Raw genomic sequence first — 72,089 nt, forward strand, 5'->3', positions numbered from 1 at the left:
TCCATATTCTATTTAAAAGGATTGTGTAAATTAAGGGGCTCTTTACTCATGTGGTTCCTGTAAAACAAACTGGAGGTCCCACACTTCCATGATGGAAGACCCTGTGTAAGGAGCAAGCCACAGAGGCAAGTGATCCAGTTTCTGCTCACTTTTAGCAGGCAGAAAGCAGACCAGGTGGGCTGAAGGAGGACAGTGGTGGTGGCAGACTCAGGGTGAAGAGCACCCCAAATCCACTGCCCTCTTGCCCCCCTGCAATCTGCTGCTGAAACAGCCTGTATCACCTTGACTAACAGATGAGCTGTCACTGGAGAATTGGGATAGGCTTTATTCCACTTCTGAGTCCTCTTTTTAAGTTCTTTTAGGGCACAATCCTAAGCACGAGCTAACCTAGGAGTAACCTAGGAGGATCGCAAATGTGCTGTAAAGCATGTTTGTACCTCCGTGGGAGCAAGCCACACCAGCGCACGGAGATGTGCTGGCCCATGGAGGCTGCATCTGTGGCGGCTTGCTGAGGGAGCCTTGCATCACCCAAACTTGGCCAACGCCAGGCTCTGGGGTGGGTGGGGAGGAGGCAGGGATGAGGTAGGAGGGAGGCGTTTGGGGGCGGGGGAAGGCAGGGAAGGGAGGTCCTGGGGTCCTCCTGAGGTGGCACAAGTCCAAGGAGACCCGTAGGGGCTGCAGTGGCTTACCCAGGGGTAAGGGGAAGAGTTTCCTCTTACCGCTGGCTGAGCCACTTTGGCGCCCTGTCTCACGCTGGATACAGCACAAGCCTCCTGACTTGCCTGTTCTAGCACAAGAACATAAGAACATAAGAACAGCCCCACTGGATCAGGCCATAGGCCCATCTAGTCCAGCTTCCTGTATCTCACAGCGGCCCACCAAATGCCCCAGGGAGCACACCAGATAACAAGAGACCTCATCCTGGTGCCCTCCCTTGCATCTGGCATTCTATCATAACCCATTTCTAAAATCAGGAGGTTGCGCATACACATCATGGCTTGTACCCCGTAATGGATTTTTCCTCCAGAAACTTGTCCAATCCCCTTTTAAAGGCGTCTAGGCTAGACACCAGCACCACATCCTGTGGCAAGGAGTTCCACAGACCGACCACACGCTGAGTAAAGAAATATTTTCTTTTGTCTGTCCTAACCCGCCCAACACTCAGTTTTAGTGGATGTCCCCTGGTTCTGGTGTTATGTGAGAGTGTAAAGAGCATCTCCCTATCCACTCTGTCCATCCCCTGCATAATTTTGTATGTCTCAATCATGTCCCCCCTCAGGTGTCTCTTTTCTAGGCTGAAGAGGCCCAAACGCCGTAGCCTTTAGGATCACACTGTGAATCTCTGTTCCTTCTCAGCAAACTGCTTTCTCATTCTTTTTTCCATGTCTCTCTTCAACTGTCTGTTCCTTCTGTTGAAAATCTTTTCATTCTCTTGGCTTCTATCTCTTCCCTCCTCTCTTTTCTTCTTCCATCTTCTCTTCCTCCACCTGATTCCACTGTCATTTCTCTGCTCTCCTCACCCCTCTTCTTATTCTTCTTGTCCCTCCATTTCTACCCCACATACTGGATCTTTTGAGAAAGAGGCACTGTAATCAGGGCTACCTTTTAGGCAATTGGGGATGTTTTTCACAATTAGGCCCTGTGCATGGTAGGGGCCTTGCATTGCCTTTCTGCCCACTGCTGCTTCCAATTTGCCTGAAATTGGGTCACTTGGGAAGCTGCTCTCACCCACTGCGGCTTCCAATTGGCCCAAAATTGGTCACGCTGGAGGCAGCTCCTGCCCATCGCTGCTTCCAGTTGGCCCAAAATTGGTGCTATACAAGTGGCAGCATGCACGTCTTGTTCTTTCCCTGCCCTCACAGCTCCTGGTGCCATCGTTTACTCCATCTCGCTCCAGAGCAGACTGTTGTAGACAGGGCAGCAACGGGCAAGAGTTGGGGAGCACTGTGGGCTGAACATGAGCTCCCTCCACCCTCCAGGTACCTCCTAGGTGCCTGTTCTGCACAACCACTAAAGATACAGGAGTCCTAGCCACTTGCACAGAAGTAACATATTTTTTTTTCTTGGCCTGGCTCCATTCAACTGAAGAGCTAAAAAAAATTAGTGGAGGGGTCCCCACAAAGGTGTTTCAGATTGGGCCCCGCAGCTCCTAAGAGTGGCCCTGATTGCAATTACCCATACAAGAAAATCTGGAAACACAATGATAGGAAAAGCAGCAGGGAAGAACTTTCTTGGTCTCTAAATATGATTGATTCTCATGGCATTCATGCTCTAAATTAACACATTCCAGAAGGGAACTGCATGCATGCAATTTATTATCACTTCTTCTACAGAACTAGTAAATAACGTTTAGTATACTCCAAATTATCCAGAACTCATTTGTCTTGAAGCTAGAAGCTAGTCCATTGGCATGCCTCCTAGAACCATTGTTTACCAAAGAGGGACCAACACTACTAATGGATAAAGGCTGAAAATTTTATTTCCCCCATCTCTGCAGTAACATGCAGGAAGATAATATCACTGAAAACCAAAAAGTCGCAGGAGATCACTGGCAATATGAGATTCTAAAAATGGGCTTATAGTCTTCCAAGCAGCTTGCAAACAGCACTCAGTTAAATTTCCCACTGAGAGGGTTTTATTTTCATCATCAGAACTAACCACATTTGTTTGGATTCTTCCCTTTTAATGATTTCAAATATAAAAAGAACGTTGATGAAATCCAGATTTTGGATTTCCTCTTTGTAAAAAAGCAGCAGAAGATACTTCTTACTCAATTTTAATAAACAATCACAAAATGCCAGTTGTGCAACACTCCTTGATAAACAGCTGAGTAACATTGCCCCCCCCCTAGATCTTATCTTTTAAATCATTTGCATCCCACTACAATTTCCTTTGGGAAAGTTCATTTGGGCTCATGCTTAGAGACTGACCAACTGTCATCATAAACAGGGAGGAGAAGGATATTTTCTCCAGGTCAGACCAGGGAGGAACTCTGAGGATATTTTGCTTTTCCCTGCAGCATGAGACTTGACTTGCTTCACTGCCTAGGGCTTCAAAAGATGTCACATTCCTAAATTCCAGCATGAGTTTATAGGAGCCAACATCTAATTTTTAGTTATCAGCCTTCAGAGACATAAATGAATTGTTCACATTCCTAGATGCTGGTATCAAACAAAGCACCTCAATTTTTTGCAGTCTGGCCCTTGAATCACATGGGCATTTCTGCATGTACTATATGCTTGATGCTTCTGCAATGCTATGGATGGGATTGCGTAGACAGGAGGGTAGATACTAAAATCCGAGAAAAAGGGAGAGAGAGAGAGAGAGAGAGAGAGAGAGAGAACTCAAATTCGATATGGAACCTTTCAACTTTTGATTAGAGAACAGAAGAGCCGCGCTGGATGAGGCCAAAAGCTCATCTAGTCCAGCTTCCGGTATCTCACAGTTGCCCACCAGATGCCTCAGGGAGCACACAATACAACAAGAGACCTCCCTTGCATCTGGCATTCTGAGGCAGCCTACTTCTAAAATCAGGACAGAAGTAATATACCGCAGTGTTTCTCAAACTGTGGGTCAGGACCCACTAGATGGGTCACAAGCAAATTTCAGGTGAGTCCCCATTCATTTCAATATTTTATTCTTAATCTATTAGACTTGCTGCTACTATGATATGTGACTGCACTGAGGAAATGTGACAGATCTGTACTTTTAACAGACTACTCTGTATATACTTTTAACAATAACAGTAAATGGGACTTAAATGGTAAGTGTGGATAGGATTGCAGCCTGGGATTGTCAAAACTTTTTCTGCTTGATGATGTCACTTCTGGTCATGACATCACTTCCAGTGGGTCCTGACAGATTCTCATTCTAAAAAGTGGGTCCCAGTGCTAAAAGTTTGAGAACCACTGCTGTATGGTATTCTGGAAACTTTGCTGGGCCTGATAATACATTTTGAGTGCAGTGGGTAACTCTTCATCAGAGGCAATAGTAATTTCATATCACTGGCAGGAATGTTTTCATAAGCATCTTTTGAGGATCATCACCTCTCTTTTTGTAAGATTTGGGTAGATGAATCAGCAGAAGCTTAGGGCAGATAGCTTTTGTGAATCTGCCAGGATCAACTCCATCTGGTGAGATGGCGCCAACACTTTTTATCATATGTGTGCCTGGTTACCATTACTTTGTTCCCTTGAGGCTAGGCGAGTGTAATCTATTTGTGTATTTCAAAAGTCCCCACCACTCTGCTGAGAGAATTGTAGCCAAAATGGGACCTCCCACAGAGAAGATCAAGGATTTGGGGCACTTACTGAACTTCAGAGCTGAACAAAATTTCAGAACAAAATTTCAAAAACAAAAACCCCAAAAGGGGCAAAAAAGTCCAAGAACGCTTTGCTTTCTGGAAGTTGAAGAGCTAACAAGCTACAGTTAAGATTCCTCGAGAGGCTTCACAAAGCATTGGAATGCTCCCTCACTTCTTACCTAGAAACAAGGTGGGCTGGGGCAGGAGAAAGTCTTTTTTTTTTTCAATGTAATTCAAGATCTTTTACAGCTCGGAAAAGATGACACACCATTTTGCTCCTCTGGGCAGCTGCCACAAACAGCATGTGATGATGGCTGCTCACTAGTGGCTTCACAATGACCCGTTGTTGGTAATTCAGCACAGAAGGCAGAAGGGAAGTAGGGGGTGGGCCCAACGGGACACTGAGGGGGGCAAATGGGGCAGACACCTAGGAAAGGAGGATCAGTCAAGGTCAGGTAGGGAACAGGATTGACTGCAGCAGTGCAGCCAATACCCTATCCCTTTTCCTGGCTTTGATCCAATTTTCTAGTCCACTTGGACTTGTGACAATGAAATCATTGGTGCAGGTTCAAGTAGATGGAGCAGGGCAGCGAGGGCTTACCTTCGGGCATGAGAACAAATGTTCCCTTACCTAGAGGAGATGTCTGGGACTGCCACCCATAGGATGCAGTGCATGCTGCAGTAACAACAGGCACTGACAATGAGCCAGTTCTGATGATGCTTTCTTGCTTGAACCAGATGCATGTACTCATGCTGTGCATATATCTTCCCCCCGCTTCCTGATTGCTTCTTTTAAATGCATGGGGGTGATAGTTCATCTGAACTGCCACTCTACCCATCAAAAAGTCTACATCCCATGCAACTGTGACAAGTAAATTGGGAAGGAAGGGGAGGAGGCAGTGTGAGCATGCACATCTTTAATCATGTGGGGCAGGGTGGATGGTTGAACTTGAAGCATTGTCCAAAGTGGTTCTTTGTGAAAGTAAAATGGGAGAGGAAATTGAAAACAGAGAAAGAAAAGAGCCAGGAAGATTGGAAATGAGCACATGCTGCAAATTAACAGTATGATCCAGAGCATATTTTCTCCAAAGAAAGCCTCACGGATTCTAGTGGTGCTTAATCTCAGGAAGATGTGGACAATAAGCTGTGAGGACTGAAAGATGTAAGACTCCAACCCAGTTCTTGCCTACAGTGTGATCCTGGATATGTTTACTTGTAAGAGGCGCTCAAGTCCTCTGGTCATTTTGCAGGCCTTCTTTTGTACCTTTTCCAGCTCTATCCTTCTTTTGGGGCTGTGACCACAACTGAACACAGTATTCCAGATGTGCAGGCACATTCCAAATGTGGCCATATATTTGTATACAGGCATGTAATATTAGCAGTCATATGCCGGGTATTATATATTGCCCCTATACAAATCTATAAACATCATTCTTAGAAAAATTTCAAGAATGGCTTCAGAAGTTATTAGAAACTCAAACATGTAAGTAGAACAAATGGAAGTTTTCTACATTAATATGTGTATGTAAAACATGGTTTGAATCTGTATAGTGTACTTATACATGTGTGTTTATGTATAATATTTTTACTTGGCACTTGCTGAGCATTATGTGAAAATAGTTACCAAAAACTTCTTAATTGAAGTAAGGTCTGTAACATATTTTATATTTTCAATCCATCCACATTTAATACTTGCTAGCCTATTTTGAAAAATGAGCCTTAGTAAAACCGTCAAGAGAATGTAGTGTTAAGTACAGGTGACTGCCAACAGAAACCTCTGAGAGGATGTCATTGGAAGAAATGAAACAATGCTGGGTTTGGCAGTGTTCATAGCACTGGACTTGTAAAAGTTTCTAACAGTATTTATGGATTTCCTACCAAATACCCTGTTAGATTGCCAACAACTGTTCTCATTGTTCTTTATCATTCTGTTCAAGCCATTGTTACCCGTTACATTGACAGACTATTTCCTTTGTTTGGCATTTTAAAAAATAGCTTGGACATCTCTAAAATATATCCACATGGTCATTAATGTTTATAGGATTGTGTGTGTCAAAAGTTTGATCCTGCATAACTGCATTACTGCTTTGAATTCCTCTCTATGAAGTGTGCCTCTCATAAATATAATGAATGTTTTTTAAAACTCCCAAATGGTACTGTTTCCCAATCATACCCTTTACTGAGCCAAAACTGTCCAAACTGCAAGCCTAAAAGATACTACATATTAAAGAGGACATGCATGTGAGTATGAGAGAGTGCTGATTTATTTGTTTGTGTTTAGTGAGTGCTGATTTATTGCCTGTGCAGAACATTTGCATATAATGTTGCTGTTTTCACAAGTGATGCATAAATAGGCCCCCCCTTTATGCATTCCACTTCTATAAAATGAATGAAAACCATTCACTGTTATGAACATTTAGTTTAAACATAGCTTTCTTCCACTGTCTATCCTAACTACATTTATAAGTGACATATTCCAGATTAAAAGGCATTCTTAGGGCCTTTCCAGATGACTGTTGTAACACTAAATGCACAGATATAAGTCAATTGTAGAAAAGGATTCAAAGTCTGTCTGCAAAGTAGCGCAGCTGTTACTCAGTCACAATGAGAATCCAGATGTCTTCTCTGGAATGAGAAGTGTAATAGCTCAGAGGCAAAACCCACTCTTTTCAGCATCCAAACAACAACAGTTTGTAGCTAAAACAATGCAACCACTCCTCCCCAATAGCATTTATACTGTGATTGTGAGTGCTTTGTGGACTATTGTAAGGCAAATGCCATAATCACCTGTTACGCAGTGCCCACAATATCACTAGTGATAAGCACAACTTTTAACTGTGCCTGTACCATTTCCAATACTTTATTAATTATGCACTTATTTTATTACCTTTTGAAACACTGACAGCCCAATCCTAACCTGCACTGGCGCACCTGGACTGCATGGAACAGGCTGAAGGTCTCCTCTGGGTAAGGGGATATTTTTCCCCTTACCCTGAATAATGCCCCAACTGCCCAATGGGGCTACTCAGATCTGTGCCAAGTCAGTGTAGGGTGTTCATGGCTGGAAGGGAGGATACAGCAGAGGACTACTCTGCTGATATTGCGCCTGGGACCTGATTTACCCCATTCCACCTTCTTCCTGACTAGAAATGCCCCTTCCCCCCCCCACTCTGTTTCACCTTCCTGTCACCCCTCTGCCACTTGGTGCTTCTCTTACCTCAACCAGTGGCTGATCTTTTGGATACAGTGTCAGTGGGGTGGGATATAAATATTTTAAAATAGGAATAAATATTCTACTTGGGGAAGCTCGTCCGGCTACTTTAACAAACAGAAAAGAGATAGTGATCATAAAAGCTTCCTCTTTTACCCATGACAATATGCTTTTATTCCGCCTTTTGCACAAATTGGGGTGGGAACAGTTTGAATCATGTGAACAAGCCTTTAGTACCACATGTGAAAATATGCAGAAACACAAAGCATATGTGTTTTGGAGACTGTGAGTTCACTGATCAGGCAGCTGCTGTACTATCAGGTGCTTGATCTGTGTGGATCTGTCTGGATATTGTGGGGGGGGGGGAATGCAGCACTACAATATTACAACATATAAGATTTCTATGCGGGGGAAGAAATGTAATTCAGGAAGTGGCTTTGTGTTTAAGAGTTTTCCCAACAACTGGTAATCCTACCCTTGAAAAACGAGGTCTATGAATAAATAATAATGTTGGGGGGAGGGTTTCACACCGTTATTCATTTATTATTTGGTGGATTTTTATGCTGTTAATGCAAAAGCTCAAGGTAGTACGGCACCACACTGGAGACCAGGGTGGTGGCCATGGTCGTGTCATTAAACATCACAGGGCTCAATCCTATCTGATTTTCCAGTGCCCGTGCAGCTGTGCCAGTGGGGCACGCACTACATCCTGTGGTGGGGAGGCAGAGGGCTCCTTAAGGTATGGGAACATTTGCTCCCTTACCTCGGAGTTGTATTGTGGCTGCAGTGGTGCTGGAAATTTGGATAGGATTGGGCCCAATGTCTCCTGTATACCACACACCACTATTATAACTATGATTGTATGACTCAAGATCCAGCTGAAAGCTTTTCATGGGATAATATGCTGGGGACAACCATTTTTATGCATTTCTACATTCCCCTGCTCCACTTAAGCTGCAGCCAGGATCATCTGGATCCTGAAGAAAGTTCACAGAATGAGACAAAATGCTTGCCCAAGTCAAGCCAGGCCAGGAGATGCCCATTACAGGCGTCACAAACTGGGTATGGCTCCAGGCTAAATTAATACAGTATTTGTAAATATTAAAGTTTTGTCAGCATTTACACATTTGCCACTCACATATTAATGCAGAATTCCAAATGCACATATTAATGAACACTTAAAACTTCAAAATGCACAGCGGGCGTGCTTTAGCTTTGTAAGCACCTCTTCATTGTTTTGATGATGAATTCAAAAACGCCACCTAGGGTGCCTTAGAAATAGGGCAGAAGGTTAGAATACAGTATCTGGATTTTAGAAAAATAAATATGAAATGGCATGTTGTCATGTGTCAGACAGCAAACAGGCTTGTATGTCAACCATTGCCTGATAACAGATACTAAATTACATGCCAAGTATCAGAGATGGTCAAACATCATGTACACTGATGAGTAGGTTATGTGTACCAAGAAGGCTCCTATACTGCAAGGACTCTCTCTCTTTCTGTGTATGTGTGAGTGAGAGTGGGTGGGTGAATGTGGGGTGTGAGCATAAATAGAATGCTAGATGCAGGGAAGTGGGAGTGAGATGCAAGTATCTGGTGGTCTTGTGTGTGCAATCTGAGGCATCTGGTGGGCCGCTGTGAGATACAGGAAGCTGGACTAGATGGGCCCTGGGCCTGATCCCTGCCATGAGGGGCTGATCCACCCACTACAGACTAGTCTTACCAAGAAACTGGCGATAATCCATTGTGGGCCAATGTTTGAGGGTTCCAGCAGGAGGCCACTCAGCACCCTCCACCACCACACGGATGCCCTCCACAGCAGGGGAAGGTGAAATTGCACTGCACTTCCAATTCCTTTCCTCAGAGAAAATGACGGGGGGGGGATGAGGAATTTTAAAGAGGAGAAGGCCTGTAGGTGGAAGAGGGGGGGGGCGACATTTGGGGATCCACTTGAGGCTGCGACGGGTCAGTGCCAGGGCTGGTTTTGCCGCAGGGACTGGCGGTGGGGGGGCTGCGAGAGGCAGCGGTGGCAGCTGCTCCCTGGCAAGGCAGACCTTCCCACAGCTGGCCCCCCGTGTGCGCGTGCGAGGAGGGCAGCTTGGCGCGTGTGTGGCCCCCTTCTTCCTTCCCCAGGACTTCTGCTGCTGCTCCTGCAGCAGGCGAAGCTGGAAGAGCCAGCCACCGTCTGCGGGCTCCTCCTCCCTCTCCTCTCCGCCTCGCCTGGCACTGGCAGGCGTCGCCAGGGAGGCAGCAGCATTTTCTCCGTCAGGGGGCGATGAAGCGGCGGCGAGGGGTGGGGAGGAGGAGGCAGGGAGGGCGGGCGCTCGCCGGGTGACAGGCGGTCACAAGTGCTGCGGCCGCCTCTAAGTCCCAGGAGCGGCGCCTGTGCGCCCCAACCAGCTGCTGCAGCTGCCGCGCTCCCTCCTTCCCTGCGCCTCGCTGCCGCCGCCGCCGCCGCCTGCCAAGGGCAGCTCAGAAGCGGCGCGCTCGAACCGGACGGCCGCGCGCCAGACCCACACGCCTTGGCGGACCCAGTAAGTCGCTGCCCCGCCTGCGCGCAGCTGCCTGCAGGTGAGCCGCCGCCGCTGCCCGCAGCCTGCTCTTCCTGCAAGGCACGGCGAGCCCTGCATCCCCGGCGGGGCTGCGTCGCTCCCGGTCCAGGTCAGAGTGGGGCGGTGGCGGCTGCCAAGCCCAGCAGCAGCGCGCGGAGTGGATGGGGCGCAGCAGAGAGGGGCTGCTGCTGCTGCCGCCGCCTGGGCTGGAACCCGGGGCTGGATCGTCCAGCCGCCCCCTCCCCTGTTCTTCCTCGGCGCATGCAAGGGCTGCGAGACCTGCACGGGAGCCGCCCAGCGCCGGAGGATGGCTCCCTCCTGCTTTGTGTGTGACGGCAGTGACCGGCTCTGGAGAAGGTCTGGTGGGAGGCGAGCAGGGGTTCTCCTAGGGGTGACCCACGAGCGGCTGGCTCTGGAAGGGGGCGGTGGCAGCAGAAGAGGCGCTGGTCCGCCTCCATCGCGGCAGCAGGACCCGCATCGCACCAGAAATTCGCAAATGTGTTTCACCGGATTGGACACAATCTGCTCGTTATTTCAGTGCTTGGACGGAGGTGGGGAGGGAGGTTTGGGGGGGGGGGGTTGGGGGGGTTGCGTAAAAAACAGGTCTGTCTCCCAAGTCAAGCTCCTTGAAGTCCACCTGGCCTCTCTAGCAATAATATGCCAGTCCCAGGCACGGCTTTGGGATGCATTGTGCTTGCAGTTTGAGAATGGGCAAAGCCGCATAGGTGGATGATCAGAAGGCAACTCTCCATCTCCTCTGACATCTCTGTGCATAATAATAGATTCTGTTTATTATATTTTTATCCCATCCGTCCTCCAATCACCTCAGGTGGTGGATATTGTTGACTTGCCCCCTTCATCCTCACAACAACCCTGTGAGGTAGGTTAGGCTGAAACTGGCCAGGTTTTTTTTTACCTGGGACCTTCTAAATGCAGAGGATGTGCTCTACAGCTCCACCCCCCCACACACACACAAGGGGTTTTGCAAGGATCTGAATCCATGTTTCTCTAATCCTCCAGCCCAGTCTGACACTCTAACCATACTGATTCTGCTTTTCCATGTGACGATTCAGGGCCCAGTCCCATCCAGTCTTCCAATGCCAGTGCAACTGTGCCAATGGGATGTGCACTGCATCTTGTGGTGGGGCAGCAGTCACAGAGGCCTCCTTAAGGTATGGGAACGTTTGTTCCTTTGCCTTGGGGCTGCATTGTGGTTGCACTGGTGGTGAAAAATTGGATAGGATTGGGCCCTTAGACAATAAAGCTACCAGGTACATCAATCAGCAGCTCCCCTTTAACCTTCCTGAAGTGAACAACCTGAGCACAAAGTCTCTGGGTTGCAATTCAGCATCCTTAGAGCACTCTGAAGGAGAAGCAGAGGCCCATGTTTGTTCCAGGCTAGTAGCATGCCTGCTGAATCAATACTTCTTATAAAAAAAAATGTGGATTTCTATTTCCAATCCCATCCTCTGTGTCAGTTTGACATCCAACAGAAGTACTGTATAAATTACAACTCTTTAATTTGGGATTCTTTTACTGAATTTTTTTTAACTCATGCTATATAGTTTTTGGCAGCATGTCCTTTTTTCTTTTCGTTTTTTAAAACTATGCACTTCTGGACAGGCCAGTTTAAAAATAAATGTCCGCTCAAACACTGAATCACTGTATGGCTCAGCAGCTGTGACCTTAACTGCCTCAAAGGAGAGGACGAAGCTGAACAGGAGCCCTAGAGTGAGTGCCAGGGCCAGATCTGGCAAGAGGAGCTGGGGGTAGCCACTACACCTTTGACAAGAACCATATTTGTTCAGTTAAAGCAGTTGACATTTATTTTTCCAGCCATGCTGCTGAGGTGGACATTAATTTGAGAGGACGTGTTAAATTGAAAGGGGCGGCTCCTTAACTGCTGTGCTCCTTTGCTCTTTCCACACAGGCTCCTTAATTAGTTCGTTGCTTCCCTTTTTGCTGTTCTTTCAGCTAGATCTCATGGGTGTTTTCACTCCTGATGCTTACCTTGATTTGCTTACGTTGTGCTGTAATGTTAGTGTAGGATGGACATTTGCTAGGATTGACATTTTATTTCTCTCCTGTGTTCTATCCTGCATTGATGGGTGGTGCAAATAGTACAAGGGGGGCTTGTAAAAACATAAGAAGTGTATATTGCAATGAGAGCAGAGGCTCAGCATTCCAGCTCCAGCTCCAGAAGCAGCCAACAGGCCAGCAAACTAGCCAGCCAAATGCCCCTGGGAAGTTTGCCAGCAGGGCATGACTGAGATAGAAATCCCCTGCTGTTTATTCCCAGCTCCTGGAACCAGATCTACTTTGCTCCTGAACAGGGGTGGGACAGTGAAGTAAGTTCCATTTAGCTAATAGTTGTTGATAAACCTGGTCCCCATGAATTTGTTGTTGTTGTTGTTTTAAGCCATCTAAGATGATGGCAACCATCACATTTTTTTCTTATTTGTTGCTTTGACCAATTTATTGTCCATCTCATCCAAGACCTCAGAATGTGTAATTATATTATTTTACTCTCTCTCCTAATTCCTGGTTACCAATTATTTAAAAAAAAACAAAAAAAACAACCACCCAATATGCCATGGCCAGAAAATATTTAACTTGAGGTGAGTCTCCAGAGGAAGACAGTTTCAAAGTTGAGGGGCAACCACTGAGTATGCCACAATGTGCATTCCTGTGGGCCTGATTTGGCACACAGAGGGTGTGTTTAGGAGAGCATACTCAGTCAATCTTAAAGACATAGTGGAACATAGATGTGGAGACTGTCTCTTAGGTATGATGGGCTGTGTCTATTTTGGATTTGTGGTGGTAAGTTCCATAAGCTACCTCTGTGTTGTGTGGAATACTTTGCCTTTTCTGAGCGAAAGTCTTTTTAGTTTCATGTTTAAATGGTATCCTTAAAGCTCTGTGATTTCCTCTCCAGCAGGTTAAGCTGCATCCTCCCCACAAGTTGATAGGCTGCTTTTACATACTGTGTGCTTTACTATGTTAATTATGGTTGGGATACAGCAATTATGTTGTCAGGGTGTCATCTTGTCAAAGTGTGTGTTAATTTCATTCATTTCATTCCCTCTGGCAATTTCCTTATATTCACTCTCTGGTCTTGACAATTTGGCAGTAAGGCTCCCATTTAAAAAGAGATGGCAAATATACTTGGTGAAGTCAGGGAGTGGCATTTATTTGGAAGCTGCCAACTAAAGGAGGGTGCTGGAAGTAAAAATACAATATATGACAGATAGGGTTTTTAAAAAGGATTTTAAAGGTGGTTTTTAGTAGGATGTGATTGGAGTCATTAGTCGTGCCTGAGCTCCCATTATTCATCATTGGTCACTGTAAGAGGAAAAGAACAAAAAAAATGTTAGGACATTATTCAAAGAGAACAGTAAAAATGTTAGAAACTCGCTTTTGGATGAATAGTTGTGTATTTCTTCGACAAGGAATGATTCCATTGTCCGTTAAGACTTGCACTTAATATTGACTGGTATTCTGAACTTATCTGGATTACATAAGGTCTCCAATTTCCAGATGTCCAATTTATGGATTTGCTTGAGTGGGGCTTTAATTTAGGTGCAGAAGTGTCTGGGCTGGCACGGATAGTGGCAAACAGGAGGAGCAGGGCAGCAGCAATGGTAGGGCAGGTTGGAAAAGGTGTGTCATGCCTGTATAGGGAGTCCCCCTCTCTTTGCTCATAGGTGTGTACACTAGAAGTGGAAGGAAGGCGCCTCCCTCTCCCACATGGTCCTAAAGACAGCACTAGAGCAGCTTGCACCAACTGCTGTACAGTACAATAAACCAGCAAATGTGTGTACATGAGGCAAAGGCTACCTTTTTATAAGTGTTGTAGGTAAAAGCAGGAGAGGGTTAGAAGCTGTAAAGATAAGAATGTATAACTATTCCATGGTAATATATTGTATGACCTCAGACTGAAAGGAATTAAAGAGAACAGCAACACTAAAAAGCACACATCTTTCTTATGCCAGTTTAACTACTGTAACTTTCCTCAAAGAATTTTGGCAGTCTGGTGTTTGGGGTGTGCATGCATGTATTGACTGTGTTCTTACAGCCCAATCCTATCCACACTTTCCTGGGAGCAAGCCCCATTGACTCTAATGGGACTTACGTCTGAGTAGACATGCATAGGATTGGGCAGCAAGTTGCCTAGAGAACTATTAGAGAACTACATGTCCCAAGGTTCCCTTCTCAGATGCAAGGGAGGGCACCAGGATGCAGGTCTCTTGTTGCCTTGTGTTCTCCCTGAGGCATCTGGTGGGCCACTGTGAGATACAGGAAGCTGGACTAGATGGGTCTTTGGCCTGATCCCGAAAGGCTCTTCTTATGGGAGAGGAACCAACCATTTTAAGATGTTTTGAATCTGTTGTACTGTTGTTGGCAACCTTCAGTCTCGAGAGACTATGGTATCGCGCTCTGAAAGGTGGTTTTGGAACATCGTCCAGTGTGGCTGAAAAGGCCGATTCGGGAGTGACAATCCCTTCCACAATGGGAGCAAGTTCAGTCTGACCCTGGTCTGTCTCCCTGGCTATGGGCCTTCCTTCTTTGCCTCAGACTGTTGGCTAAGTGTCTCTTCAAACTGGGAAAGGCCATGCTGCACAGCCTGCCTCCAAGCGGGCCGCTCAGAGGCCAGGGTTTCCCACTTGTTGAGGTCCACTCCTAAGGCCTTCAGATCCCTCTTGCAGATGTCCTTGTATCGCAGCTGTGGTCTACCTGTAGGGCGCTTTCCTTGCACGAGTTCTCCATAGAGGAGATCCTTTGGGATCCGGCCATCATCCATTCTCACGACATGACCGAGCCAACGCAGGCGTCTCTGTTTCAGCAGTGAATACATGCTAGGGATTCCAGCACGTTCCAGGACTGTGTTGTTAGGAACTTTGTCCTGCCAGGTGATGCCGAGAATGCGTTGGAGGCAGCGCATGTGGAAAGCGTTCAGTTTCCGCTCCTGTTGTGAGCGGAGAGTCCATGACTCGCTGCAGTACAGAAGTGTACTCAGGACGCAAGCTCTGTAGACCTGGATCTTGGTATGTTCCGTCAGCTTCTTGTTGGACCAGACTCTCTTTGTGAGTCTGGAAAACGTGGTAGCTGCTTTACCGATGCGTTTGTTCAGTTCGGTATCGAGAGAAAGAGTTGTACTGTATGTTCCCAAACAACATTATTAACAACCACTTTGATCAGCAGACAGCCCATTCCTAACCTACTTTATAGTGATGATGCAGTCTCAGTGCAGCCCCAAGGTAAAGGAATAAATGCTCCCTTGCCTTGAGGTGGCCTCTGTAACTGTCCCACCTCCACCACCCTGTTGGCATGGTTGCATCGGCACTGGAAAGTTGGTTAGGGTTGAGAGTCATTTTATCTTTGCTCCTTTGAGGAAGTATGTCAAGATGTGTATAGGGTGTTCTAAATGTTACACTTATATACATTCAGTTACATTAGGGCTACAGTCCTTAGCATACTTTCTTTGGAGTAAAGCTAGTTCAAATCAGTAGAACTTACTTGGAATAAGCATGCAAAGAGGCAGACCGAACATTTCTAGTCCACAGTGAGAACCCTATAGTACCTGCATATCTGTTTGGTTTGATCCAGAAGTCGAAATATGTACCATGGCAGTTGTCACCATATGCTGTACAAATGGAGTAGAACCCTTGCAGTTAGCCACTTACTCGAAATAGAAATATTGGAGGCAGCCCAGAATGAAGCTCCTTCCAATCCTCGTCCCTCTTCTGCTCCTTGTTCTGTTCAGATCAACTAGTTTAGCCAAGTCTGAGCTGAGTGCAAGCAAAGCAGGGATTTGATCCTAATCAGAGCAAGTGGAGCCTCCTATCAGATCTGATGTGCCTCTGCCTCAGTGCGGCAGACCATAGGTTCATGTTGTAGCAGTTCCTCACAGCATTGATGATGAGAAAGCCAGAAGAGGTTCTTCATTGCAGCAGACAGAGGTGGACCAATTAGCTTTAGCGATGAAAATGTTTTCCTTATTCTACTAAAGCCAGGTGCCAGGAGAAGGCCACTCCTTCTATGACTCTTCAGCATTTTTCATATGACAGAGTCTATTAAAAGAAGAGATTAAAGGGCAAAAGGTCTTTGTAATTATTTAAATATTTGGGTGGTACAGTCATGAAGGCAGAGTAATTAACAGGAGCCTAAAGCTCTAACTTAGAAATAAGCCCTTCTCATTTCAATGGAACATCCTTTCAGTTAACTAGTCTGCTTAGGTTGGCAGTCTTAGAGCACCTTATAGTTAACTTCTTATTTACTTGTTATTATTCCTACTTGGCTTTTTGTTTAACATTCCTTGTCTTAAATTAGGTGAATTTGCTGAAGTGTATGGGAGAATTCGTAGATTGTGCATTTAAAACCTCTTGCTTAGGGCAAATGCAGATGTAAAGCTAGCTTCCTCAAGGTGAAGAGACTAGGAACCAGCTATGCATCTGTGCACTCTCTCTTCTCTCTGTGTACTCTCTCTTCTCTCTGGAGTGTATTCCCTCTCATGCCTGAACCACAGCTCTAGGATCCATTGGCATCAACATCAAACATGGTTGAGGCTAATCAGTGGGATTAAATCCCACCAATCTCAGTAGTGCCAGTTTCCAAGAAAGTATGCTTAGAACTGTGGTGTTTGTTGTCCTTTGTCTGGCTCTTTGATCATAAACATGTTTACATGAATGTGAATTTCCCTAGGTTCAGTAAAACTTTCAGTGTTACCAGGTTAACAGGCTTCAGGTAAGACAGAGGGTGGCTGTCTTACCCCAGACCTGTACTTGAGATAAACACCTCATTACCACTGAACAGAATGATGCAAATGGTCAAGTTAGTTAGGCTCACTTTCCTGGGAGTAGGCCCTTTTGAACTCAGTGGGAGTTCTGAGTAGACCTGCATAGTGAGCTGTTAGAGACATGAGTCACAAAAATGAGAGATAGAATATCTAGGATGCATTTGTGCCAAAGCGCTGAGAAAGGTTTCTCTTAAGAGAATGTTGAATATCTTTTATGGTAAGGATGATTTCACAAATTATGCTATAATTCAAGGACCAATAATAATTATAATGTATAACTTGAAAGTGTGAAACTGCTGTCATTGGTTATGCTATAAATCATAGGCTATAATTAATTCATCATGGATCATTGCCAATTGACCAGTCACGCCAAGTGACAACCAGCTGGGATGTGCACTTTAGCCATTGCATATTGCCCAGTATTCATCATGACTGTCTCTAGATTGTAAACTTAGAATCAATTCCATTGTCATGGGTTTGAATCAGCAAATAGCAGGAACTGTTTAAGGATCTCTTAGAAAGACTTAAAAGCAACCTCACAAAACTTCAGTTCACAGAACTCCCTGGGGAAATGTATGACATATTCAATTGCTATAAATCCTGTTTAACCGTCCAGTCCTAACCTCCCCCCCCCCATGCAGCTGCACCAAAAAAGGCTTATGCTGCATCCTGCAGAAGGGGGGCAGACCAGGAGGCTTGGGAGAGTTGGTGAGGGAAGGACACTCTGCACATGCTCAGAGGCACTTCATTAATATGCCACATATTCTCAGGCTAGCATTGAAAATGTGTTCCTGCATGGATCCTTGGTGATCCCTACATGCAGCAAATTTCTTAAGAGGGCTTATTTTTCAAAACATATTCCAACTCAGGCAGCATTGGCACAATATGCTTTGGTCTTTTTTTTTCCCCCTTGCTGGTAGGTATGCAAGAGCACACACCTCAGCTTAGGGGGATGTACTGTGTACATTTCAGACATGATTCAGTACTAAGAGTCCAGTTTGGAATAGAGTCTGACATATATCTAATATCCATACCCGGACACATCTGGATATTTGGTTCTTGCAAGGAATTTTCAGATGTCGTTCCCCATTACCAGTCTGTAACAAAATGCGCATTTTTAACATTCATCTTGTAAATGATATTGTGTTCTTTCAGAGAAAGAGGAACTTTCTCTCTGCATGCATGTTTCACATATTGTTTGTATGGAAGTAACTAGATCTCATCTATGGCAGAGTTAATTTAACTAAAATTACTTTAAATTGCTTACCACAATTAGTTGTTAAGCATTGTTTTGCATTGGATATCACTCCATAGGTTTGCCATGAAATCAAATTAACTGCCATATATAATATTGTTTAACCTAGACTCCTAAACACCCTTTAATTCAATTTATCCTCTGGGGTGGAGAAGCTTGAGTTGAGGCATTATGGAGGACAGAGACATATATACTGTTATTTTGTCTATACTTTGCTGGATGCGCATTCCATATATTGTGTGGTCTGTTTTCAGTTAGAGGTGCCAGGATTTGAGTAACTGTAGGATGACCAGACTGCCTGCTGCCAGTGTTTCAAATGATAATTTCCCAGTGGGAAGTTCTCTTTGCTGTTAGTTTACCATCTGTGTTTCAAAGTCTGATAATAAGCTCTCTCTTAGAGAAACATGCCAGGGTGGGACTTTATCAGAATATTATGCCCCAATAAAGCTCTGTTTAATTCTGGTGATGGATTTGTAGCTAATGCTGATCAATTCCCATTTTGGCCCTTTTCACAACCATTTCTACATGATAGCTGCTGCGTGATATGGCCTCCAACTGTGTGACATTCAGATGGGGTCATGTGAAGACCAATAGCATACAGAGAACTTTGTAATTGATATTTGACATGCTCTTGTTGAAGTGGCTTTTTGATTATTCAGAGTACTGTAGTATGCTAAAAGCCAGTGATACACATAATCTCCCCAGCATGTAGGATTGCCAGGTGTAAGTTACCATACACTGTATCTGTCACCCTGACTGTGTTCGAACGTTCCATTGAATGGAATGAGCTAGTTACCGTAGACCCTTTTCTAAGAGATCCCCACTGAGCCTTCCATGGGCAGAGAAACCACTGGATCTATGGTATACTCGAAAACCTGCTCCCAAATTACACATTTGGAGATTCAATTCAGCTGTGTGGCACCTGCATAAACATATCCTTCCAGTGAAAGATCCAAATGCAATTATTCAGTTGTCATGCCTTTGAAATGACTGGCAAGCTCTTATGGATTGTATCAGTGACATTAATACAAAAAATATTTTTTTAGAACATTGAAAGAAAAATGGTTTGGTTCTGGCAGAATAAAAGTTCTCCAGCAGTATTACAATGAAGTTCCTTAAGAAGTCTTTAAAAGTTAAAGCATCTTGCTTAGTTATGTACAAACTCGTATAGTTGTTCTTTGTAAGAAAAGGAAAGTGAGTGAGCTGTCAGTCAGCACTTGTGAATAAGGGACTGAAAATTTCTAATGGCAAAATCCATATTCAAATCCTCTCTGTGCTGGTGGATTCCCACAACAGTACTTTTATCAGAGGCTGACACAACTTCCTCCTAGTAGAATAGACCCCAATTCCCCTAATCAGAAATAACGGATCCCTTCTGCAATAAGGTTGCATTATTAATCCCCTTTGTGTTGTGTTATTAATAGTCTATATATCATTTTTTTACTGTACAGAGGCTAGGAGCTGCACATTTTCCAACCTTCCAGGTTTGTACTGAAAATGGCTACTATTATAATACTTTGAACAGTAAGAAGTGATATATAGGTATTTAATAATTCAGTACAAAAAAAAGGATTAACGATACAACTTATTGGAGACGGGATCCATGTTTCCTGATTTTACGTAGTGGAAAGCAAAATCGTTTTGCTTTGTTGATGAGAACATTGCAGTTTCCAAGCTAGTCTTGGGAGTACTACAGCTGCATATGTTAAAAACGATTATGCTGACAGTGTATTAAAATAGCTGGGCTATTTTATCGGGTTAAAAAACCTAAAAGAATAAACTTTAGAGTGTCAAATATAAAATCTGTAACCATAACAGCTATTTTTTCTGTGGAAAAAAAAAACATATATAGATTTATGGTTGAAGAGCTTCCACTGTTCATTCTGTCTGAATAATTCATTGAGTTAGAGCTAATCCTATTTCAACACATTTTAGGCAGAGAAGTGCAATTTGGAGAAGAGTGTCAGCTTAAATTGGGCCTACCACAGTTTTTCTCTCTAGGGTTTCAAAGGGACTGTAGAAATATTGTATGATATGGCAGGGATAAAATCTGCTGTGGCAACAGCTGCAAATACATAGGAAGTAGGTCATTTCTGTACCAAGGGCAGCATGTCTCCCATGTATTGGGGTGTTGTAGGATGCCAGGTTTTCCAGAAAGTAGCTTTCACATGGCAAATATATACGCTACCATATTGCCAAAGGAGTTGCATCCAAAGATTTCCTTCCACCCAGAGTCTTCCTCCAGAGGAAATAAGACCTTCGGATGCCACCCAGCTGTAGCGGTACAAATACTGCTGCAGAAACAGGAACTACTGTTGTGTCAAGCTACACGATCATCTTCTAGATCAGAGGTGCTCAATACATCATTCGCGATCTACCGGTCGATCGTGAGGCAAAATGAGTCGATCGCAGGCTTCTCTCCCGTCCACGCATCCCTGGGAGTGAGCCCTGTCCTGGGAGTGAGCTCCCTGGGAGTGATGCATCCCTGGGAGTGAGCTCCTGTCCACACATCCCTGGGAGTGAGCCCCATTGACTCTGCTGGGGCTGACTCGTGAGTAGACCTGGAGAGGAGCCGCTGGCAGGCTTCTCTCCGGTCCACGCATCCCTGGGAGTGAGCCCCGTTGACTCTACTGGGGCTGACTTACCTTTCCCCTGTTTTTGCACTGGTATGTATGGAGATCTGCCCCCCCAACTTCCATCTGTTGGTTCTGTGTGCAAGGGGTTTTGCACTGGTCTTGCTGTGATGTCTATATAGAGATCTTCCCTCCCCCCACACCTTTCCCCTGTTTTTGCACTGGTCTGTATAGAGATCTGCTCCCCACCCCCACCCCCACTTGTATTGGAAGATCTGGTGAGGAGGTAGATGTGGTGTCAGCAGTGGCCCCTTTAAGGGTAAGGCCTGGGCATCCAGCAGAGTGTGCTGCACAGCTGCAGCCACTTGAAGGCAATAGGGCCCTCAGGGATATAAGAGCACCTCAGCCAGGAAGGGCTCCACTTATTTATGTGAGTCAGCCTTTTCCTACATGAAGATCATTAAGTCCAAGTACCGTTCCACCATGACTGATGAACATTTGGAAGTGTGCTTGAGGCTGGCTGTCAGCAGCTACTGTCCAGACTATGCATCCTTGGCTGATTCACTTCAGTGCAAGTCATCAAAGTAAACTCAAGTAATTACAAAAAATGTTTATAGTTAATTATGTTGTGTTGTGCAATATTGGCTCATGCGGTTATGCAAGGTACACCAACATACATTGTACACATAAATGTTATATGTTATGATGGTGCGAACATTGTAAAAAAACTCTGGTAGATCTCCGGGCCTTGCTGGGTTTCAAAGTAGCTCTCGAGCCAAAAAAGTGTGAGCACCCCTGTTCTAGATAGTAATTGTGGCCCAAATCTTAACCAACGTTCCTGCACTGACACAGCTGTGCCAGTGGGGCATGTGCTACATTCTGCAATTGGGGGACAGTCATAGAGGCGTCCTCAAGGTAAGGGAATATTTGTTCCCTTACTTTGGGACTACACTGCCCTTGCCTCGGTGCTGGAAAGTTAGTTAGGATTGTGCCCTATGCTACATATACAAGACAAAAGTATGCACTGCATGTGAGAATGTACTTTTCTGATATATGGGTTAAATTTATTTTAGTTGTTTAGAATTAGGTAAAACTACATTAACGCTGCCCTTAGCATCCTGAAGGAAGACTGAGTAATAATATGTTGAAAGATATGAGTGTGTGTGTTTTAACACATTGAACAAGAGTTCATAAGACTCTTATAAGAGCTCATGGAGTTAACAAATGTTTTCAACATATGAAACTAGCAAGCATTAGCAACTGGGATGCTCGTCTGTAATTCACCCCAGCAAGACTTGTGCAGGAGAACTTCTTGATTGTGCTCTGCAGTACTTTGTCAGTGTATACTTTCTTAGGGCTTAATTTCTTGGGATAATAGCTGATGAAACTAATGAGCCTCTAGTATTTTTTAAAGTATAGCATGGTGTTTTTTAGCTAGAGAAAGATTTGGAAATGTTGGCACTGAGATGAATAGTAGTTCCATAGGGGTCACTGGAAGAGCTTTAATTTCAAGTCACTTAACCTCAGCTAATTAAAAATACATTACAAATGTTTAAATCATATGCTTTCACTCAGTCTTTTTGCAACAAGCCTTGCATGTAGCCCACAGACAAAAAATTTGGGAGGAACCTTTTCTTAATTTACCATGGTAAATCGACTCAGCTAACCAGCATAAATCCAGTCCTAAGACATTAGCTATGGGAATTACATGCCAAATCAGTTTGGTGTTTTGTCAGTTGATAGTGTCTGAGCCTTAAAACCTGCAGTGCTTTTTACTCCCTTGTTTGGTTTGGCTTGAGACTAAAGCTTTTTTTTTTTTTTTTTTTTTTTTTTGCATTTGGGAGTCTACCAAAATTAGGCAGTTGTATCAATTTGCCCTGAAATCCCTAACCTGACACACCCAAGACTATCTGATTGGAAACACCTTGTTGCCTGCTTGAAATTAATGATGCACTTATTGCTTGAAATGGTGTATTCACCTACTTTCATTGTATTGCATGAAGATTTTAAGACAGAATCAACCAAAAGGAAAATAGTATTACAGCCCAATCCTATCTATTCTCACCCCCCAATACAGTGGCACCAAAATAGCAACTGCAGCATCCTGTGGGGCAGCAGTTGCATAGGAAACAAATGTTCCCTTACCCAGGATGTAAGCCTCTGTGGCGTGTTTGTGTGCATGTGTGTGTACTTGGACCTGTGCTAGCTAAAAAACTGGCACAGGTCTGTGTGGATCAGATCCAGGAAGGATAGGATATTGGCAGTACAGGCACCGGCAATTCAGCCCCTTCCAGTTTTGATCCGCCTGTCCCTGTCTCTGCCCTCTCCCCGCGACATTTCACTTCTCCTCACCCCCATTCTGCCCCCATCACTTTCTCCCGCCTCTCCTGCTGACTCACCTGCTCCGCAGAGTGGCAGGAGAAGTACTGGAGTAGGCAGGAATGTGCAGGCCATATAAGATGGAGCCCATAATGTGGGTTTGGCAAAGGTGGAAGACAAATCAAAGGATCCTTCTGAATCTTAGGTACCATTTCATGTTTTGGTAGAATTAGAAAATTAGGCATTAACAGTTTAGTGTGCAATAGTATTTTTTCAGGTGTGACAAATTGAAAGGTGTAAGTTACTGTAATCAGTTCTCACAGAGATATCTTTATTTTAGTTGGATAGAATCAAGGACTTCAGAGTAAGATGGTGTGAACATGCAAGGTTTGAGTTACAGTCTGTATCTGAGTACTTAGGAGAAACATCCAAGAAAGATTTAACTTGCAATACTGAGATCAGTTTTGGGTGCTACAGCTGAAGAAGGATGTTGACAAATAAGTTATATAGAGTACAAGAATATAAAGAAATGTTCTAAGAAACATGAAACCTAAAATGATCGGTCTAAAGGAGGTTATGCTGGCCATTTTAAAATACTTATTGCATGCTCCAGGCAAAGTTAAAGACTTGGAAATTCCATTCATTTTAACAGGGCTTGCTTCTAGGTAGCTGTGCTTAGGATAATCTTCAGCACATTTTAAAGTCTGTCATAAATTAGGCTTTAAAATCATTATCTTTTGCTGGATCATACCAGTCAAAATGATTGTCAGAAAGAGACTGTTTCTTCACTGGATCTACCAAATGCAAGTACCGTAATTGCTAGGTTTGTTATGTGATGATTACGATGGGGATGAGGATGATTTACTTCATAGCCCACCTGATGGTGACTGGTGTTTTCTAAATATCAAGTCATTCCTGAATACCTATGATATCTAGAGCAGGGTATTTTTGCTTACTGTACAGCCTGCAGAAGAGTTCTGGAGAATGTGGAAACTTGTTCACTACTTTTTGATATTTTAATTGGTTCTAATAAATGTACATATTACCCAGCTTTGTTTTTTGGATCCTGCAGGGATAAGATAAAAAGCAATATTTGAAGACTGGAAACAGAAAACATGAGTTGCCCACCTGACTTTCAAATGAGGTGATATATAAGTTCTGTCTCTGAGGTTGGATCTGTGATGGCCTGTTCATACATGCAAGTTATCATTTGAAAAATGCATGAAAAAGTACTGATTTTTAGCAGCAACCATTCTTTGTGGGATAGTGTAAATAGGGGAGTATCTGAACAGCAGGGTCACTGTTGGTCTGTGTTGCTTTTCAGAGGAGGGAAGAAGCACATATATCAAGGAAGCTGAAGGACTCAACTGTATTCCAATCCAGGGAAGCAGTGGATAGTGGTTAGCACACTCACTCCCTTCCTGTTCCATGTGCTATCTGTTTGGACACACAGCTGAATGGACAAAAGCCTTGGTAGAATGTATCCACTGCCACCAGCCCAGGCTATCAAACCAGGCAGAGGGGGGCCATCTGGGCAAAAAAAAACCCTCCCAAGAAAATACTGAATCTCAGGGGTTCCTGAGGTTGCTATCAAAATCACTGTCACAGTAGCACCTGCAGAGCGAGGAGACATGACAATCCATTATACTTCCCATACCCAAGGACCAGGAGTCCAAGGGTTAAAACTGAACTAGTTTCATTTAAAAAATTAAACAAAAAGGATTTAAAAAACAAAGAAAAAGAATAAGGCCAGTTGAGACAATATGGAACACAGGGGGTTAAATGGATAAGCTGATATATGGTGAAATTATCACTAATGGCCAGCAGATGGAGCTACTTGCTGCTGCCATGTTCTAGGAAGCATTTGACAGTACAAATGAAAATTAAAGTAATCCCAGATACATCTTAGATCCCACTAGATTTTGTCACTGTCTTGACTTATTTACCTGAAAGCCAGAATCTCCAGACTTTATCACTTGCTGCCATGCATGTGGGTGCTTCTCCCCAAGACCCCATGGTGTGAGCTCTGGGGCAGCTAGAAAGAAGCCAACATGGCATCCGGTGGGTTTGAGAGCTTTTATGTTTGGCTATCATGATGTCACCAGTTTACCTGGTTGGAGGAGGGGATTACTTGGGTACCTGTCCCTTTCCTCCTGCAAAAGAACTGGCAGGAACATGAGCCGGTTAGCAGGCACATTGCTATCCTTGGCGGAAATCCTGACTCAAATGGAAGGATCTTTCCCCCCTCCCTCATGGCTTATGGTGTTTGCAGAACGAAGGGGCAATCGCTGCCTGCTGTTGGTCCCAACAGCAGAATGCACAGAAGCTACTGTGAGTTGGTGAGTTAATCCTGCCCCAAACATGGGAAAACAAGACAGCACGTAGGAAAGAAGCAGGGAACTCGGGGGACTGAGGGATTCATCACAACATTGGAATTATTCTGATTTGGCACTGTCCTCTGATGACCCTTTGAATTAGGAAATGTCTGTGCTGGCTTTTGTCAGGTCTTGGAAGTGCCAATTTCCATTTTTGCAAACCCCAAGGCAACTGCAGCCATCCAAGCACTGGTACATGCTAATTCACACACCTGATAATTCAGTTAATCATTGCATTAGCATCAACTATGCAGTGCATCAAGGCAGTGGTGTCGCTAGGAGGGTGCAGGGGGGTGCAGTCTGCACCGGGTAACACCTATGGGGGGTTACCACTATTGGCCAAAAAATTTTAAATCTTGGTAGTTTCAAATAGTACTATCATGTTGGGCCCGGTGCTCATCAAATCCTCGTTGCAGGTGCTGGAGTATTGCACTGAATGGGGTTGCAGTCCCCCTGAAGGAGCAGGTCCGCAACTTGGGGGTCCACCTGAACGCGCAGCTGCTCCTGGATTCCCAGGTGGTGGCTGTGGCTAGGGGGGCTTTTGTGGGCTGGTGCGCCAGCTGAGGCTGTACTTGGATCGTGCAGACCTGGCCACGGTTATCCATGCCGCGGTGACATCGAGGCTAGATTATTGTAACACGCTCTATGTGGGGCTGCCCTTGAAGACAGTTTGGAAACTGCAACTAGTGCAGAATGCGGCAGCCCATGTAGTTACTGGAGGTAGGTGGTTTGACTCTGTCAGTCCACTTCTCCAGCGGCTGCACTGGCTGCCCATTCATTTCCGGGTCCAATTCAATTTGCTGGTTTTGACCTTTCAAGCCCTATACTGCTCTGGGCCAGGGTATCTTAGAGATCGCCTACTCCCATACAATCCGGCTCTTTTTACAAGGCCTTTTTACAAGTGCCGCCGCCTAGGGAGGTACGTGGGGCAGCAGCAAGAAATAGGGCCTTGTCAGTAGTGGCACCAACACTATGGAATTCCCTTTCCCTTGACTTAAGAACTGCTCCCTCTCTTGTAACTTTCCGGCAAGGCCTGAAGACCCTTCTGTTTAGACAAGCCTTCTGAGTTCCTGGCCTTTTTAACATCTTTCTAACATCTTTTAATATCTTTTTTAACATCTGGTTACAGGCCTGATCCATTTCTAATTTGCTGCGCTATGCTCTTTTACCTGACTACTTTTTATCTGACTACTGGTTTAATGATATGTCATTATGGTTTTATCTGTTTTTAAATTATGTTTTTTAATTTGTTTTAACCTTGTTTGTAAGCCGCCTTGAGTCCCTTCAGGGAGAAAGGTGGGGTAAAAATAAGGTTAATAATAATAATAATAATGTTATATATCATTCAATGTATAATTTCATGCAGAAAGCAGTGAATCAAACTGCACTGGAATATCTCTATTCTATCAAAAATTACAGCCAAAAAACCAATGGGTGTGTGGTGATGACACATTACCACTCCCACCGCCCGGGATATTGCCCCGCCCACTGCATGGGAGGAGGTCCATCATGGGGTGATGGACAGGCCTCCTACACCAGGTGACACAAACTCTAGGACAGAGTTGCGTTTAAAGAATCCTGAGCAGTGTGGTGCCTCCTGTTTTGTACTGATTCCTGTGCTTCTAGTTTTAGTTGAGCCTGTGAAATTTCACACAAATAAACTCTTAATGATGTGGCTCGGTTATCCTTGTCGTGGTCTGTCTGTGACAGAAGGTCCCCAGCATGAGAATCTCCTATGTGGAGAAGGGTTGCCTATCAGGAGGTAGGCATTAGTCTAAGCTTTAAGTGTGATAACTTTCCATAGGCAGGGAAAACTTTCCAGGAAAGTGTCAGACAAATGAACTCTGAGTCCTGTGAGGGCTCAGCCGGATGTCCTTCCTGAATGTTTGAATAGGCTCTCAGTAACTTGAAGTATGATTTGTGGAAACTCAGAGTTTCTGGACACACATGCTAGGAATGCCTGACCAAGAATCAGCAGGCAGTTTTTGCATTAAGGACTTTCTCAGGATGCCTCCTGGTATTTTCTAAATGGATTTCTTCCTTGTGGTATTTGAGAGTTGTTCCTGATTTTGAGAAGCCCACCGGAGACTGAGCAAAGCTTTGCACAGAAAAGCAAAATTTCTCATAACTTAAGTGCACTAACCCCAAGTAATATAAACATGTCTAAGGTAGCATGGTAAGTGAAGCTGATGTGGCTGGCCTCTTCTACAGTCATGCTTACTGTCACCCAGTAATGGACCTGCCCCTCGCCGCACCCCTGGGCAAAGGTCTGCCAAGCTGCCTCCCGCATCACGCCGCCCCCCATACTTACCCAGTGCAACGGAGCTTTGTGCAATGCTAGGAACAACTGGGAAAACCTTCTTAAATAGTACTTCCGGGAAACTGGAAGTACTGCTTAAGATTGCGTCGGAAGCCTCAGAAGGCTTCCCGCGTGGTCTGGAGTGCCACACGGATACAGCACTCGGAGCATTTACCCTCCTGCCCTCCCTCCAGGCCCACCACTGCTGTAACCAAATCATATCCACAATGATGTAATAAGGATTGCTTCATTTTCTGGTTTGGTATTTCCCTATCAGTATGTTGGAAGACAAGGCCTAGGTGGCAATGACATTTTGCAGAGACTTAACTTGTGTGGAGTTTTCTTTTATCTTTGAGAGAGAGAGATATGTGAAAAATTGCCTCAATCTCCCTTCTAAAGCCCTCCTTCACATTTAACCCTCCTTGAGGACATGTGTGCATTAAAGTACCATGCATTTTGTCATTGCTTTGGATCCTGCTTCACTGGGGAAAATATTGACTAGTTCTGAGTAAGGTAGAATTGTGCATGGTTTTAGTTAAAGAGAAAATCTTTAAAAACTCTGGAGTGTTTGGAGGATTGACAGGGCTCATGAAATCCACAGGGCAGTAATTGGTTCATAATTCAGTCCAACCACATATTATGTTTCCTCTTTGAGAATCAAGGTGGGGATCTCTGACTGCCAGTCTGAAGCCATGTGATGCCAGAGTAATGCCATTTAGTCAGTGGAAACATTTTAATAGGTTTTTCATGTTTATTACATTTCTATCTCCTTCCTCCAAGGAGTTCAGGGTGTCATATGTTGTACTCCCTCCTCACTCACTTTGTGCTCTCAACAACCTTGTGAAGCAGTGGCGGACCTCCCATTATATCTAATGGGGCAAATGCCCCAGGCGCGAGCCTTTAGGACTCTGCAGAAGCCCCTCTGCGGCTGTGCTTCTCTGTGGAAACTGCTTCCAGAAAAGCGGAAACAGTTTAAAGCCTCAGGGAAGCCCCAGGAAGCTTCCCCGATGCAGCCTGCGGTTGCACAAGGCTCCGTGAGCCTCAGGTGAGTGCGGGGTGATGAATTTGCACGTGGAGGGGGCAGCAACAGCCTGCACGGGGTGCCTTTGTAGACCTTAGCCCTGGGGCGTAGGGCTGGGGAGGTCCGCCACTGTTGTGAAGTAGGTTAAACTGAGGCACGAGTGACTTGCCTGTGATAACCCAGTAAACTTCATAGTCCTGAGTGGAGATTTGAACCCAGGTCTCTCCTTCTCTAGTCCAAAACTCTAATCTCTATACCACATTTCTTTGTGTTGTTGATTGGATTGTAGCTTTTGTATGTCTAAACACAACATTCTCAGTAATCACTACTGATTTACTTCTGGGAAAAATGTCATTATATCCATAAAGTGGGATACAATAAAATAATCAAGTGATTGGCTTATTCTGCAGCTTTTGAAATCCCTCCTTCCTGGAGCTTATACCAGGAACAAAGTCAGAGCAGAGTAGGCACTTATATGCCTTCACTTATGTAAGAGACACAAATCCCAGACGTATTTACTCAGAAGCAAGACCCCTTGAGTCAAACATGTCCAAATAAGTTTGCTTGGAAGGCAAGTTATGAAGAAATGGGCACATTTTATTAAACTTTTTTTTTAAGGGATAAATCTGCCTGACTATTAATGTCATTTGTGGCACACTTCCTAAGTGGAAAAAAAATGAGACTGTTCTGTTCTAATTTGCAAAACATTTCTCCCCCACACTTCCACCAACAGACTCCAGGGGCTGCTTGTCACCTCTTAATTTTACAATGGTCCTATAATTAGGAAGATGGTATTCAAATGGAGCTATGTTAAAATAGGTGGTTTGCACATTTTTATTTGGCTTACCTCCAGCTCAGCAGCAGCATGCCTCTTAATACCAGTTGCAGGGGAGAATGGAGGGAGAGCAGTGCAGTATGTCTTTTGTCCTGTTTGTGGGCTTCCTAGAAGCAGCTGGTGAGAAACAAGCTGCTGGTCTACATGAGCCCCCTTTGGCCTGATCCAGCAGAGCTTTTCTTGAGTTCTTCAGCCAGGTAGTGGGCTGTAGAAAATGACACAGCATGGTACAGAACCTCCTTAGACGTGTCTGACATGCCCTTCTTCTGTTTTCTCAAAGTGGACATCACTGTGGAGAAGGGTGGTGGTAATACAAGAGTGAGTCAGCCTAGTTTTTGCTTTCAGAGTAATCCCCAAGAGCTGTAAGCCTATCTGAGAAGATAAGGGTATGACTCAAAAGTCTGATTGCATCAACTGCTGAAGCTGATCATGAAAGTTGGGAGCAAAAAGCCAAGCAGAACTGGAGAAAACTGCTCCCAACGGAGTACTGTATCTCCCAGAGTCATTGGGATTGCAGAGGTCCTTTTCTGAATTGGAGGAAAGAATTTATGCAGTCGTCCTTTGTGTAGGCTACTGATTTTAAATGTGGCTCCTGACCACTTGTAAATCACTTGATCTTGGTAGTGCAGAGGTTCTCAAACTGGGACATTACAACACCGCAGCTTGAGGTCCTCTGTCTTCATCCCTTTAAGGGATGGGGAGGGGGGATGCAGCAATGTGATCCCCAGGATTGCACCACTGTTGGGGGGGGCAGGGGCTTTATCTTACTTACAGGAAAGAGCAGCAGCATCCCAGAGATGTGGGGAACCCCACGGACGCCTCTGCAGGGCTCCCCAATGCCTGAGAATGAAAATAGAATGATCGCAACCCACTCCCAGTTTCATGATCGCAAACTGGAAGTGGGTCATGATCATTCTATTTTCATTCTCCATGTGTTGGGAGCCCTGCAGAGGCGTCCACAGGGCTTCCCACACCCCCAGGATGCTGCTGCTCATTTCTGTAAGTAAGAGAAAGCCCCTACTCCACCTGACAGCGGCGTGATCTTGGGGATTGCATCGCTGCATTCCCCCCTCTCCTGCAAGAACTTTCCTCAAGAGTTTTACTCTCAAAGAGTTTGAGAACCTCTATGATAGGTTGATCACTACATAGTTGGCAGAAGGGAGTCCTGGGAACCGTGTGATATAAGATGCATGCTAAGGTATAGAAACAAGTAACTTGTTCAGCAACAATGAATGCAAGAACAGTGTGATCATTGCTAAGGAAGGGGCACACAATTAATTTGCATCCAGTCTCTCTGTAGTTAGCATAATTGTCTGTAGTTAGCATAATTGCATAGTGCAGCAGTTCTCAAACTGTGGGTCTGGGGCAGATTAGGCTGTGTGCAGCAAGGTTTAAACAGGATGCTACGAGGAGGGGAGCCCTGCTGCCCAGTCACCATTATAGCCACACCCCTTGGCATTTATAAGTCAGGCAGCAACCTCTAGGGCCCCTGGAAACACTGGCATAGTGTTTTTCATAAGCATTACGTAAATCAACCTATTAACCTGTTGCCCTTGTTATATGCTTGTTTACTTTCAATGTGAAAAACAGAACATGGTTGAAAAAAATACTCTAAGGCAGCAGCAGTTCCCAAACTTGGTGGGTCACAACCCACCAGGGGAACCAGAAATGGGCCATTCGCCCTTAAGGGGAATGGGTCCCCAATGCACCACAGCGATCTTGGCACCATAGGGACCCAGGGACATTGTAACATGACTGGAGGAGTCCTGCAGCCTGCTGAAGGGTCCTTGCAGCCCCCTCTGTGACCCTCTATGTGGCTGCACTGACCTCTAATCTGCTATCGGAGCTCACTTCCAGTTTGCGCAATCACAAAGCAGAAGTGAGCTCCAAAAGCAGATCAGAGCTCAGTACAGCTGCATGGAGGGTCATAGAGGGGGCTGCAGTCCTCCAGGACCCTTCATCACCCAGTGAGCTTTCTGGCTAAGTAATAATGTACTATATTTAGTCTGAAACTAGTGTATGAATTACATGGAGCAAAAGTGGGACCAGTCTACTTACCTTTTGTCTTTGCTCCTTGTTCTTAGACAACTATGGGTGAACATGAGTTAACTAAAATTGCTGGAAGGTGGGCCTTATGAACCCCCCATCTTTTTCTTGTAACTCGAATACTACTGTAAAAATTGCTTCTTTGTTTGGATACATTAGCAGCATATTTTCAGATCATTTTTATATCCACGAAGGATATAAACTTCTTTTTCTTTTCAAAAAAAGTAGAAAACTTCACAAGCCCTTACCAAGCATAGAGATGTGGTTTGAATCATATGCAGTTTGTGGCCATATTTTATCCTTCTCTAAAGTTGGGGGGGGAGGGGGGTAAGAGGAGACATGGTAGAATTGACTGTTGTGTTCAAATCTTCTTAACGAGAACAACATGGATGAAGATAATATTTTAGTGTATAATTTCTTCAAGTTTCTAAACATAGTTCCGCTGCCTTTTATTATAGTCATTTGCCACATTGAATCAATGATCTGAGCTGGCTGTGGCACATATTTTGGACTAATTCATATAAAAAAAATACCAAATATTGAAGGCATAATATTGAAAAAAAATTTTCAATATTATTTTGTATTTTGAAAAATTTTGTATTTTTTTCAATATACCAAATATTGAAGTCATAATGATTGAAGACATCATGATTGAAGACATGATTGAGACATACAAAATTATGCGTGGGAAGGATAAAGTGGATAGAGAGATGCTCTTTACACTGTCACATACACCAGAACCAGGGGACATCCGCTAAAATTGAGTGTTGGGAGGGTTAGGATGGACAAAAGAAAATATTTCTTTACTCAGCGTGTGGTTGGTCTGTGGAACTCCTTGCCACAGGATGTGGTAACGGCATCTGGCCTGGATGCCTTTAAAAGGGGATTAGACAAGTTTCTGGAGGAAAAATCCATTATGTGTTACAAGCCATGATGTGTATGTACAACCTCCTGATTTTAGAAATGGGCTATGTCAGAATGCCAGTGCAAGGGAGGGCACCAGGATGAGGTCTCTTGTTATCTGGTGTGCTCCCTGGGGCATTTGGTGGGCCACTGTGAGATACAGGAAGCTGGACTAGATGGGCCTAAGGCCTGATCCAGCGGGGCTGTTCTTATGTTCTTATGAGTCCTTGAGCAAAAATGCACAGAAAAAAGAACATGATAAAATAAGAAGAACCGTACTGGATCAGGCCATAGGCCCATCTAGTCCAGCTTCCTGTATCTCACAGTGGCCCACCAAATGCTTCAGGGAGCACACAAGACCACAAAACAAAACCTGTGTCCTGGTACCCTCCCCTGCATCTGGCATTCTGAGGTAGGCTACTTCTAAAATCAGGTGGGGGGAGTGTAAGTAAGCAAGAACACATACATGTAAGAGATAGGAACTTGAGTCATTTCAACCCAAGCTTATTTTTTCAAGTCAATGGCCCCGAGTAATGAGCCAAGTCAAGGTCAGTGACATCCACGACTCATGTCCTGGATCCTGCTCATGGATTCCCAGGTGGCGGCTGTGGCCATGGGGGCCTTTGCTCAGCTTCGGCTGGTGCGCCAGTTGCAGCCGTACTTGGATCGTGCAGACCCAGCCATGGTAATCCATGCCACAGTGACATCGAGGCTAGATTATTGTAACGCGCTCTATGTGGGGCTGCCCTTGAAGACGGTTTGGAAACTGCAACTAGTGCAGAATGCGGCAGCCTGCGTAGTTACTGGAGGTAGGTGGTTTGACTCTGTCAGTCCACTTCTCCAGCGGCTGCACTGGCTGCTCATTCGTTTCCAGGCCCAATTTAAGGTGCTGGTTTTGACCTTTCAAGCCCTATACTGCTCTGGGCCAGGGTATCTTAGAGATCGCCTACTCCCGTACAATCCAGCTCGTCCTCTTAGGTAATCAGAGAAGGCCTTTTTACAAGTGCCGCCACCTAGGGGCGGCATGTGGGGCTGTAGCAAGTAATAGGGCCTTGTCAGTAGTGGCACCAACGCTATGGAATTCCCTTCCCCTTGACTTAAGAACTGCTCCCTCTCTTGTAACTTTCCGGCAAGGCCTGAAGACCCTTCTGTTTAGATAAGACTTCTGAGTTCCTGGCCTTTTTAACATCTTTTAACATCTCTTAACATTTTAATATCTGTTCACAGGCCTGATCCTTTTCTAATTTGCTGCCCTATGCTCTTACCTGACTAGTTTTTATCTAACTACTGTTTTTATTATATGTAATGTTTTTATCTGCTTTTAAATTATGTTTTTAAGTGTTTTAACCTTGTTTTGTAAGCCGCCTTGAGTCCCTTCGGGGAGAAAGGCGGGGTAAAAATAAAGTATAATAACAATAATAATAATAATAATAATAATAATAATAATAATAATAATAATAATGTCAACAAGAGTAATCAAAAACAGCCGCTTAGCAGGACTTGAGTCAACCTGAGTCAAGTGTCCATCCCTCCTTCATTCTCCACTGTCCTGAAGGGTTCCCTGACTTTCAGGAGTAGATTTTCAGGAGTTACAGGGAGCTTCAGGACGCAATCCTAACCTCTTACGTCAGTACTTTCCAGCATTGGCACAGCGGTTCTTATGTTCTTATGTAAGTCTGAGTGGGATTCCTCCTCCCCATTTCCTGAGGAACTCTTGCTCAGGCATTTGTCTTAGAAACTGGATACTGCTGCTTATGCTAATATCCAGTAGATCAGTGGTTCTCAAACTTTTTAGCACTGGGACCCACTTTTTAGTATGACAATCTTCAGGACCCACTGAAAGTGATGTCTTGGCCAGAAGTGACATCATCAAGCAGGAAAACTTTTAACACTCCCATATGTCTTAATTAATTAATTAAATAAATTAAATTAAATTAAAAGTTTACACTGTTTAACAATTTATTTAAAATAAAGAAGAACCCTCCAAACCCTCCCAAGCAATTGCTGATCTGTTTAAAAAAATTCCCCACACTTCCCAAAAGCTGCAATCCTATACTTAACTGTGGGGCTTAGCATGTTCATAGTAGCCTGTTAAAAGTATAGAACTGTAACATCTCCCCAGATGCAGTCACTTACAATGGTAGTATCACATCTACTATATTAAAAATAAAATACACAATGAGATTGGCGCGTGACCCACCTAATGGGTCCCAACCTACAGTTTGAGAAACACTGCAGTAGATGATGCTAGCACATCACAGATATCCTGGATCATACCTAATACTATGCAGATTGACCCCCTAGGCTATATTGTGGGTTTGGGACCTGCCTAACTGTGTTAGCTTGACTCATCCTGGAGTCCCATTCAACTGGCAGACTCAAGTCACAATGGCGCATTCTGAGCAGTAATTACACAAGCCTACAAAATTGAGTGTCAGAAAAGTTTTTCCCAAACTTTATGGTGGTTTGATATGAATTTGGCGTGCCGATTCCAAAAATGGCATCCGTTTTGCACTGTCACATCTAGTTTTGGAGATATAGTATAGCCTCATTAGTGAATGGTTCAAGCAGCTTCCTCATAAGGAAGCCACGGTGTAGGCTGTGGGAAGTAAATGAATGTGAATGGTTCAAGCAGCTTCCTCATAAGGAAGCCATGGTAAAAACGCTGTGGGGAGGGAGGGAGGGAGGGAGGAACTGGAATGAAATATACGTATGAAGTAAAGGAAAATATGTAGAAATGTAATTTTTGAAATGAATGTTGATGATTTGAATCTAATGAAGATATAATGTACTGTGAAAATCTCAATAAAATTTATTAAAAAAAAAAAAGGATCAGCGCGGGTTAAGGACCGCAAGCTGAGCATGCTCAGTACTTGCCAGATGGGAGTTGGAGTCGAGGGCAGGGCAGCAGCAGCCACTCTTGCAGCTGAGCAACTCCCGTTTCTTCTGCTTTAAAAAAAAAGTACAGAAGACGGGCTCGTATTCTGCCCAGTGTGACTGTATCACTGCAAAAGGACATCCCGCGCCTCTCTTTTGAGTTCCTGGAACCTCCCTAAAGAGCCGCGCCACACAGTTTGAATAACACTGAGCTAGGCTGTCGACAGAAACATTTTCTTGGCAACATTTAAACATACAATTCCATCTCCAGTTGTGTAAAGCAACATGGATGGGGGCAACGGTGTCAGATTTCTTTCTCTCATTTGACCAGGCTGGGGCTGAGGCATCAGTTTTAAAATGAAAACAGTCATATGAATACCACCACAGTGAGAGCAAAAGGTCAGCTTCCAAGGCCCACCTTGAGCAATATGTGATTAGATCAGTTGAATTCAGCAGATGAGTAAGCTGGTGGATTTCACAGTTGCAGACTATCAGAAGACATTCAGAAGATAATGGCACTTTCTGATCCAATTAAATTAGGAATCCGTCTTCTGCCTTCAGGGACAGTTCCAAGATCTGCGGTGGGATAGGAGCCACAGAGCTCCGTCTTCCTAGTCAGGGGACAGAAGGGCTTTGCAGCTATAAAAGAGAAACTTTTCAGCTTGCACTCATTCCCTCCTGCTTTTCTCTTCCAGAGGCAACACCCTGCTGCAGCTACAGATGCTTCCGTGAACTTATTAAACAGATAATGGATGGTAAGTTTTTGCCTAATGTAGCTTTGCCACATAAATTTTGTAGATGAAACTTATATATTAATGCCTTCCACTCCATGCCTGCACCATGTGCTGGATACTTATTCTTTTTTTAAATGTAAAAATCAGATTTAAAAGTGTAAACTGGTGCTTGAAGATGCTCAGTTGCAAAAGCATCTCTTTTTTTAAGTAAACTAATTTAAGATGGTGCTGCCTGCGACACTGACCACTCCCTGGTGTGCAGCAGAGTGAAACTGCAAACAAAGCGACTGTATCACACGAAAAAGGAAGGAAGACCTCGCATTGATACCAGCAAGACCCGGGATCAGAGAAGAGTGGAGGAATTTGCACAAGCGCTTGAGGAATCTCTTCCAGGCCCGGCCGACGCAAACGCATCCAACAGATGGGAACATTTCAAGAATACCGTTTACAACACCGCCTTGTCCATATTCGGCAAGAAGACCAACAAGGTGGCAGACTGGTTTGAAGCCCACTCTGAGGAGTTGACACCAGTCATTGAGGAAAAGAGGAGAGCTCAAGCAGCATACAAGGCCTGTCCCAGTGAGCGCAACCTGCAGTTCCTCCGAACTGCTCGCAGCAAAGTCCAACAGACTGCCAGGAGATGTGCTAACGACTACTGGCTCCAGCTCTGTTCCGAGATACAGATAGCAGCTGACACGGGCAACATCAAGGGGATGTATGATGGTATCAAGCAGGCCCTAGGTCCAACACAGAAGAAAATTGCCCCTCTGAAGTCTGCCGCAGGCGAGGTCATCCAGGATCAGGCGCAGCAGATGGAACGCTGGGTGCAGCACTACTCTGCGCTATATTCCAGAGAAAATGTAGTCACCGAAGAAGCACTGAACAACATTGAGTGCCTGCCTGTGCTGGAAGAGCTTGACAGTGAACCAACCCTAGAAGAACTTCACGTGGCCCTGGACTCCCTTGCCTTTGGCAAGGCACCTGGAAAAGACAGCATCCCTGCTGAAGTCCTAAAATGCTGCAAAGAGATCATCGTCACTGAGCTGCATGAAATCCTCTGTCTCTGCTGGAGAGAAGGTGGAGTACCTCAAGACATGAGGGATGCAAACATCATCACGCTGTACAAGAACAAAGGTGACAGGGGTGACTGCAACAACTACCGCGGCATCTCTCTCCTTAGCGTTGTAGGAAAGCTGTTTGCCCGAGTTGTACTAAAGAGGCTCCAGGTAGTTGCAGAGAGCGTCTATCCAGAATCGCAGTGTGGATTCCGAGCCAACAGGTCCACCACTGATATGGTATTCTCCCTTAGACAACTGCAGGAGAAATGCAGGGAACAACCACAGCCACTCTTTATAGCCTTCATAGATCTCACAAAGGCTTTCGACCTGGTCAGCAGAGACGGCCTCTTCAAGATTCTCCCCAAGATTGGATGTCCACCCAGGCTCCTCAGCATCATCAGATCTTTCCACAAGGACATGAAGGGCACTGTTGTCTTCGATGGCTCCACATCAGACCCTTTTGACATCCGAAGCGGAGTGAAGCAGGGCTGTGTTCTTGCGCCAACCTTGTTTGGGATTTTCTTTGCTGTCCTGCTGAAGCAGGCCTTTGGAACTGCAACAGAAGGCATCTATCTCCGGACCAGATCAGACGGAAAGCTCTTCAACCTCTCCAGACTGAGAGCAAAATCCAAAGTCCAGCTGAAATGTCTGCGTGACTTCCTCTTTGCCGACGATGCAGCTGTCACTACCCACTCTGCCAAAGATCTCCAGCAGCTCATGGATCGTTTTGGCAAGGCCTGCCAAGATTTTGGACTGACAATCAGCCTGAAGAAAACACAGGTCATGGTTCAGGATGTGGACTCACCTCCCTGCATTACAATCTCTGAGCATGAACTGGAGGTTGTCCATGACTTTGTGTACCTTGGCTCAACGATCTCCGACACTCATTCTCTCGATACCGAGCTAAACAAGTGCATCAGTAAAGCAGCTACCACGTTTTCCAGACTCACAAAGAGAGTCTGGTCCAACAAGAAGCTGACGGAACATACCAAGATCCAGGTCTACAGAGCTTGCGTCCTGAGTACACTTCTGTACTGCAGCGAGTCATGGACTCTTCACTCACAACAGGAGAGGAAACTGAGCGCTTTCCACATGCGCTGCCTCCGACGCATCCTCGGCATCACCTGGCAGGACAAAGTTCCAAACAACACAGTCCTGGAACGTGCTGGAATCCCTAGCATGTATTCACTGCTGAAACAGAGACGCCTGCGTTGGCTTGGTCATGTCGTGAGAATGGATGATGGCCGGATCCCAAAGGATCTCCTCTATGGAGAACTTGTGCAAGGAAAGCGCCCTACAGGTAGACCACAGCTGCGATACAAGGACATCTGCAAGAGGGATCTGAAGGCCTTAGGGATGGACCTCAACAAGTGGGAAACCCTGGCCTCTGAGCGGCCCGCTTGGAGGCAGGCTGTGCAGCATGGCCTTTCCCAGTTTGAAGAGACACTTTGCCAACAGTCTGAGGCTAAGAGGCAAAGAAGGAAGGCCCATAGCCAGGGAGACAGACCAGGGACAGACTGCACTTGCTCCCGGTGTGGAAGGGATTGTCACTCCCGGATTGGCCTTTTCAGCCACACTAGACGCTGTGCCAGAACCACCTTTCAGAGCGCGATACCATAGTCTTTCGAGACTGAAGGTTGCCAATACAATAAAAAAATTTAAGATAAAATCCTTATTTGATAGAAATAAGCATGCTAAAGAGCCTACACCTTATTATGTTAATTTTTCATAGTATATTGCTGTTGGTACAGTTTTTACCTTTATGAATATCTTTGACTCTAGCATTCCAACAACATGAACATATACTTTTATTTGTTTTTCTGGAAAAAAGTTTACTATTACAAGAATGACAGGAGGGAAAAACAGAATATGTATTTACAAAAATATTTTTTAAAATTGTTGTAATAAACAGTCAGTTCTTGTTGTCCACTAGGATTAGGTTCCTGGAAACCCTAATGGATAGTGAATTCACAGCTAATGAACCATTGATCCTATGGGATCAGGGATCCTATGGGCTTAGGGCCAAGGGGTACTCGGGGAGGGGAGTACTATAAGAAGAATCCAGTAGAGACTCTCAGGAAGCTAGCAGAGTGCAGCAGGAAGTGCCAAAATATTTCTGAATGCTGCAAAGACTTTCCAGGACCTGGAATGTTGCCTGCAACCAGCACAGACCCCTTTAAAGTGACCTGTGGAAGCTTCCACTGACCGTATTAAAGGGGTCTGTGCTGGTCACAGATGCCATTCTGCAGCCTCCAGAAGGTCTCTGTGTAGCAGATAATGAGAACAGAGGTGCAGATAATGAGAAAATGTAGCATTCCGACCCTTGCAGATAAGCAAATTTGCACATAGCAAATTTGCATATTAAAAATATACATTAATACCAGTGCTATATGTTTGCTTATAAAGATTAATAAAAGGATTATTTTGCCCAGCAACATTTCCACTTTAATAAGGGGATTGGACGAGTTTCTGGAGGAAAAATCCATTATGGGGTACAAGCCATGATGTGTATGCGCAACCTCCTGATTTTAGGAATGGGTTAAGTCAGAATGCCAGATGTAGGGGAGGGCACCAGGATGAGGTCTCTTGTTATCTGGTGTGCTCCCTGGGGCATTTGGTGGGCCGCTGTGAGATACAGGAAGCTGGACTAGATGGGCCTATGGCCTGATCCAGTGGGGCTGTTCTTATGTTCTTATGTTCACTACTTTGGAAGTTCTGGACACTTGTTGCAGCCCAAGCTTATGCATGTTTTCGCAGAAGGAAATCATAAGAACATAGAAGAGCCCTGCTGGATCAGGCCAAATACCCATCTAGTCTGGCTTCCTGTATCTCACAGAGGCCCACCAGATGCCTCAGGGAGCACACAAGACAACAAGATACCTGCATCCTGGTGCTCTCCCTTGCATCTGGCATTGAGAGATAACCTGCTTCTAAAATCAGGAGGTTGCACATACCCATCATGGATTGCAACCTGTTATGGGCTTTTCCTCCAGAAATTTATTCAATTCCCTTTGCCAGATACCATCACCACATCCTGTGGCAAGGAGTTCCACAGAGTAAATAACGCTATAAATAACGCAGAGTAAATAACGCTGGTTAATGAAATGTTTTCTTTTGTCCGTTTTAATTCTCCCAACACTCAATTTTTGTGGATGTCCTGGTTCTGGTCATCCTTGTATCCACTGTATCCATCCCTTGAACATTGAAGAAAGTTCCCTTTGTTCAATAAGACCTATTTCTGATAAAGTATGTACACGGGGGGGCCCTATATCCACGGATTCACTTATCCGTGGATTGGGTCTGGAGGCCCCCCAGCACGCGGACTCCTGAACGTACCCCCTCTGGAAGAGAGGGGAGCAGAACTCTTCTTGTTTCTAGAGGGGGGCGGCTTCCAAGATCTGCGGGGATGGGTGTTTGCCCGTATCCGTGGTTTCAGCTATTTGCGGTTGGTTCCAGAACGGAACCTCTGTGAATAAGGGGGTGTGTCTATTTAGGACCAAAGTGCTAACCTTTGTGTAAGTGATCATTCTCAGTATATTTTCATGTGGACAGAAAGAGCCAAAAGAGTGGCTTTTGATAGAATTCTGCAGAGCACAAGGCATGAGGGCTGCATGGCTGAAGGGTTTTGGACTATGCTCTTAAATTGTATAAAAACCCTGTTACCTTCAAACCAATATGTTTTGATTATTATAAAAGTCAGAATAATTTAATTACTAAACCAAGTAAATATTTGTTATTTGTTAGCAAGATGCCTAGTAAATGGTTCTTTGTGCAACAATAGTGTTTCTCATGGGATTCTGAACTGTTTTTCTTCTTGTTAGTCTTCAGACCTTCATGGTAATGGTGTGGGTGGGTGCATGTGTATGTAGATATCATGGTGTTTGGCCTGTGAATCAAGTCTTCTCACGTTATGCAACAGAAACTGAGAGTGGGATAAGGGCACACTTTGAACCAATTGCCCAGAAAAGGGCCAAAATTTATAGGCATCTGTTAAAACAATTTCAGCTTTGATCTTCAAAGTATACACACGAAGATATTCCAGTTTCAAGTTTCAAAGACCTGAAAAGATGTGCTCATAAACCTCTGTTTTTATTATTGCAGGGACATTTTGGTACAGACGTTTAGAAAGGCTTTTGGAATGTCCAAAGGTGTGGGCTTTGCCTTCTATTAGATAGAAGATGACTGACAAGTAAGAAAAGCAGGAAACCAAGATAGTGAGCTTATTAAGTGAAATGTGTTTGGCAAGCATGTCTAAGGAGCTCTGGCTTCAAAAATGTATGAAGTCAGGGAAAAGGTTAGTTAGAAGAATCCTTTTATCCTGCTTAATGAAGGGAAGCAACATCATACAGCTAATCTCTAGGCTGGAACTGTCAAGAACACTGCTAATTATTTTTGCAAATATGAGAATGAGTGAACCATGAAGAGCTTGTTAACAATAACTTATTTTGTTTCTTGTGTAGGTTTCTGAGTCCTGGATGTAAGTGAACACTTTCACAGTCTGGGTCAATGTCAACATCTCAGTCTTGAAGAGGAAGCTGTACTGTACTGCAGCTCTTCACGTGCTCAAGTTCAGTTTCTCAGAAGGAATCCCTGGTGTGGTGAATGTGTCTGTATAAGCCACACTGGCCTCAATAATGTGACATAGACAACACAAGGATCGACTGCAAAAGAACAACTCGGACGTGTAGAGTGCCTTTGAATCCTTCCGCGGTCAAAGCATTCTGTTTTCAAACACTGTCTAAAGATGCCAGCCAAGACACCCATCTACCTAAAAGCTGGCAACACAAAGAAAGGGAAGAAATTTAAACTGAGAGACATCTTGTCTCCTGACATGATCAGCCCACCGCTTGGTGATTTTCGCCACACAATTCACATTGGGAAAGAAGGGCAGCACGACATCTTTGGAGACATCTCTTTTCTGCAAGGCAATTATGAGCTCTTACCTGGGAATGAGGGAGAAACAGCCAGCCAGTGTGAAGGGCACAATGAGTTCTTCAGGGCAAACAGCACATCTGACTCTGTATTTACTGAAACGCCTTCCCCGGTGCTCAAAAATGCCATCTCACTTCCTGCCATCGGTGGTTCTCAAGCCCTCATGCTGCCCTTGTTGTCACCGGTGACGTTTAATTCAAAGCAGGACTCTTTGGGGCCATTAAGGAATCCCAGGCATAGCTGTGAGCCTGTAATGGAAGAAAAGTTGCAGGAGAAGAGCAAACAGCTAGAGAATGGGAAACTATACAAAGAGGATGTCACATGGGAGCGGAGCATTCCGGCATCACATTATGTTGACGGAAGAGACAGTCATTCATCCAGCCTTTCGGAACAATATGCTGAATGGCAAACAGAGGAGCTGTTTGACAGCGACCATCTTTCATGTGATCTAACCAAGACTCCGGCTAAATCAGAAGACTCCCTTTCAGATCTGGCAGAGCCTCTCTTCTCTTTGCAACTTGACCTCGGGCCCTCACTTTTGGATGAAGTGCTGAATGTCATGGACAAAAACAAATCATAGAACTTGGGCTTTTCACCTCCGCTGTTCATAAAAACACAACTGAAATGTGTAGGCATTATCCAGCCAAAGTCAAGCACTTCAGACTGCAATCTGGTGCACATGTACTTGGGAATAAGCCTCAAACTCAATGGTCCTTATTTCTGAATAAGCACGCCTAGCATCAGGCTGTGCATTCAATGGACTATACAAGTGTTTGTCTTTGACTGGATCTTGTCCAGTATGTGTATATACAGTATCGACTGTCTTTGTGATTGATAAGTTTTCTAAAAACAAAGGACTTGAAACTATTTTTTTACATAATGTCCATGATTTTTTTTAACATGGCAAGTGTCTCAAAAGAAGACATATTTTAACGACTCAATTTTCATCTGAATTAAAATGTTTTCTAAGACACAAGACATTGTCAACGTAATATTTAGGTGGATCCTGTAAGTTAGGAATATTAACTTAATTCATTTTCAACAACTTTTCACTACTCAAGACTCTTGTGTGTGCCAGGCATGAAATGAAGGTTAAATGTTAAAAAGTTCAGCATTACTTAATGCTTAACTCCTTTTCTTCCAGAATGATAGGGTTGGGTTGTTGTTTTTTAATTATTAGCAGTGTTTTTCATTCTGGCTGCACAGTTATCATTCAGTGTTAATACATCCCTCTATGCTCAAATGGAAATAGCTGTTTTTCTGTTCAACAATTCCAGAGAGTATATGTAGCCAATGCAGACTGCTGCCTCTGGAGCTTTATGTGTGAGCTTCTTGCCCCATTATGTATGTATTCAGTCCAAGATGATCCAGTCTAAACAGATGAAACAACGAACTGTGATGGCAATTAAATTATTTTAGGGGCTGAATTAGACTTTTACAGCAGGTTACACACACACACACACACACACACACACACACACACACACGCACACACGCACACACGATTGCACCAGAAAGCTGTTGCTTGCCATTTTCTTGGACAACCTTTGTATAAACTATATATTTGTGCGCATGTGCAGAAAATGCGTATTTGATCCTTTAGCTTTGTTCCTGCAGACATTGACATTGACACACAAATGTTTAACATTTTGCAATGGTTTTATTTCATGTTTTTAGAGGAAAGCACTGGCTACTCACAACGCTCAAAGGAGATTGTGCTGCAGCAGATAGTACTCTAGGGAACATAGAGATGTCCTTGCATTGCGTAGATACTTTGTGCAATACAATAAAGAATAAATGTGGAAATTCCTGGTTTTGTGACTTAATTATATATTTTAAAGGAAAGGAATGAAGATGTACAGTAGTTGAAACCCATTCACTTCATCTTTGTATTAAATTTCATTAGCTGTGTGTCTCACTGGTGCCAAGAGGAAAGTAACCTTCATACTTTAATTAAGATTATTGCTCCGTGCACAAATTGCATACACTAGAATTTATTAAATGAAAATGGATGTTGCAAAATTCATTTATCTTGATGCAGAGCCCCTGTGCATAGTGGATTCTTGTGTGACCGTGAAATGGCAGTCCCACTATTCCAGTTGTGTGAAGAGATCTGTGTACAGTACACACAAGAACGACCATGTTGATCTGTTTCCAGCTCTGCAGAAGTCTCCTGATAATCATCACTTTCATTGATGGACCCTTGGATTTCAAGAAACGTACTGCTGAACAATGCAGCCTTTTGAATATGTGCATGACATTTGGTTTCATTTTAATAAAGGAGGAGTTGCCTGCTTTCCCTGCAGTGCCATATCTGCTCGGTTTGTAGTCATTAAAGTTTTACTACTTTGGCAAGGTCCTAATCTGTCAAGTATTAGCTAATGTAATTTCTGATCCCCGAACGTGCTAATAAATTTACATGACATGTGAACATGATTACATTGGGCACCAGATCAAGGGCCCTAGTGGGGTTTTTCCATGTCATGTTTTGTGCCGTTCTGTTACTCTATACTGAAAATAAACTTGGAAAAGTATAGGTGTATAGGCTTTACCCTACAAAGCAATTGTTTGCTGTAGTAGATGGCCAGCCCAATCCTAAAGGTGGTGCCGACACCGGGAGCACTGATGCTAAAGCAGCTACCACTGCATCCTGTAGCACCACGGCAGCCTTCAGAGGTCCCCTTCCCCCAGGAAAGCCCAAGCCCTACAATGGGGCTTCTTAAGTCTGTGCTGGCTATTTTGCCGGTGCAGACTTGAGAGATTCCGTGTTGGGCCAGAAGGCCCAACACAGAGTTCAGGATCCGGCAGGGCAGATTCCACCCTGGAATGCCTCCCCCCCCCACCCCTGAAGCCCTCACCTCTTCCTGGAACTCTTACCTAGCTCCAGCAGAGTCTGGCCAGTGCTGGGCTCAGTGCCAACTGGCGTTGGGCCAGCGCCAGCACTGACTCAGCTCAGGTTGTTGTGGGTGTGTCTTATAATAAATTTGCAGCACCCAGCGCTGGCATTGGAGGTCAGTGCTGGTACTGGCCCAACTCAGGATTGGGCCCTTAGAAAGCTAGCTGAAGGGTAGGTTTGGCCTGAATACTAGGAGCTTTCATAGTTGTAGTGATTAATGTCATAGGTTTCTTATTTGTACTATAAGGTTTACAACAAACTGTTTATTGACAATACAGGCATTGAGAACATGTCTTTGGTCTGAATAACAAGAGCAAGCAGCCCTTAATTCAGACTTTCAAGTCCTATAGTTTGACAGACTCCTTCCATAGGTTGAGGGCCCAATCCTAACCCGTCCGCCACCGTTGGTTAAGTGGTGTCAAAATGATGACCACTGCATCTCATGATGCAGGAGTCCAAGGGGTCTTCTTTTGGTAAGGGAACAATCATTCCCTTACCCAGAGGCAAGCTTCTGCAGCATGAGTGGATCTACTTAGACCTAAGACAGCTATTTTGCTGACATAGGTCTATGTTGACCCGTGCAGCAGGATTGTACCTGGGAAGGGGATTAGGTTATTAGTGGTGCTGGTGGTGCTGCTCTCACACCCTCCCAGGAACTGATCAACCCCTCCCTGCCATCCCCTGCCCCTTTTTGATTACTCCTCACCTCTGTTCCACCCTCAAACCACCCTTTCCCACCTCTCCCATCATCTTACCCACTCCAGCATAAGAAAATAAGAACATAAGAAGACCCCTGCTGGATCAGGCCAAGGGCACATCTAGTCCAGCTTCCTGTATCTCACAGTGGCCCACCAAATACCTAAGGGAGCACACAAGACAACAGACACAACCTGCGTCCTGGTGCCCTCCCCTGCATCTGGCAATCAGAGGCAGCTTGCCTCTAAAACCAAGAGCTTACACATACCTACTATGACTTGTAACCCATAATGAACTTTTCTTCCAGAAATTTGTCCAATCCCCTCTTAAAGGCATCCAGGCAAGATTCCATCACTGCATCCTGTGGCAAGGAGTTCTTCAAACTAATTACATGCTGGGTAAAGAAATATTTTCTTCTGTCTGTCCTAACTCTCCCAACACTCAAGTTTCATGGATGTCCCTGGTTCTGGTGTTATGTGAGAAGGAAAAGAGTCCCCTGCATGATTCTGTATGTCTCAATCATGTCCCCCCTCAGGCGCCTTTTTTCTAGACTGAAGAGGCCCAAACATTGTAGCCTTTCCTCATAGGGAAGGTGCCCCAGCCCAGTAATCATTTTGGTTGCTCTCTCTTGCACCTTTTCCATCTCCACTATATCCTTTTTGAGATGTGGTGACCAGAACTGGACACAATACTCCAGGTGTGGCCTTACCATCGCTTTGTACAATGGCATTACAATATTAGCTGTCTTATTCTGCCTTTCCCAATGATCCCAAGCATGGAATTAGCCCTCTTCACTGCCGCCACACAATGGATCGACACTTTCATCAAGCTGTCCACAAGGACCCCAAGATCTCTCTCCTGATCTGTCACAGACAGCTTAGAACCCATTAGTCTATATGTGAAGTTTTGATTCGTTGCCGCAATGTGCATGACTTTGCACTTACTTGCATTGAAACGCATCTGCCATTTTGCTGCCCAGTCTCCCAGTTTCCAGTCTCCCAATTGCTCCCAGCGAGCAAGGAATGCTCCAGTGATAGGGGCACGAAGGCACAATGCCTTCTTGCCAGTACTCCCAGAAGCATTAAATCATGCGCTATTGCAGCATATTTTGTGACAGGTGCTGACTGCTTTCTGGCAGTCAGCACCATCACAAAGGAGGAACTGGTGATGGGGCTGTGAGAAAGCCAAAATAGGTAGCTTCAGTAAGGCAGTATATTTCATTTGACTTGGTTGTAAGAGTATGGGTGCAATCCTAACCAGCACTGACATAGCTGTACCAATGTGGCATGCACTGCATCCTGCAGTAGGGAGGCAGTCAAGGGGGCACCTCAAGGTAAGAGCATGTTAGTTACCTTACCTTGGGGCTGCATTGCAGCTAAGTCAGTGCTGAAAAGTTGTTTAGGATTGCCCCCTAAGTCAGCCTCAGAATATCACAAAAGTCTTCATTTAGCAGTTTTCCGCTATCCATACTGCCCAATGGAAAAAAAAATTATTTGTGACTTGACAGTATCCACACTGCTACACCAGTAGAAGGTGGTCAGATAGGGTTCAATACAGTTTAGTATCTCAAAAGCCAGGTTACTCACTGAGAAGAAAACTCACTAGCAACTCTCACTGAGAGATAAAAGTGATTCATGTGGTAAAGGAGTGATCCTCCTCACTACTTCTCTAAAATAATATGCAGACTGAATCCTTTGCAGAGAAGGTCCATACTTTCAGTAGTCCAGCTTGCACAGCTTTGGAGGAAGGCTCAGATCAACATTCTATGTACAGTCTCGCACACAGGGCGCCTGTGTCATATATATGTGAATCTATTTAAATAATCCATCTAGCTCAGTACAGGTTGAGTACCCCTTATCCAGAATTCTGAAATATAGCATATTCTGAAATACAGAGCTTTTTGGAACATCAACATGACTTTTAAAAAAAACTTTTTTTGCCAAAAGAAATATTTTATAAAATTACCTTCAGGCTATGTGTATAAGGGGTATATTAAACATAAATAAATTTTGTGTTTAGACTTGAGCCCCAGTTCCCAAGATCTCTCATTATGTATATTCAACTATTCTGAAATATGGAAAAATCCAAAATCCAAACACTTCTGGTACAAAGCACTTCAGGTAAGGGATGCCTTACCTATATTAACTATGCTGGCAGCAGAATTCCAAAAGACAGGGATTTTTCCCAGTTCTGACATCTTGAAACTGGGACCTTCCACATGCAAACAGGCACCTTCCCACTGAATCACATCCTCTTCCACCACCACATTTTGTTTAGGGATGTGGCTTAGGGGGCATATATACATATACCTACATCTCCACTGCTTAGATTGCGTTGCCCATCTTGTGTCTGTCAGAACAAGAGCATTATTGTTTAGATGTTAAAAATGAGGAAGAATTATCAAAATGAAGGGAAGATGTGCTCTTGTACACATCATGGCCATCTTGAAAGGTCTGATTTTTGAGGCACAGGAAGCATGGACCAAGCAGTCAGAAAGCACAGATGAATTCAATAAGTGTGAACTTTCCACCTTTCTGCCAAATCAGCAATAATATATTTGGAAGGTGTTGGGGGGTATGGGAGAATGGTTTCGCCTTTGGCAGGACCACTCACACTTCAGTCAGGGTAGCTGTAGTAGAATCTGAATGTGCACTTTTCCAGGACCTGCACTGACCAGAAGTCTGATATTGTTGGCAGAATGAAGCTTTCTAAGTTTAAGGCAGCCTCTTATGTTGTCCTTAAGAGAATGCTATTCTTTGGAAAGGGATCTCTCATCGGGGAAATATATCAGCTAATCTTACAATTAAGATAATATTCCTTTGTGTTTTGGGTTGTTTGATTATTCCCCTTGCCACTTTGCTGAACAGCAGAGGTTTTTGTTTAAATAGGGATCTCTTCTCCTTGAGCTCATCAAATCAGAATGCTGACTTTATGAGATCCTGGCCATTTTCACAGCAGTAGACAACTCCAGGGAAAATCAGCAATAGAAAGCAGATAACACTCTGAAACCACAAGATGAAGGCAAAATTACTGATAAAGCCAATTTGTTAATATAAAAGACTTTTTCAAGGTTTTCTGGCATGAAATTTTGGGCTTCATCCAACCAAAATTAAGCATTTGTATAATGTATTGGTTTCAGTGGAAAAATTAAACACATGCTTAAATCTTTCCCTTTGAAAGTAGTGAAGTGTGTAATTTTGGTGAGATCATGTCCTCTGTCTTTAACAACAGAGCAAGGCATGTATCCACATTAATATTCAACTCTAGAGTACCAAATGACTACATTAATCTCAACATACAGTTTATATGTTCTTAAATGTTAAGAAGCACAATAAAAAATATATTTTGCCTATTTTGAATGTCACTCAGTACAGATTGTTCTTTAATACTAATTGCTCTATATGGGTGTGTGGGGCACAATCCAGCATGTGCTTACTCTTCTTTTTAAATCAGCAGAACTTGTAATTTTAGCTTTTGAATAATGTTTATTATATTTTTCTGAGCACCCATCACTAAAAATAATGCACAGAGTCCAGGTCAGAACAGTCTCTGCCTCCTCTCTTGGTACTATTTCTACAGAGGCTTTCAGAAATCTCAATTGATTTTCTTTTTCTTTTTTGTATTTCATCTCTTTTCCAATGGTACTTTTATCAAACACTACTAGGCTGAACTCTTTCTCACTTCTGCCCTTTATCCAGCTTTGCCTTGCATTGATTTTACATGCTGGATTATACTTGCTGAGCTACAGTTGTCCAGCTAGACCAGGGGAGGAGAGCAGAAGAATGGTCCGCAAGGCAATATGAATGGTGCAGAGGCAGTGCTTGGCCGTCTGGCCTAGCACCAGCAGGGGCATTGCACAGACAGCTAGGCAAGGGCTATTCAGCCTATACCCAGTGCCCCACTTGTAAGCTTCCCAGAGGGATATCCCCAGTTCAGCCAGACCACTCGTGTGGCGGAGTGACATAACCTCCTCACGATAGTGAAGGTGATAGCTATGGTGTGATGCTCCTGCTTAATTGTGAAGTCTGCTGTGTTTTCATCGCAAAGGTCTTCTGAGCCAATCAGGGCTAGGCTCTTTGTGATGTCAGAGGTTTTTCCTAAGGATTGTCTAAGTCTGGTTCAGAAACTGCCAGAGCAGCTCTTACCCTTTGGTTGCAAGACAACATCATGTTTGTGCTCATAAGAAGATAAAACAGCCCCACTGGATCAGGCCATAGGCCCATCTAGTCCAGCTTCCTGTATCTCACAGCGGCCCACCAAATGCCCCAGGGAGCACACCAGATAACAAGAGGCCTCATCCTGGTGCCCTCCCTTGCATCTGGCCTTCTGATATAGCCCATTTCTAAAATTAGGAGGTTGCACATACACATCATGGCTTGTACCCCGTAATGGATTTTTCCTCCAGAAACTTGTCCAATTCCCTTTTAAAGGTGTCCAGGCCAGACGCCATCACCACATCCTGTGGCAAGAAGTTCCACAGACCAACCACACGCTGAGTAAATAAATATTTTCTCTTATCTGTTCTAACTCTCCCAACACTCAATTTTAGTGGATGTCCCCTGGTTCTGGTGTTATGTGAGAGTGTAAAGAGCATCTCCCTATCCACTCTGTCCATCCCCTGCATAATTTTGTATGTCTCAATCATGTCCCCCCTCAGGCGTCTCTTTTCTAGGCTGAAGAGGCCCAAACACCGTAGCCTTTCCTCGTAAGGAAGGTGCCCCAGCCCCATAATCATCTTAGTTGCTCTCTTTTGCTCCTTTTCCATTTCCACTATGTCTTTTTTGAGATGCGGCGACCAGAACTGGACACAATACTCCAGGTGTTGCCTTACCATCAATTTGTACAATGGCATTATAATATTAGCCGTTTTGTTCTCAATACCTTTCCTAATGATCCCAAGCATAGAATTGGCCTTCTTCACTGCCGCCGCACATTGGGTCGACACTTTCATCAACCTGTCCACCACCACCCCAAGATCTCTCTCCTGATCTGTCACAGACAGCTCAGAACCCATCAGCCTATATCTAAAGTTTTGATTTTTTGCCCCAATGTGCATGACTTTACACTTACTGACATTGAAGCGCATCTGCCATTTTGCTGCCCATTCTGCCAGTCTGGAGAGATCCTTCTGGAGCTCCTCACAATCACTTCTGGTCTTCACCACTCGGAAAAGTTTGGTGTCGTCTGCAAACTTAGCCACTTCACTGCTCAACCCTGTTTCCAGGTCATTTATGAAGAGGTTGAAAAGCACCGGTCCCAGGACAGATCCTTGGGGCACACTGCTTTTCACCTCTCTCCATTGTGAAAATTGCCCATTGATACCCACTCTCTGCTTCCTGGCCTCCAACCAGTTCTCAATCCACGAGAGGACCTGTCTTCTAATTCCCTGACTGTGGAGTTTTTTCAGTAGCCTTTGGTGAGGGACTGTGCCGAACGCCTTCTGAAAGTCCAAATATATAATGTCCACGTGTTCTCCCACATCCACATGCCTGTTTACCTTTTCAAAGAATTCTATAAGTTTCGTGAGGCAAGACTTAACCTTACAGAAGCCATGCTGATTCTCCCTCAGCAAGGCCTGTTCATCTATGTGTTTTAAGATTCTATCTTTGATGAGGCATTCCACCATCTTACCCGGTATAGATGTTAGGCTGACCGGCCTATAGTTTCCCGGGTCCCCCCTCTTTCCCTTTTTAAAGATAGGTGTGACATTTGCTATCCTCCAATCTTCTGGCACCGTAGCCGTTTTGAGGGACAAGTCGCATATCTTAGTCAAGAGATCAGCAACGTCATTCTTCAATTCCTTAATAACTCTTGGGTGGATGCCATCAGAGCCCGGTGACTTATTGATCTTTAATTTATCAATGAGGTCTGAAACATCTTCTCTTTTAACCTCTATCTGACTTAACTCCTCGGTTAGGAGGGGCCGTTCGGGCAGCGGTATCTTCCCGAGGTCTTCTGCCGTGAAGACAGATGCAAAAGAACTCATTTAATTTCTCTGCCATCTCTAAGTCTCCTTTTATCTCCCCTTTCCCTCCCTCACCATCCAGATGGCCAACCGCTTTTCTGGTGGGTTTCCTGCTTCTAACAGATTTGAAGAAGCTTTTATTATTCCCCTTAATGTTGCTGGCCATGCGTTCCTCATAGTCTCTCTTGGCCTCCCGTATCACCTTCTTACATTTCTTTTGCCACAGTTTATGTTCCTTTTTATTCTCCTCATTAGGGCAAGACTTCCATTTACAGAAGGAAGCTTCCTTGCCCTTCACAGCCTCTCTAACTTGGCTGGTTAGCCATGCGGGCACCCTCCTGGATTTAGTGGAACCCTTCTTCCTTTGCGGTATACACTTCCGCTGGGCCTCTATTACTGTTGTTTTAAGCAGCCTCCATGCACTCTGGAGAGATTGTACTCCTTTTACCCTCCCTTTCAACCTCCTTCCAACCAGCCTCCTCATTTGAGGGAAGTCCGCCCGTCGGAAGTCAAGGGTTTTTGTTAAAGATTTGCCTGGTATTCTTCCCCCAACGTGCATGTCAAAACGGATCACAGCATGATCACTGCTCCCCAATGGCTCAGTAACATTGACATCTCTAACCAGGTCCTGTATACCGCACAATATTAAATCCAGAGTCACCTACCCTCTGGTGGGCTCTGTGACTAGCTGCTCTAAGCCACAGTCATTTAGCATGTCAAGGAATCCAGTCTCCTTTTCATGACCAGAACACAAATTGACCCAGTCTATATGAGGATAATTGAAGTCCCCCATGATTACAACCCTGTCCCTCCTTGTCACCTCCCTGATCTGTTTCCTCATTTCAAGGTCTCCATCCGATTTCTGGTCTGGAGGACGATAGCACGCCCCCAGTATTACATCGCTGCACAAGCCTGGTAATTTAACCCACAGAGATTCTACGGTGGAGTCGGAACCACCTTCAATCTCTACTTTGCTGGATTCTATCCCTTCTTTAACATAAACGGCCACCCCACCTCCAACACGCCCCTGCCTGTCCCTCCTGTAGAGTTTATAGCCCGGGATTGCGGTATCCCACTGATTCTCCGCATTCCACCAGGTTTCCGTTGTGCCCACTATGTCAATGTTTTCCCTTGTCACCAGACATTCCAGTTCTCCCATCTTTGCTCGGAGACTTCGGGCATTCGCATAAAAGCATTTGTACACGGAATGCCCTAGGATGGGCTGCTAATTCGCTCCTTTGTCCCTGCATCCTCTCATTGTGCCAAACCGTCTATCACATCCCATCACGCTACCTTTCCCAATTTCTTTTCCTACTCTGCCTTTGTCTTGTTGTTCTCTAACCTCCCCATCCTCATCCCATAGGGATGAGGAGTTCCGAACCGGATGCCCCTCGGCGCCTGTCGGCCTTCCCCCAGGGATCAGTTTAAAAGCTGCTCTGCCACCTTTTTAATGTTATGCGCCAGCAGTCTGGTTCCATTCTGGTTCAAGTGGAGCCCGTCCCTCTTGTACAGGCCCTGCTTGTCCCAAAACGTTCCCCAGTGTCTAACAAATCTAAACCCCTCCTCCCTACACCACCGTCTCATCCATGCATTGAGACCCCTGATCTCCGCCTACCTTGCTGGCCCTGCGCGTGGAACAGGTAGCACTTCAGAGAACGCTACCTTTCAGGTCCTGGCTTTCAGCTTCCTGCCTAAAAGCCTAAATTTGGCCTCCAGGACCTCCCAGCTACACTTGCCCATGTCGTTGGTGCCAACATGCACCACAACCGCTACCTCTCCCCCAGCACTGTCTACCAGCCTGTCTAGACGAGATGTGATGTCTGCAACCTTCACACCAGGCAGGTAAGTCACCATGCAGTCCTCACATCTGTCGCAAACCCCCCTCTCTATGTTTCTAATAATCGAATCCCCCGACCCCCTCCCACTGAGGAGTATCCTGAGTGCGTTCGGATACGGGCCCGTCCCCTGGAGAAGGGGTCCCCCCCCCAGGGAATTGTTTCCCTCCTCTCCAGGATGACGTCCTCCAGCCCTCTCCAGGATGACATGCTCATAATGGACATGCCTACCATGACTTTGTTGAAGGCATGGAGCAGTTCTTGTTTCTGTTTCTCTTCACCATCTGGGGGATCAGGTTGGTTTACTATTCTTGGGTAAGGGAAAAGCCTCAGCGTATGAGGAAAGATGAATTCTGGTCTGACTTAGGGGTCTCCCTGCAGGGTCTGTCAATACCTCACCCAAGTAAGAACTGAATCTGTTCACTAGTGTTCTGAATGTAGAACTAGCTTTTTGTCCCACACCTGAGGACTATGAAGGAGGGTTGCCAGAATTTCTCAGGTTCAGACCCTGGGACTATTCGTACATGTAGGTGAATGGACAAGGGCCTGGTGGGTGGAGCACCTAGCAGTCAATGACTAACACCTATCACCTTGCTTCACCCTTTTAACTGGGAGTGAACAGAGAAAAGGTAGCTCACTCTGCCACCACCCAAAGTTAGAGAGCCGACATGGAATGGAAGAAAGCGTCCTTGAGAAAACCTCCCCCAAATGAAAAGTAGCCCTCGGATCTGGGGAATCCCCTAAGAATCAAGCAGCAGTGGAATGTGTGTGACAGCCTGTAACTGAAAAATGACATATGAATTCAAAAGAACAAAGACCAGATATCCTGACGCTCAATGTTTTATTCTTTTCCTGTTTGTGTAACAGGCTCATGGCCCCTTAATCAGGCACTCAAAGAAAGATATAAGGACTGGTAAGCAGCCTCTCTCTTAGTCAGAGACTTCACAGGAAGTGGAAGGTCCTCCAGTTTCTTCGCTTTCTCACATCCGTTCACATGATCCTTCGTCTTGTCTTTGAAACATTATTGATCTACTTCATCATAAACTACAGCAACATGTTCTGCAAGATATCCAGCAGGAAGAAGAAGGGAAGAGGGAAGTAAGTGGCAGCCAGTGTCCCCTTTAGCTGGACTTACAGAGAGCCACTATCCCATAGCGTCAACCTTAGACCCACAGCTTTCCTTGTAGGTGTGGTGGATATGACATCATAGAAGCATGATGCCTGCCATGTTTGGTTCCTTCTGACATCATTTCCTATATCTGGAGGGATAAGCCCCATTTCACATCTCATGGCATAGATTATGGGTTCTTTGGAAGTGCTCATGCACCTGGAAGAATCCTTTTTGCAATAATATAATAAATAATAATAATATACAGTATTTATATACCGCCTTTCTTGGTCTTTATTCAAGACTTTATTCAAGGCGGTTTACACAGGCAGGCTTATTAAATCCACGCAGGGATTTTTACAAATTGAAAGAAGGTTCTCTCTTTCAAGAACCACCACATTCAAGCTGTTACGCTCCGATCTGGTTTAACATTCTGGCCTCCATCCTCCCACGCTCCGAGCAGATGGAACAGCTCAGCTGCAGCTTGCCAGCTGCTTCAAGGTCGCACGGTGCCGGTGGCCTCGAACTGGCGACCTTGTGGATGTTAATCTTCAGGCAAATGGAGGCTCTACCCTCTAGACCAGACCTCCTGCCCTACATTTTGCCCTACATTTTGCAATGCTCAGTTGTACTTCATTTCTGCTCATCAATGAGTTGTTCTAATGCCTGGTATATTTTTGTGTCTACTAGGTGTTAATCTCGTTTGTCAGAAACATCATTGGACTTGCTCTGCTCTTTGAATAGCACTTCATCTTTGTAGGCAATGAAATCCTGAGTCTATTCAGGAAGCCCACCATCTCCACCACCTGATGTCTCAATGGAAGATGCCGCTGGACATCTGAGGCACCTTCCCAGACTCCCTGGAGCCGGGCTAAAGAAGATTCATCATGAAGTCATGACTCACCATATCATCAAATTTAACATAAGAAAGAAACATTTCAGTGGCTTGTGGAGGTGCCCAACCCCCAAGTCAGACTCCTGGGAAGAACAGGGCTGCCATTTGACCAGCCTCCAGGAATCACTAAGGAACACCCAGGGCCAAAGCCAGACTATTTTGTGCCACATGCATGCATGCACTCACTCTGCAGATACGGAAACCATGAATACATGGGGACACTATTCAAATACTGAAGCAGCCAGCAGCAGACCTGCCATAGACCGAGACAGGGCAAAAGCCTCAGGTGCCGGCTGCTAGGACCCCACAGAAGCTTCTCTGAGGCTCCCGATGGCGTCAGAAACTGTGCTTCCAGTTTTCCAGAAGCACAGTTTAAAGCATCGGGGAACCTCACAGAGGTTTTCCCAATGCAGCTGGGAGCAGGCAGAATGGGAGACAAAATAAGGCAGGGGAGGGTGCTGACAGCCATAATAGGTCTACCAGGCTTCTTGATGCAGAGCCCAGGTCTACCCAGCCATGTGGGGTTGGCAGCTAGATAAAGTAAAATGGAAAACCAAACACACTCCTTAGTCTCTCTAAAATCTTTGAAGTCCAGCAAATCATTGCAGAAAATTGGCATCATTGTAGTTGGAGTCACACTAGAATGGACAGTGCCCTGTGTGCACCAAAACAAACTTCTGCAGCAGCTGCAGCCCTGCAACTGTGTCCCTGAGCTCCTATACAGTCCTTCATGGTGACTGGATCCACAAGGCAAAGAGCTGCTGCTGCAGGCCAGTTTCCTCCCAGATGTGATACGGTGTTAAGGAGGGTCATGGATGCGTTCCTGAGCACAGTGTGCATGGCTTGCAGCAGCAGTTGCCACTGCATGCCTGCAGTTTAGCCCCCAACATCATGCGCAGGCAACGAGTTCAGGTGAGACAGGAAAATGTAAGATCTCCGGAACTTTTTGGGCCCCCTCCTTTGACTCCTGGGCCCTCTTTCTAACCCTGGGCCCGGGTACAAATTACCCCCTTTACCCCCCTTTCCTAGACCCTGCTCCCTGGAGAAGGATGCGTTGGTGGCTTTGCATTCCCGTTCCGTCTCCTGTGGAGGTTCAAGGGGAGCCTCCACAGGAGAAGGAATGGGTGTGAGAAACAGCTGCAGCGAGCACCCCTCCTCCAGGGAGAACCCAGAAGTGACTGCCTTGCACTACAAGTGAAACAAAGCAGTCACTTCTGGATTCTTCCTGAAGGAGAAGAGGCGGGCAGCTTTGCACCCCCATTCCTTCTCCTGTGGAGACTCCCCTTCAAGGTTCCCCCTCCTCTTGGGAGAAACCGGAGGAGCAGGGATACTGGGGCAATGCATTATGCCTCTGCAGCAGACTCACTCAACATCAACAGGAAGCACTTCCCATTAACGTTCAATTAGGCTCCACCTAGCATGCAGGCTGGTTCAGTCGCTCTTCATTTCAGCTAATGATTTCGCTTAGTTTAAGGAAGAAACTCTAGCACTTCCAGTGCTAGTACACAAAACTAGGGTCATGGAATCGGCACAGGGGGTGCAGGGCCCCCCAATCCACAGATAACTAACAGCCCATTCCTATGCATGTCTACTCAGAAGTCAGTCCCATTGGAGTCAATGGGGCTTACATCCAGGAAAGTGTGGATAGGATTGGGCTGTGAATCCGCAGATTCCTGATTCACAAATCCATAGGCCCACCTGTGTGTGTGTGTGTGTGTGATCCATTCAGTCATGTCAAGCTCTTGCAACTTTATTGGCAAGAGCTGTCCATGCTACCCTGTCACGCCCGGCTTGTTTCAATTGTTAGAAATTCATCTTTGTATCTGTTTTGATGGTCTCAAGTCAGCATAGTCTTTGCCTGCCCCTTCCTGTTCCACTGACAATTCCTAACATCATTGACCTCTCCAGTGAATTCTCACACATGGCATGCTTTATGTATGTTTTGTTTTCGATCTTAACATAAAAATAATTATTTTTATTGCATTTATTGCAGTTGCATTTTTTACACGAGTTAAAACGGTTAATCTGTATAAAACTGTGCCCCTCAAAGGTCAGTACTGTGCTCCCTGCAGCTGCCTAACAGTTGGAAGGAGAGCTCTGACCCTGGTCACACCTGTGCACATCTTTCCTCAGTTGTGGCAGGCACAGCACGTTTTCAGCTAGGGAGCCCCTGACAAGGGGCAAGGAAGCAAACAAGAGAAGAACACTCTGCAATCCAGAGAGCTTTTGTCATAGTGGAAGCCATGCTGGTCCCTTTTCCTGCCCTGCCAGTCAACCTCTGGCAGACTTCCTGACTCTAGGAATCCTGAACACTGTTGCAGTGAACAGTGCGGGAGCTTTCCTCTGAGGTTTTGCCCCTCTGAGGCCAGGGAACTAACTGGTGTGTTCATTTCATATGGTTCCCTCCTCCAACATTCACAGGGGAGTTCTTCCCCCATGTTCTGCACCTCTGGTTTTCAACCAAGGAAGCAGGGTTCCCTTACCAGGAAACACTTTTGGATAGGATGTATTTCCCAACCCTGGTTTCTTGAAAGGATGTTTCCCAAGAATTAAGTGAAGTTGGGGTCTCACTGCTGCAACCCACTGACCAAATCAATCACTGTGCACAATATATCAGCCAGCACTCAATGCATGCCTCTGGGTGGCACATGTCGATCTCAACAATCTAAGCTCTATTGTTCTTGCTGGACCCCTATGAGGCTGATGGCCAATCGACAAAATGACCTGTCTTCCGGGCCAAACAGTCTTTTTGCAATGTCAGGGATTTCAAAGTGTTTCAAGAAGAGTTATTCCTTTCCTTAAGGGGAATAAGGAATGTCCTTTCCTTAAGGGGACGCTTTCCTTAAGGGGAATAGATGGGGACGAAGAGGAAAGTTCAGTCATCACTAGCACGTCTGTGTGTATTTAGCGCTAGTTGGAAGATCTGATATACTGTATATAAAAAAAATCAGGAGATCTCCCAATTAGCACTAAATACACACAGATGTATTTGTGATTATATATGCAAACCATTTGAATTCTGTTGATATAAAGCAGGATACAAATTCCATAATAAATATTCACCAATCTTGTGTTAGGTGTATCAAGATTTTTTTGGTGTATGAAGAGCAATTTTCAGGTTGCCCTGAGACTTCAACCACCTTTCAATTTTTTTTTTAAATGGTAGTCAATAATGCTTTACAAATAAATATATATATCATAGTGTTGAACCTAGAGCAGAGATTTTCAACCTTTTTCATCTCTTGGCATACTGATAAGGCACTAAAATTTTCAGGGCACACCATTGGTTTATTAACAATTGACAAGGCACACAACATTGCTGGCTAGGAGCTCACATCCCCCAATGGCTCTACAAATGAACTACCATGCCCCAAACTCCTGTGCCACACCTGCAGACCATTCATGGCACACCAGTGTGCTGCAGCAGACCCACTGCTGACCTCAAGCCAATTTTAGCTGCATAAAAAGTTTCCTTTGTTGGAGTATGAACAGATTTCAGAGAGCACATCATATGGTAAATATTATTTAATGAAGATTGAGCTTTAATAAGCAGATTACTTTTCAGAGTAAGGAGAAGATCACCAAGATAGGAAGCAGCCCTTTGGTGCGTTACATAAATAATCTCACTAGAAGACTAACAAAGAGACAGCTGTGCTACAGCTAAACTAAATATAGTTAAGCTGACTCACAGAGAGAGAGAAGGGTGGATGGTTTTCATTAGACAATTAATTGGACAATTTACACGACACCACTTTCCATCATTCTGTTGCCACAGAATCTATAGAAGATTCCCCAATATTTCATGATGGACTATATCCTTGTTAACTCATCTCTCCTGTAAGAAAACTTGAACTGAGAAGACAGATGTCGAGAGGGGAACCCGTTAATGTGCAGTAACTCTGGTTGAAGAGTGCAGGTAACACTCAATACCAGCCATTAAAACTGAAACTCTGACTCAACAATCAATCAGATGAGAGGAAATCCTAAGGAGGCTCTGTTTTCTGGGGCTCCCTTCGGGGAAGTTTAACAGGAAAGACAAATGATTATCAATACTTAGAAGGTTTTGGAAAAGGACTGGGAAGACTCCAGTTCAAATTCCTGTTCAGGCATGAAGTTCATTGGGTGACCTTGAGCCAGCCTCTCAAGCCTCACAGGGTTGTTAGTAAAAACAGAATGGCAGGAGAACCACACTTATCACCTGATTATCTATTATTTACTTATCACCTGATTTATACAGGGTGTCTGCAAAAACACTCCCTGATTTCAAACAGGTATAACATGCAAAGCAGGGAGTGTTTTTGTGGACACCCTGTATAAATAATACAGTTTGGTGATAACTGGTAATAGAATAAGATTTTTCAGGTACGTATTAAAGCAAAATTATTATTACCAGTAATTATTGCCAGCATGAATAAAATTACTTTGAACTCTTCATTTACTAATATTGCTTGTTTAATTTTCTGATGAACATTCCTTTTGATAATGAATAGAGGTGTTTGTTTCTGGTAAGTAAGCTAGCTTAAGTATTACTGAACATAATGGACTTACTTCTGAGTAAGGTAAATTACACCATTTTCAAACATCTCTAATAATGAATTGTGTTTGAATAGTCATTTGCTATGACTGCTGTCCTTTAAAAACAAAGTGGAATCCTGTTGCAACGTAATGACTCACCAATTTATGTCAGCATAAGCTTTCATGAACTTCATCAGATGCATCCAATTCTGGAGGGTGGCCCAGTTCCAAATTGGGCTACAATCCCTACGCAGGTGGTGCCTGACCTCCTATAGCCAAGACCTAAGTGGATTGTATGCCCCCAGGCAGAGAACTTTCATTGATTTATTGTGGCCACTATATCCCCACTGCTCCATCATGCCAGTTCTACTTAGGAAGAAAGGGGTTCAGAAAAAGCTACTGATTTATTAGGTTTCCATGGTTAATGTATGATTTTGGCATGTAACACACAATCCTATGCAGGTCTGCTTAGAAGTAAGGCTCATTGCGTTTGATAAGACTTAGGCCCAACTTTCCAGCACCGATGCAGCCATGCCAACAGAGCACGCACTACATCCTGTGATGGGGGGGGGCAGTCACAGAGGTCTCCTTAATGTAAAGGAACATTTATTCCCTTACCTTGGGCGCTGTTTTGTGCCTGCATCAATGCTGGAATGTTGGATAGGATTGGGCCCTTACTCCCATGTAAGTATATGTAGGATTGCAGGCTAAGAAAGATTACTGAGAGAAGCATTACTATCCAAGTCAACAGATTCTGACGTGCAAATGCAGACTGTTTGCTTGTGATTGTTTACATTACAACATGTTTACTTGTGAAACAAGTTATTGGTGCTGGATTGGGAATGGTAGCACAAATTTAAAAGGGGCACTCAGGTTCAAGACATTTGAGAAACACTGCTTTCGTCAGTACATCTTAAATAACTTATTATAGAATAGCCTCATTAAGAAATTCATACCAAAAAAGGGTGTTTGCCTCTGTTTAAGTGACTTTGGATAAAACATGAAGTATGAGGTTAGGGAAGCCTGCAAGGCCAAAATATGGCTCAGCAAAGAGCCTCCATTTTTATTTTATTTTATTTATTGGTTACATTTGCATCCAACTGTTCCACCAAAGAGCTCAGAGTGGCAAATATAAGGATGATCCATTTTATGTCCTGTGAAGTGTAAGCAGAGAGAGAGAGAGAGAGAGAGAGAGAGAGAGAGAGAGAGAGAGAGTCTGGACCAAGATCATCCAGCGAGAGCCATGGCTGGACAGGGATCTGGCACAGGGTCTCCCTGATTCAAGTTTGACTTTCTGTCTCAAACATTGTACTGGCTCAATAGCAGCTAAATGCTGGATTCTTTGATCAAGGAGTCAACCAGGCAATCCAGAACAAATCAGATGTTTGCTTGACTTCAAGTTTTCTGATCATGTAATTCTATGCATGTTTACTCAGAAAGCCCTATTTATTTCAATGGAATTTACTCCCAGGTGAGTGTGCACAAGATTGCAATCTTAGTCCTACACCTCATTGTATGGTGTATATTTATTGATAATTTTTCATCAGAGGACAATTGATTTACTTTGCAAAATAACAAGTCAAAAAATAGTAAAATAGCATAATATGAATCAAAAGATAAGCATCAGCAGCACTACAGAAATATATCAGCCCAGAAGAAGAAAATTAAAATGTCTGTGGGCCTTCACAAAGTTTAAAAATGTGCCTAAAGACTAAGCTATGATGTGACCTGACAGACCACTTTTGGGATGCTATTCTACAGTGGCAGTGCCACCACAGAGAAGATCCTGCTATTTTCACAGTCTGTATAGTTTGTTTAAATGAGAAATGTATTTCTTAGATAAATGCTCTTCTTTCACCAGGTTCAAGAAAATCTGCCTGCTGCATTAGCTCTCTTGGTGCTGTCAACAGTGGGATCACTAGCATTGATCAAACCCAAACATTTACAAAACAGCTTGCAGCTAGGAACACTGAGGAGAGCTGACAGCAAAGGTCCCAGTGAGACTGTTTTAGAAAACTAGCTGTAGAGCTCAGCTGAAATGAATAATGCTTTTCTAATCCATGAATCAAATTTGTGTATAGTATATCTCCACTCATCTAAACAGCCTAGAGTTATTTCAAAGCCATCAGTCAGTCCATAAGCTTCGATAAATCTGGGAGCCGTGTACACAGTTGCGGTAACCTTTAAATGTTACAGCTGTGCTGTGGAAGATGCTTTCCATGGGTTCATCCCACAGCACGGTTGTAAAGTTTACAGGGCCATTGGAATGCCAATCATATGGATTTTAAACCCAAAACATTTGTGCTTCAGGTATGTTTCAGGCAGGCATGAGTTCCAGAGCCTTGGTTTTTAGTCATAACCTCAAGTATTCAAACAGGTTAAACCTGAGAGCTTCAGTTTCAAATGAATAGCAATTTTGTTTAATTCTCTTTGGTGTCTTCACTCAGCTTCTACACAACCTAATGCCAGAAGTGGTAGGAGGGAAAAGACAGAACTGTGGAAGGTCCTCAAACCGATCAGAAGACTTGTGGCAAAAGTCCTGCAGCTCTAAGAAGTTACTACAGCTATAACAGCAGTTACTACCACACCATGTTGTAGCATCTTCGGCTACTTCAAACGATAGCTTCTGCCACCAAACCTCATCCTCATGATTACGTGTCTACACACTCAAAGGCATGCACATTTGCTGCTCCTCTGTCATCTACGGACTTTTTAAAATCGAATATGAGAACAGCCTTCTACACAAGCTGTATAGAGGGGTGGTATGGATGAACTGACCTCACATGCTATTTTAAGAAGTCCCTCAGAGTACAGGGGAGGGGTCAGAACATGTGCACCCATGAGTGTGCACATCCGTAATCATATGGGGGATTTACGGGATAGTTTAGTTTAGTTTAAACTAGTTTAGGGGATAAAATATCCCACTATTTGCATAACCTGATCTTTTGCTTTATGGTCCATCCATACAGCTGTAACAATAGGGGTTGAGCTGGACAATTCCTGGTTTTTCCTGCCCTAGCTGTCCCCTAAGCTTAACATTCAGTTTGCTATTCTAGGGCTGGAGAGGCCTCTGCATCCAAAAGGATGCATGCAACCTGCATGTGTGTATGCATTCTCTTTCCTGTAGGCTAGGAGTTCCCTGGATCATAGCCAGTATCTTTACAGTGATCACTTTCAGTTTTTGTGTGTGTGGTGGTGGTGGGGAGTGTTAAATCCCTTTGAGAGAGTGAGTGTGTGGAGTTTGGAGAAAGTGACTATTTTCTTAAACTATTGCAAAGAAGTCATGAGTCTTCTGAGCTATTTATGTTTCATCTTTTTTTAGCCATTTTGAGAGAAAGACCAGATCATTTTTCCATGTTTGGACAGCAGTGAAGACATGGAAGCGAATGCTGATGCAATCTCAGTAATAAATAATAGAAGAACAGGTGCCAGACACTGGTCTATTGGAAACTGTGTCATACTTTACTTGGCCATTACACAAAAACAGATGTCAAGAGAAGGTCAAATGTAGGGCAATTCAATTAAGTGTGAACAGGTGTCTTAAGACCACCATGAAATCCCTGCCTGGTTCAGCCACACGAGCTGCACTGGGGGAGATCTAAAGAGGCTACTAGCACACCTTCTTTTGTATTCTGTTACATGACCAATATTTTATTAATGTTTGTCTATTTGATTCAACACATGCAGGAGACTAACTAAGACTAAAACTTAGTACTTACGTGGTACTTAGTCTGGACGCCTGCCTGGGCAGCCAAGGGCCAGACTAGTACTGTGACTATTTGAAGGACTGTTGGCAAGAAGCCACAGATGCTCAGGCCAGGAAGGCCACATTTCTGATCTTGCATTGGAATGATGCAATAACCTCTTCCCCACTCCTTAACTAGATCCATCCAGATTTAGGTGTAGCTTGTATACTGCTTAAATGTCAATGCAGTTTTCATACCACCAAAATGGTGATGGAACTTTCCAGCTCTGAATCCTGCTGGAACAACAATGGCCCCTTCCCAGTCTCAACATACCTTCTCCCCACCCCAGTCTCTGCTCCATTTCTTCCACTCCCCATTCTTCCCACCACATCCCCACACTGGCTTGAAAACACCAGTGCTTCTCCAGAGGCCTCTGCACAATGTTACGGCTGCTCAGAATGATGGGCCGCATTTTGCAAATGCTATAAAACACACTGCACCACCAGAACACACGTTCCAGCAGCACAGTGACTCAATAGGATTGGGCCTTCAGTTATCTTTCACTGCTGCATTACATAGACATGCCATTAGCCAGGGATGGGAACTCGAATCAGGTGACTTGAGTTCAAGTCACAAAAACGTGTTTTTTGCTGACTTGTGTACACTTGAGTCACCTGCATCGATGACTCCAGCACTGACTGAGGCCACTGACTCAGCACTTAGTCCTCATGCATGCAGGCTCCAGTATGTCTGTGTCTGGATATGCTTGCTTACTTTTTTTGCGGTGTGAAAGACCTTATGGTGCAGTCATTCAGACCGGTGAGCAGCAGGGAAGTTCCAGCCAGGAGGCAGGGAAGAGTTAATGTTTTGCTTTTGCATAGAGCAGGGGTGGGGGTGGGGGTGGAAGCAGGCTCCCACTAAGGATAGGTGGTCTGACTTTTTACTTTGGATGAGGTAGGGCAGAAGGAGGAGCCCAAGGAGTTCTTGCTTTAGAATCAGCTGGAGAAGCCCAGGGAGGGGGAAGAAAGAGCGGGGAAGCTGGGGCGAGGAGGCGATTCATAGCAATCACTCTTTTCAACCTCATGGCTCCTGCGGGCTCCATTGTTACTTGAGAGGAGGAAGCCTCATTGAAAGACTGTCACAAAAGGGACTACTTCTGAGTAGATATGCAAAGGATTGGGTCATCCTGGTAAGCCTCCTAGCTGCTGCACTTGACCCTCCTCCCTCTTGTCACTTCTGTCCCCACTCTCATGCAGTCCTTCCCACCCCCTTCCGCCTTGTTTACAGATGGGATGGGGACAGCAGAGCAGTGTTTAAAAAGAACTCCGCCACACACACACACCCCAGCAGCAGCTCCGTTTTTTCTGCGGAGCTGCAGCTGGCTCTTTAAAGGGTAAGTCTCAAGACTTGAGTCTTTTCAAGTCACCAAAACACTTTGGGCAACTCACAAAGTCCACCCGTTATGACTCATTTTTGACTTGACCTGTGGGGGGCAGGGACTCATGACTCAACTCGAGTCAGGCTGTGCTGGACTCACTCATCCCTGCCACTAGCTTAGACACAGCATCCTTGGACTTGATTGTTTCCTCACCCCCATATCCATATTACATGTGTTTTCAAAAAGCACTGCAGTTAACAACTCCTGCTGTGGGTATCAGGAAGGTATGTTGCAACTCTGTATTACTTTGCAGTAAAGGTTTACAAGTTACTTGTTGTCAAATGGTTTGGGGGAGGGGTTGTAGTGCTTGTCCCTTTGAGATGCTTTAATGCCACCAGTGGAAATGATGGTTCTGCTTTGATTCTCCCTTGGCAGGGAATTCATACATAGGAAGCAATGCACACTGTCTCTAAACTGCCTGGGTCTCATCATATCAAAATGGAGCATGCAAGAGAACCCTTTGAGACTATGCAGGGATTTGCACAGTCCACTTTCCTCAGTAACGATGACAGTATCTCTCCCCTCCTCAGATGGTTGTGGTCCTCCAAGCTGTCAAATCTGACTCTGCTTGTACCAAGAGTCAGGTGACCATTATGTGCAATCGTACGGACCTTTTCACTGCTGCAGACCTAAGGGATTAGGCTGTCTGCTACATTAGCACATTATTTAAACTGCAGGATAATTTTTTCAAAAATGAATGTAAATACTTGGTTGCAAGTTGAGTAATGTAATGAGAACAAACCAGCATTCATTAGTGATCATGATGAGTGACAGTATAATTGAATTTCACTACTTACTCCCTTTCTGAACTAGATGAGGGCAGCAATTTTATGGAATTTAGAGCACCACACATACACCATCTCAATATGCCATTATTCATAGGTGACAAAGAAATAATAAAAAAGTAATCTTTCTTTATAAGAAATAAAAACTGCAGGGAGAACAGAGCTGAGGCTTTGTCTCAACTGGTGTAACAGAATGAAGCAGCCATCATTCTGAAATAACTAGTAATTAATTAAGGAAAGTGCTCACATTACACTTAACATGTGTGCTTTTTACCAACATCAATTATTTTTTACATTTTTTCTAATCAAGGTGAGAGATGAGGATGTTTCCATTGAAGGAAGTGTTTGATTAATTGAGGTAATTAATTTAAATGTGATCAGTATTCACAACTGAGTTTTTAAATATCAGGAACAGGGATGGGCACGTGACAAATAGGACATTTGTTTTACACATTCTTTTTCTCTTGCCTGCACTTCTAGGGCAAAGTCACAGCCATTGCAATCCAGCAAGAATCATACATGTGTGTGTAAATTGGTCCTAGAGGTCCATGGACTAAAGGGAGAAGGAACAAGAGACAGGCGGAAACTGGAGGAGAAAGAAGACAAAAGTTGTAACACTGTGAATAAAGCAACAACATGTTGGTGTTCAAGTCTGCTGTGTTCTTACTTGGATAAGATGCAAAACTATTATTATGGGATTGCATCTGACAGGTAGGTTGGAACAGTAAACCTATTGCATTTACCTGCTCAGAATTACCTGGCTAGCATACCTTCATCATAGACCTTTGCCTTCACAGATTGTTATGTATCTGGGCTGTTATTTCAGATATCTGGAGTTTCAGTAAAATGAAATATGGATACATATATAGTCCCACCTATGACGTTGGATTTGATCCATATTTCCACAAGGCTTTCCTATAGGTATACAATCCAGATGATCACTAAATAAACAAATCAAACCAAGTCTGGAGTAACTATAGAGATAGCCATATACCTGTAGGTAAAAGTGTTCTTAAATTTTTTATATTGTTTATTTTTTTGCAGATTTTGTTTTTTTCCCCCCAAGGAGAAAAGTACAGAATGTGATGTTATATGTTTTTATTCCAATGGCACATTTTAATAAACTATAATTAAAAATTATAATTGCTCTATAAATGTACTAGGTAGGTTATATAGTTGGTATAGCATTAGTGTCTAGTAACCATGCACACACTCCAGCCTATTATTTATTTTGTACTTTTTTTGGAAATTGCCTAGTTTAATTTTTTCCACAGACATTGGGGGTTTTTTTGTTTTGATTTTTTACAAAAATGAAAAGTACAGAAAGCAGTTTGTGTGTTTTTATTTCGTTATCACCAGAAAAATCACACCTGTACCGGTAGGTTACTTAGGTCACTAGGGATGAAAAGTTGCAGTAATAATAATAATAATACAGGTATTTCTATACCGGTCCTCAGAAATCTTGGTCCTCAGATTTCTCCTTAGACTTTATTCAAGGCAGGCTAATTAAATCCCCATAGGGATTTTTACAATTTGAAAGAAGGTTCTATCTTTCAAGAAACCAGAAAGATGTTTCTTTCTGATCTGGTCGCAACATTCTGGCCTCCATCCTCCCACACGCAGAGCAGATGGAGTAACTCGGCTCAGCTTTTCAGTTGCTTCAAGGTTGCATGGTGCTGGTGGCCTCGAACTGGCGACCTGCAGATGTTATCTTCAACCATCATATAGGTGGCAGCAGAGAACAGGCCAATACATACTTCTGCCCGGGAGTTACTGTGTTACAGGGCAACAAGTGGCTCAAGCCTTGATGTCAGAACACCTGATCTTCTGACTGGATGTACTAAAAATCTGACTGGCTTAAGTTATTTGACTGATGTGATCAAATGTGATCAAAGTAATAACAAAACTAGAGCTTAAAAGCAAGAAGAAAAAAAGAACCAAGTCAGTTTGGGGCAACTGGCCTTCCTCTGAGTCAATCTCTCAGGGTAAGAACTGGATCCTTGTATCTCAGCAGTTGCTATAGCTCTCTTCTGCCAAGAACATCCATGGTTAATTAACAAAGAGATGCTGAATGCAGAAGAGAATTATTAAATGCTGACCTCATAACCTTAAGACTGCCATTGTTAGCTATTATGGGAGATGTGGGATCCTTTGAAGACAATGATGTTATCTGGCATTAGGATAGATTCTGTTGACTTAAATAGGAAAAATATCTTGAGAATAGAATCAGTGCCAGTCCTGGCTGGCAGAATGCATTACGCTGCCCTTTAGATAATTTTATTGGGCACATTGGAGAGCCTAGCATATGTAAATGCTGCTTAAATGTGCACTGGGGCAAGCTTTTCTGCCCAGAAGTGGTATATTACAGAGCTGCACAATTTAGGACCCACAATTCATTTGTAGCCTTCCAGCCATGTATGACAACCAACCAAGGAACTCAAATTATTTGAAAAATTTAAATCCCACCTATCTCATACCAAAGCAAATGCCCAAGGTGGGTTATGAAGTTCCATAATAAATGTACACTGTATCACAACAATAAGTAAAAAGAAAAATATCAAACAAAGCATTAAAATATTAACTTTAACACGAAAAATTAAAACAAAGCAAAACAGGACAAAACCCAACACATATTGTTAAGCCATTGGGAGGGGAGAACAAATTAGTCCAGGGAAGCAGTCAAGCCACAGCACCAGTGGCATTCCTAGTGAGGTAGGGGGGCAAAAGCCCCAGGCACCCTGCGGAAGGGGGTCAAAATCACTCCCCTGCCCAGTTGTCCCCCCATCACCAGTGCTGCTGCCCTCCCTCCTCTGCTCCAAAAAGCAGCAGAGGGGGTGGGCAGCCCCCAGAGCGGAATGAAAAAGGTATGAGGGTAGCCACAATCCTAGCCACCCTCGGAGCTCCTCCATGCCACTCTGGGGATCGTCACCTCCGCTATTCTTCCAAAGCGGAGGAGGGCAGGCAGCAGACCTCACAGCTACCTGTTCTATGTGTGAGAATGTAATAAAGTCAGTTTGGTGTAATGGCTAGAATTCGGAGTTAAATTTGGTTCAAAGACTCCACTGAATAAGAGTCAAACTCTTGTTCAACTGGGTTCTACCATAGTCTCTATGGTATATAGGCAATCCCCCATTTCCATGGGTCCTGTATCTGCGGTTTCACTTATCCACAATTCACAAATTCCCCCCATCATGCAAATGACTTATTTTTATTTGTCTCCTATGTCTCTCTATCACTGTGTGGTTTTCAGCCCCCCCCCCAGCCTGCTTTCAGCGAGGTCTTCCTGCTTCCTGTTGATGTTTGCAGGCAGAACACAGACAGAGAGACACTACAGGAGGGCTGCAATCAGAAAAAAGATAAGTCATTTATGCAATGGGGTGAATTGGTGAACCGTTTCTTGTAGGGTTCGCTACTATTCATGGTTTCTGGTATCCACAGTAGTAGCAGGAACCTATCCACCACAGGTAAGGGGGAATGTCTGTAGTGTGAAGTGTGGGAGAGCTACATCTGTAAATATTCAGGAAGAACATACACTAGATTTGCAATCAGCTGCAGTGCACCTCCCCAGCATGCATTCACTCACGGTGAATATGGGAAATACTGATGGAACCCAACGTGCAAACTGCAAAGCACCTCTCACTTGGTGGCTTTGAGTGGATCACTGTTTCACAAGTTAGCCTACCTCATGGGGTTACTGTGAGGATAAACTGCAGCAAACTCCTTTGAGGAAGGAAAGGATGCAGATGTAGCTACCAAGGAAACTGTTCAAAGACGCTGTCTCCTTTGTCTTGCTGCTTTTCTCTACAATTTGATACTAGAGAGATTTTGTGACCAAACAAGTCCCACTTCTCAATTACTCGTAATAGTGTCTTGGGGAGGTTTCTTTGAATGCCAGCAGGAATGATACCATGATGACTTCACAGTCAGAAACATGCTCTTTGGATAGCTGGCTGATTTCAGAGCTCAGCCATTCAAGCAGAAGGTGATTATGGAGCCTGGAAACCTTCTGTCTACTGCTGCTGCTCCCAGATATTAGCCCAAGATGCAGACTAAACATTGGTACCCTGTTTGCACTGCCAGCTGACAAATGGAAGTAATTAACGAGCAGTTATAAGGTCTGGAAAACCGCAAGGCTTGTCAACTGAAAGGCACAGTGCTGACGCCAGAGTATGGATTTGGGTTCCTTAGTGATCTTGCACAGACATGCACTTTATATTGATCTTTTGCAATGTATTTTCTTGTATTTTTCTTTCCTGCTTCCTGAGTGTAAGATCATCCCCTTGACCAATTGTTGCTGGCAGGCCGTAGGCAGAAAGAAATATTGCCACTGCATACTCCACTGCCAGGCATAGGAAGCAGCTGGCAATGGGATTAGACACTTGTCAGGATTACATGCAGGTGTCGGTTCTTTAGAGGCTCCTCTGATGGAGCGTAACAGTGGCTGCTCTCAGCGACGGTAGAATGGGTTGCATCTGCTCTCCCACTTAGCAAGGCCTATTGAGAAACCACAAGGCTGAGAGTCCAACAGTTTCCAAATACAGCCATAAAATAGGAGGCCCACAATCCTTCCAGCTCTCAGGAAGTCATATGTCAACAGATTTGTTTTCCCCAATGAACATAAGAAGATCCCTGCTTGATCAGTCCCTGCAGTCCATCCAGTCAAGCTTCTTGTTTCTTACAGTGGCCAAACTATTTGTCCTGCATTGTTAGTCACGGACTTTTTCCAATTCATCTTAAGCTACTGCAGTTAGCATGGCAGCATCTCCTTTAAAGTAGCATGCCCATCTGCACACTGGTATATTCATAGCAATCACTCTCTTGTGACCGCATCCCACTCATATGCAATTTTTTAAAATCCACCTGGGTATTTATATCCTGCCTTTCTGGCCCTGAAGAGTCCCCCAAGACAGCTTACAACATTTTAAGATGTACAATAAAATAATAAAATAAAATAAATAATGAAACAATTAAAAATTAAGCCAATGTCAGCCTCTACAGAAGCTGGTGTTCCAAGCTCCCTCTGACTTAGGCAATGTATGGATCTCATATGTTGAGGTCTGACAGCCCAATCCTATCCACACTTTCCTGGGAATAAGCCCCACTTACTCTAATGGTACTTACTTCTGATAAGGCATGCATAGGATTGGGCTGTAAGTCTATACAGCCTTCAGCCTAGGAAAGCTGAAGCTCTCCAGGACATGGTAAATCTATCTTCACCAGGCCAATATAGTATCTGTCACCAAACCACAAAAGCAACCAAGCAAAAATGATGAGCAACTATGATGGGCTATGTCAGATGCAAGGGACGGCACCAGGATGCAGGTCTCTTGTTATCAGGTATGATCCCTGGGGCATTTGGTGGGCCGCTGTGAGATACAGAAAGCTGGACTAGATGGGCCTATGGCCTGATGCAGTGGGGCTGTTCTTATGTTCTTACTATGATCACCTTATTATCTAGCAAAGCTAAATGGGAAAATTGAGGGTCAGTACAGTGTAGTGGCTATGCGCTGAATAGAGAGAACTGATTTAAATTCCTGCTCCATTGCAAAAAGTTGATTATATGATCATCGGGTGATAGCTATCTTGCAGCCTAACATACTTCACATGGCTGTACAGCAAATAAAGGGGGGACTATCTGTGCTGCCATGAGCTCTTTGGAAAAAGAGTGGAATAAAACTAGATGACTTCAGATTAAAAATATATTAATGACAAATAAGAGATCTACACCATTGCAATTCCCTAAATCTTCTTCCACTAAGTAACAAAAAAAAACAAAGTTGACCTGCACTTTATTGCTTTCACCAAACACTGAAATGTCCTCCTGCTGAGGTGTAATTAGGCAATATTGAACAGACCTGGCTTGGTTTACATTAAAGCTATAATATAAATACTGTCATTTAGTATCACTCTCTGGATATTTTACGAGTATACTTAGTGGCTGATGACCCTTTGTCCCTGGGCAGAGCAGCCCAGTTTTCATTAGCAGTTTGCATTGTTATTATAATAATAAAGTTCTACCTTGGTCTCTGATTTGTACTTACTTATTCCACAAGTGGAAGGCCCAATTTGTGAGAGCGGCTGAGCCAGCCACTGAATGCCTATAATGTTCAGCTCATTCACATGGCCAGTGAAGTAACAAAAGGTGTTCTCTAAAGAATTTTGCAACCAGAACAAAATTT

At 44.3% G+C, this 72,089-nt stretch overlaps 1 protein-coding gene across 2 annotated transcripts; it reads left to right on the top strand.

Annotated features, from left to right (window-relative positions):
- The first annotated feature begins 9,895 nt into the window (after positions 1–9,895).
- Positions 9,896–43,897, top strand: CDC42EP3 (CDC42 effector protein 3). 2 transcript variants are annotated; one of them, XM_066611553.1, is made up of 3 exons: positions 9,896–10,087; positions 36,063–36,122; positions 41,620–43,897. In XM_066611553.1, the coding sequence occupies exon 3, from the start codon at positions 41,904–41,906 to the stop codon at positions 42,669–42,671; it is 768 nt and encodes a 255-aa protein (XP_066467650.1). In that variant the 5' UTR covers positions 9,896–10,087; positions 36,063–36,122; positions 41,620–41,903; the 3' UTR covers positions 42,672–43,897. The 2 variants fall into 2 exon arrangements, with proteins under 2 accessions (XP_066467650.1, XP_066467651.1); XM_066611554.1 differs by having other exon boundaries at positions 9,896–10,050.
- The last annotated feature ends 28,192 nt before the right edge of the window (positions 43,898–72,089 follow it).

The sequence above is a fragment of the Tiliqua scincoides genome, chromosome 1 (assembly GCF_035046505.1).
Source record: "Tiliqua scincoides isolate rTilSci1 chromosome 1, rTilSci1.hap2, whole genome shotgun sequence".
Taxonomy (NCBI): Eukaryota; Metazoa; Chordata; class Lepidosauria; order Squamata; family Scincidae; genus Tiliqua; species Tiliqua scincoides.

Excerpts from the sequence above, each read along its gene's own strand:
- CDC42EP3 (XM_066611553.1), top strand. The coding sequence starts at position 41,904 with ATGCCAGCCAAGACACCCATCTACCTAAAAGCTGGCAACACAAAGAAA.